This window comes from Aphis gossypii, chromosome X (assembly GCF_020184175.1).
Source record: "Aphis gossypii isolate Hap1 chromosome X, ASM2018417v2, whole genome shotgun sequence".
Classification (NCBI taxonomy): Eukaryota; Metazoa; Arthropoda; class Insecta; order Hemiptera; family Aphididae; genus Aphis; species Aphis gossypii.
The window spans coordinates 17,822,395-17,894,483 of record NC_065533.1 but is presented as its reverse complement, the minus strand read 5'-3'; the positions used below and the strand labels follow the sequence as shown (position 1 = coordinate 17,894,483).

The 72,089-nt window shown below is 32.6% G+C and overlaps 1 protein-coding gene and 2 pseudogenes across 1 annotated transcript; all 3 read left to right on the top strand.

The window, feature by feature from the left end:
• The first annotated feature begins 11,597 nt into the window (after positions 1 to 11,597).
• Positions 11,598 to 14,180, top strand: LOC126552400 (uncharacterized; annotated as a pseudogene).
• Positions 14,181 to 40,797: 26,617 nt separating this feature from the next.
• LOC126552399 (piggyBac transposable element-derived protein 3-like) lies at positions 40,798 to 41,460 on the top strand. Its single transcript, XM_050207100.1, has one exon. It carries the CDS (start codon positions 40,798 to 40,800, stop codon positions 41,458 to 41,460), a length of 663 nt encoding a protein of 220 aa, XP_050063057.1.
• A 253-nt stretch (positions 41,461 to 41,713) lies between these two features.
• On the top strand, positions 41,714 to 42,637 carry LOC126551543 (uncharacterized; annotated as a pseudogene).
• The last annotated feature ends 29,452 nt before the right edge of the window (positions 42,638 to 72,089 follow it).

The following is a 72,089-nucleotide window of genomic DNA, read 5'->3' as shown; positions in this document are numbered from 1 at the left end:
AGCGCAATCTACGTTAAAAATTCGTTTGGTGGTGGCACACCTAAGAAGCGGAGTCCCTCGGCCCCAAGTCGGGTCCATACTCTGCCTGCTAAAACGTGGTGCAATACACGAAAAACATACGGCGCAATACTTTAAATCACTAACAAATACACACACCCGCTATGTGAGTCTTGGCCGCTGACGTAAGCATGCAGTCATGAGCAGGAGGGTGATTCGTCAGTCGTCAGACGGCAACAGCAGAACATACCGAGTCGAGCCAAATCCCCGGGACGTCCACCAGGAACGATGCCGAGCCAGCGCCGACCACCACGAACACGGGACCACACATCACAGCCACAGCACCACAAAGAAGGACGTGCAGCCAGCCGTTAACCTGCCAAACCGGACCGGGCAGAGTCGCCGGCCCGTCTCCCCAGAACGTCGCGGGCACAACGGTCGTGAGGAAGCAACCGCAATTAAATGGCGACACGCTGATATACTTCTTCCCTCCACCGGCCACGATCACCTGCACTCATGTTGACTGTTCAGCGAAATTCAGAGCTGAGGTTTGGACTAGTGCTAAGCAGTCGCTTGGCAGACACCTACTATCGATGCACTGCTGGGGGTCAGACCGGGCAGCCACAAATGTACTGTGGCAATCACTACTGCCGGAGATGCGGCCGACAGGTTCGCCTGCACCATGAACAATTGCACCCGCACCTGCCAATCAATTTAAAATAATAAAAAAAAAATACTCACATTTCATATCAAATATTTCAAACTTAATCCATCACAAAAAGCTCTAACTGTTCTTTAAATATAATTTGAATTATTGAATAAAATAATTATAAAAAATTTAAAAAAAATTAAAACTGTTTTTTAATTTTTGTATGTGTGTAAATATGCAACAATCAATTTGCATAAGCTAAAAAATATTAACTTTTTATTTCAAATCTTTCAAACTAAAACTATAAACATACACAAATGTTTAAATGTTTTTAGGTGTTATATCAAAAATACAACAATCAAAACTTAGATACCTTGTAAAAATTCAAATAAACTTCCATTTTTCATTAATTCTGTAATAACATAAATTGGCTCTTTCATAATAATGCAATCAGCATAATATAATTGTGTAACTAACTTGGTATGACTGAACTTTTTTCATAGTTCTATAGTTATTTCATATTTTTTTAATTAATACGAAAAAATATTTTTTATGACGATAAATACCTAAAATAGGTTTTCAAAAAAATAAAAAACAAAACGCAAACAACAGTCATATCGGTTTGTTATATTTTTTTTGATTTTTTTTTTGTGGGGTTTCCGTGTCATTAAACCTTGGAAATAGTGAACATTGTATATAGATAATACATAATACATATATATTATATATAATATAATATATTACTTATAGATAATACACATAATAAGGAAATAACAATATATACTAATTTATAAATTGTTCATATGATTTATTTTAATTTATTATTTGATATTTCTAACAATACATTTTTCTCAAATTTCCTAATATTCGATTTTTGGAAGGGAGTCAATTTTTTGAGTGAATATTTTAACGGACAAATTTTATTGTCATTTACCTGAGGAGTGAATGTTCGAACGTCTTTAATTGGATATTTATGGTGTTTGACATTCTTGGAGTATGATAACCATGGTTCAGTTACCTTATGTACAATTACCATTAAGTTGGTTACGGCTCGCACTAGTCACGTCATAGTCACTAGTCACATGAACTCGTTCGTTTTTTTTAAGTATATTAATATTAAAGTATGTCTTTACATTTCAGAAGGCTAGTATCTATAATTTTATTAGAATACTCATCGCAACACAAACGTACAAGCATAAATGGTATAACATTAGAAGATTATGAAAATTTTTTACTTTCACTGAGAAAACCACGTGGTAATATAGCCGGGTGCGTAAGAGATATTTTGGAGGTACTTTGTGGTAACAGCAATGTTGATGATGCGGCAGAAAATCTAATAGTAACCTGGATAAGACGAATTCACATATTAACTTCGGTAAGTAAAGTTAGGTTGATCCCCTTACTGTACAGCTAAAGTTAACCATATTATTTTTTTCAGACCCTAATCGTCGAATCAAAGATGAATATCCGAGATCGCGCATTAGAATCGAAAAATGTGTACCCTAATTATAAAATTAAAATAAATTATTGGTATTTGCTTGGCGTCAAATTACAGCCAAAAAAAACCACTATAACAGAAATGAAATTAGTGATGGAAATGTATGGATATCCTAAAAATCCATCAGATGTGAAATGGTCATATATGGAGATAAATTTTAAAGGATTACCGTCCACTAGTGTAGAACGTAAGCTTAGTTGTATTACCAACACAAATCGTATGATTAAATGTAAAAAGTTAAGTAATAATGATGAAAGTGTATATGACTATCAAGGTTGCGTTGTAAGTATAATGAAAATAGATATTTATCAGTCAGGTATAAAATGTATGTAAAAATCAATATTAATACTTAAACATTATGTTTTATAGAAATCTGTGGTTGAAGGAAGTAAAATTCCTTTTAAAATTGGGACACCAGTGAATGTGACAGCTATTGGCTACCTGTACTATGCAGCTGTTGTAGAGTGTTGCGATGATAAATATGTTACTGTTAAATTCCCTTTCTCAAAAACCACAAAGCTACATAAATATCCAATAAAAGATGTAAAACCATTCAAGGAACAGGTAATTGGAAATAAATTGATTCCATTAAAATATAATTTGAAAAAACTAACACGCACCCAAAAACAAAATATTAAACAGTTTGAAGCAAACGTATTAAGAAAAATATCAAATTAAATCTACTCACATACTAAATTAAATTAAATTATATTAAAAAACAAAATTAAACTAAAACTGTGTTACTTTATTATATTCCAGGATTTAATGTCACCAGAAACGAAAAAAAAAATATATCTAAAGAAATTCTTGTTTTGGCCATACAACGATGGCAAAAAGATATTGATAAGTTCCAAAATAAATATAATAAATAGATATGAGTATTGAGCTTTTTTTTTTTAATATTAGCCCTTAAACGTGCATAAATATGTAAACCAGAATCTAAGCTATGATTTGTATATAAAACGATGCGGCGTGTAATTATCTATCAGAAATATATAAATTCATAGAGTTTGGTTGAGGAATATAGGTTTTCTACTACATATGGTCCGCAAAATTAAGAAATAACGTATTCGCAGCTATACGCAAACAGCATGGACGTTTTTCAAAAATCTATGAAATCCTAATTTCTTTAATATTGCACTTATTGACCTGATTTTTTTTTTAATTGTTCAGAATGGTATTCTTATTGATATTTTACTGTTGGAAAACTTCCATCAATCCTAAAACCGAATTAATGAGGTGAATTTAATTAGAAATAATTTTATTTGAATACAGAATTGTTTTGAATGATTTAAAATAAATTATATGTTTATACTTATGTTTATTTTCAATTTTGGGACTGATATACATCATACCCTTGTCATAATAGTTCCTTTGTGTAAAAAAATACTGTTGTATATGAGTATATTATGAGTATTTATGTGCAAAACATTGAGTAAATAATGCATATGGTGCAAAAATGCTAAGTACCAAAAAATGAAAAAAAATTAATAACTACTGCTCATATAAACATATTTGTGCACCAAATTAATAATAATAATAGAGTGGTGCTACTGAAAACTATTGAATCTGACGATTACAGTATTCAAAATCAACGTAACTTGGTTAGGAAGTACGAGAATCATGCCCTTAAATATATGAAGGATAGAAATGCAACAACTTGATAACATAAAAATAAAAATGAAGAAGCTTATTATGAGTTTTTAATATGTCTGTAAATATGCAACAATCAATTTGCGTTAGCATAAAAAATATTAACTTTTTATTTCAAATATTTCAAACTAAAACTGAGAAATAATAGATTAAAAAACTTACGTTACATTTTGATCACAAAAACCATAAGTCATCACATTTCATTATAAACATTAGTTTATTGTTATTAATCCTCTCTCAGCACAGGAACATATAAGCCTGTAGCAAAGTATTACTGAATAATACTGGATACTAACTCACTCAATATGGGAGAAAACTCGCAAAATGGGTCTCACCAACCCCCAAATTCTGTTTCATGGAAAAGGTACTCTACTATGACTTCTCAGGCGTTATCGTCCCCAGAAAATCAAAACATAGACATAAGTATGTCCAATACACCCGAAATCGAGTCGTCTGATCGTATGTTTTCACAGAGATTTCTGAGCTCAGTCCCCAGGTACCAACGCCCTACTTACGATGTAGTGGTCTCTCACGCCAAGTACTTCCTTAACTTTTATTATACAGCGGTTGCCTCAGATGAGTCTCTCGTTAACTCCATTTTATGCATGTGGTTCTTTATGAAAATTAATGGACATTATCTGATACCAGATGACATGGTAGGATCTTAGACAATGATGCCAGCTGCTCCAGATGCTCCGCTAAGAAATGAGAAACCTATCACTCCCTTTTTCTTGTCTCAGAAAGAAGCAGAGAATGGCCAGGATAGAGTCACAGAGTCTCAATATGAATTTATGGGAAAATTGATAATGGTAGGTGAAGAATTTGTACAAAAGACATACCAATACATGCACGATAACCTAAATCATCCTGAATTCAGAGGGGCCCTCATTCACATATGTGGATTTCTGGCAGGGACATTATGCCGAGTAGTGGTAAAAGAACACGCATCTGTGGAAAAACATATTATTTGTATGTCCAAAGATCGATTTAATTCAGTTTTCTCATTGTCTCATGAGTTAGCCTTATTTCCGCCCCGAATACGAAAGTCTATGATAAGTGGGAATCTTCTTTTAAAAGGTTCTCTCCCTCTTCTAATATTCTTTTAGCAACATTAGTGGGAGCTTTCAAGTACGCCCCAGTGGAAGGTGTAGGCGACATCAGGGGGGCATTAAAGGCTATGTGTCTCTTAAGTCTTGGAGGTATAGGGTTAGGAGCGCTCAATTGGGCTCAGAAAGCTGCTGAAAGTGGCCGAATTTCATTATGCACTTTCCTATCTAGAGTTGCCGTGGTTAAATATCATGACATATGTCAACAAATATATAGTTTCTTACGTTATAATCATGATCTAGGGGACCAAGTCTTCATGTTCTGTAAACTGTTTCACGATGGAGCCTTCGTCTCTCTATCTACCAAAAATCAGCCTGAGTTCTCAATGACCTGTGCCGCCATTGCAATGAATTTAGAAATTGATTCACCTTTATGGCAAATCTGGCTCGAAGGACCAAAAAATGTATGCGCCCAACACTATGGGCCGAAGGACCACTCGGTACTGACCGAGAACAATGTAGGCCAATAATCGGCCATTTATATGCAACTCATTTTAACAATTCATTTATAATTTAATATTATATTTAATGTACAATAATATCTCATACCAATTGAAAAGGTTTCAAATGTATGAAATGAATAATTATTTTTTTATTAGAAAAATAAAAATGTCAACAGTATAGTTACACAAAATTTTAAATAAATGTAAATTTTTTTTATTTTAAAAAATCTCATTTAAACGTATCATTTATAATGAAATATTCAATCTACAGTTCATTTGTATATTATTCATAGGAAATACGTTTCAAACGTGTAAGGTGAATACACAATTTTTAATTATCAAAATCAATATCTAAACAATATACTTAAACATAAAAATGAAAAATTATAATTTAAAAGCATTTTCATTTTTTAAATGACTTATATCAGTATATCAAGTTTGAGGTTATATCTTTTCTAATCCATTCTATTCTATTTCCATTGGTCATTGCTTCTAATGTTTGATATGAACACTGTGTTGTATGGTGATACCTAAACATAAATTGTATAGTATTAATACATGATTGTGGTTTAAATTTTGATTTTTCAAATTTTAAAAATCTAATATAAACATATTATTATCTATAATATTGCTTTTAGGGTCTATTAATATCTCAATCCGATGGTAAAGGTTTCAAATGTGTGAGATGAATAAAAAATTTTTTATAAGCAAAATAAAAAATTTGTAGTTACTCATATTTTAAAATAAAAGTAAATATTTTTAATTTTTAAAAATCTTATTTAAATATACCATTTATAATGAAAGATTATATTTACAGTCCATTTGTATATTATTCATTGGAAATACGTTTCAAATGTGTGAGATGAAAAATCAATATTTTAACAGTATACTTACACATAAATATGATTAATTATAACTAAAAAGGATTTTCATTTTTTAAATGACTCATATCAATATATCAAATTTGCGTTTGCATCTTCTATCTAATCTATTCTATTCTACTTCCATTGGTAATTGATTCAATTGTTTGATATGTATACTATGTTGTATGCTGATAGCTAAACATAAATTGCATAGGATTAATACATAATTATGTCTTAAAATATGATTTTTCAAATTTTAAAAATCTCATATTAACATATCATTTAAATTGTAATATTATATTAGTGTCCATTAATATCTTATTTTAATGCTAAATGTTTCAAATGTGTGAGATGAATATTTTTTTTATTAGCAAAATAAAAATTTGTACAGTATACTTACACATAGTTTTGAATTATTATAAGGACTTTCAAGTCAAAAAATACTCATATCAACATATTAAGAATGAGGTAATATCATCTCTTATTTCGATTATATTTTGATTCCAATGGTTGTTGCTGCAAAATTGTTTGAGATGATACTATGTTATACAGCAATAGTATATAGTTTTCACTAGAAAATTGCGATGAAATATGTAGAAACATTTAAATACTTTCTCAAGAATCTTAGTATATAATTATTATATTTTTAGTGATGGTATTTATTTAAAATCATAATATTTACCTGTCATTATCTATATCATTTATCAGTTTATCAGTAAATTATTTCGTCATGCCACGATTATAAAGAACAGGTTATGCGTAGGAAAGAATATTTTCGGTCAGATTTTGTTACAGTGGTGTAGTTCTTCAAACTGCCGAGCGCTGCAAGTCATCCGTGTTACATATTATCATTTTCCTAAGCAAACCATGTTAAAACTAATTTTTTAATTAATAAATGAATTAACCTTTTGTTTAAATGTTAAGATTCGTATTCATAGGCAATTTATAGACTTGAATGTTTGGTGCTGTAGCGTACTTATTTTTATACTTTCCTTTTTTTATTTCGGCCCTTTGTTTCTAACAATGTATATAAACTTTGATGATAATAAATTATTTTTCATCAAACTAATCGAATTATTATATCGTTATTCTGTGTGGTACAAAGTAAATATAGTTTTAAAAAGTACCTACATTTTATATATTATATTTACACATACCAATTCAAGTCCTAATGTAGTGCCAAAACTATAGTTTATTTGATTAAATTAATTTGATCAAATCAACTCTACTTGTCAGAAGATGAATTGAAGGATCCAGAATGTTTGAACCTGAAAAAAACACAAATTAAATAGTAAAAGAATCAATAATTAAGTGAAAATTCTATCTGGAATTTTTATTATGTTTATTCATGCACAGTGAAGTCCATCAGATTAGTAATGAACCAAAGCATTCATTTTTTAATTAGGTAATATACTTTTTTTACTAGTAAACTTAATAAAGAAATAAGCAATAACATTTTTTTTTTAATACACGAAAGAAATATATAAAACTTATAGGTAAAGCATAAAATAACTGCAAAGCATATAAGCTGAATAAAAACATGTATCATAAATACATATATCAGTGGCGCCGAAGTCCATGTTAAGGTCGAGCTATTGCCCGACCTCTTTTTTGAAAAATGTGGCCTGTGGGCCACATTAAATTTACATCATAGTTTTGTTATAAGTATAAATGTAAATTTAGGTATCCCTATAAAATTGTATTGTATTATGAATATAATATAACTAGCCACTAGGCAGTAGGTATTTAAAGCTACCTACTAATTATTAGTAATAATTCAAACATTTAACATAGTATAATGTGTTTTATATAGCATAGCTGTTTTCTGGTTTAGGAAACATGAATATTTTGTATAACGATGTGTTATTATTTGGTTAATATATTTATATAAGAATAAGATAATTCGATATTGATATTGTCAACAAATATTACATCTATAGTCTATAAATAATAGTTAATATACTATATTTAATCGTGATTAATATCCATATATCCAGCACCCACGAACCGTCACACATTGCTCACTCTTTTTATCATTTTCAGGTTTTTTTTTTTTATTTCACATGACAAACTTTATTTTATTGATGTTTGAGTTATTTATAGAAAAAAGCCTAATGTAATTTTATGTGGGGATATTTTCATTGATGTTATTGTTATTTTATTGACTATTATGTGTGCGTCGTTCACATCGACTTTAAAAATTATATTAATAATATGTAATTTCGTTTACATACTCGTATTATTTTCGTTGTTATTTGTCACACAAGTCACAACTCACAAGCCTTTAGTTGTGTACAGTACTACAGTGTGCGCTGGAATATTGAAATATTTAATACCCGCTATATTTTTTTTTTTTTTAAAGAGAGAAAAGAACAGGTAAGTCTGAATTAAGTTGCATGATTAATCAACAATCGTTAATAATTTATCTGCTTATAATAAACCATTCAAAATATTTTTCTGATACCTATTTCCCAAGTCATTGATATTATTACCGGCTGCATCCGAGTTCCGTCCTAAGAACCTTTTTTTATACCAATTCCGTCCCGGTTAAAAAAAATAGAATTAAAATAATTATAAATAATATGTACAGTACTGTTGTTATAAAATGTATACAAAAAACTATAGGTATTCATAATATTAGTACATCTTCATAATTTAATTATAATTAATCGTAATAATATAAATAATAAAATTCAATTAAAAATTCAATAAATATTAAATAGTCAAAGTTAAAGTCAAACAGGCATATTGTAATATAAAAATAAATATACTATTTATAAATAGTTAAAAATAAAAATATAATACATTTTTAAAATTTTGAAATTGGATTGAATTTAAAGGATATTAATTCTTTTACAAATTCCAATCGTGATATTTGACCAGAACTATATTTATACATTTTTTCTTTAATAAAATCTTCTTTAGCTAATATAGGGTTCCTTCGTTTCATAGTGCTTCTTAATTTTATGTAGGAGTCTTGTTGAATATATTTAAAGCTTCTATAAATTGATAAAACATTCCATTGAATTTAGAATGAAATGATTCACAATTATTTGTGGTACGGAAAGTACTATGTGAAAATTCAGCCCATACACGAGGTGGAAAAGTAGATTCAGGTGAAATATAATTATCGACCAAGTAATCTAGAAATAAGTCTACTTTTCTATCAACTGGTTTGATTCTCATCGTTTCAGACGCAAAAAAATCACCTACTTCATCTGGTGTTAAAAATGGCAATCCAAATATATATTTTAAAAATCTACCAATCTCAGAATTTTTATTCCTATAAAAAGTGGTCAATGAAGTGGTCTTGAATTTTACGCCACCATGATTGACCTAAGTGAAATCGACATCCTCTTAAGTCTATTTCTGGCCAAACTGCATATACGGCATTATGTATAGCCTTTTCAAAATCCGCATAAATAGTTTGCGGTGTAAATTTTAACTGGAGATTATCACATTCTGTTCTTAAAAATTTAAAAGCATTTTCATGTGTGTTTTTAGTTTTGTCTGGCAGTAAAAAAAAATACTAATGGAATATAACTATTTGAATCTTTTAATCCATAAATCGTAAAAAATTGTGTGAATTGTTTTGGGCAACATTTAAAGGTTCCATCAACATAAATAGTACGAATTTTACTTAAATGAGATAAGTTTGTATAACAAGTAAACATAATAATATGTGTAATTGGATCATTTATGATTAAAAAAATTTCGTCATTATTTGTATATATCGTCGTTTTTTTCAATAATTCATGAACGTCTTCAATGGATGTGGGCAATATTGATAAAATGGAAGACCTCGCACGATGGATATTTTTTTTAATTAAGTCTATATCCTTAGAGGTAATTGTATTAACATCATGATTAGAAAGTTCTTTATGAATAAGTTTCGCTGGTTTTTCACATATATCATTAACAGCTTTTCTTTTTAATTTATTATTAAGCTTTTGACGATTTAAATTAGTTTCTTCAGTTCTATCATGGCTGTGGTTTAAATTTTCAAAGACAATTTCTTTATTTTTTCCTAATTTAAAAAATTATTTTAAGTATCTATATGTCTTATTATTATAAAAACTTAATTATTATTAATTTAGCTATATTACCAATTTTTATATATGCTTTACATTGTTTTTGAATACACTTCCAGCGTTCAATATTATTATTCAATTCTTTATGAAAACAAAATTTAAATTCATTCTTAATTATTAACATTTTACCTTTTTCACTGTACATAGTATCCATGTTTAATAGGTATATTAAATGACACGTAAACGCACAAATAACGAATGAAAAGTTTATTTAGTTTCGTTAACTAATATCTTATTACATATTATCTTTATTTCTATATAATAGGATATTGTTAAATTCGATTATTTAGTGGAAATATCATCTTTATTTCTTAAAGACATGTTACAAGACAGAATAAGTATATTATCCATTAAGAAAACCTGGGACGGAATTAGTATACCTTTAAATTCAATTTTTATACATGGGACGGAACTCGGATGCAACCTTATTACCACCACCAAAAAAGCGGCGTTGTACGGTTGAGAACGTTTTACCTTTTTAGCAACACGATTGAGAACAATGTCGGCAGATCAAAGAAACAATACCTATTTTGTACCTTAAAGTCAAACGATTGTGAACGATTTTTTTAGCGACGTTGCCATTTATAAAAAACTGATTTTTTGGGCATTTTTCACAATTTGTTTATAAAATGTACGAAAATGCTTGCGATTAACAAGAGACATTCGCAAACTGTCAACGGTTAATAATGAATTATATAGTACGATAAGCTATCATCGATAAAAAATTTTATCTGCATAGCTAGGCTTTTCCGCTCAAATTATCGCCGTTATATACCTATATACCATACATATTTAGGTACAAGTTATCTACGATACAAACAGCTAGGCTTCGATAAGTTTAACTGAATTAGTGACCAATTAGTACGTCCAGAACTAAACAAGTAACAATACTATAAAAATAAAATATAAAATATTTTTCCAATTTTTAAGCTATAATAAATATAATTTAAATGCTTTTTTATAGTGCATTTTTTTAGTTTTTTAAGTCATTTTTACATTTTTTAAGATTTCCCAGATCTATATAAATCAAATTTATATCAGATAAATCCCGGATATTTATTTAGTTTTATACTTATTTAGTAATAAAGATAATAAATACGATAACGAGATGTACACTGTACATATCTGCAGATATTCAATTGTAAATAATTATTAATACTGTCAAATTCAGTTGTTTGGTGGACAGTGCGGTAACAACGTAATATAGTGTAAAATTGTATAATAGTGGTGTATAATGAAAAACTTTAAAATTATAACGTCTGAACGCGGAAAAGATCTTATATTATTAAACAACGATAAATATTCATATGTAAGAACACGTAAAGATGGATTAATGAAATGGAAATGTTCCAATAACAGTTATAGTACCAATTTATTAACGAAAATAGACAAAACTTTTCATTCGTCAAATGGTGAACATATAAATCATGCAAGTAATAACAACCAAAAAATTGAAAGACAGATTTTGAGGGAAAATTGTAAACGAAAAGCTGAAGAAATTACATCAACAAGACCGTTAAAAGTTATTAGGACAGAGTCACTAAACAGTGACTTACCAAATATTATGAACAATGATATTACGTCAGTGCAAAAGGCGATTTATGAAAAAAAAAGAAAACAATATCCAATTTATCCTACTTCTTTAAATAAAGCTATATCTCAATTAAAATATATGCAAAATAATGATTTATGTTTGTTTAAAAATGATCAATTTGCTTTTGTTCCTGAAACAAATGACTTCGTTTGTATAACAACTAGCCAAAATTTGAATTTTATGTCGAAACAAACCGAATTTTTTGGAGACGGTACATACGATTTTGCATCAAAATTTTTCTTACAATTATATACATTACACACATACGTGAATGGTTTTTACGTACCTATTGTTTATTTTTTTTTACCAAGAAAAACAAAACAAATTTACATTAAAATGTGGAAGTATCTTTTGCGAATATGTCCAGCTCTAATCGTTAAAAGCTCCATCTCGACTTCGAAATTGGTGCTCACGAAGCAGTCAAAGACATTTTTTCCAATGTCATTATCGAAACTTGCCGTTTTCATATAGCCCAAGCTTGGTGGAGAAAGGTAAGAAATACGATAATTTTAGATTTTTCACTCTAATTAATAGCATGTATATTTTATATTATCTGTATGACAGATAAATGAAGAATCAAAGTTGAGAAGTGCATATAAAGACAACAATGACAAATTAGGTCAATGGCTTAAATTATTTTTTGGTTTGCCTTTTCTACTTCCCACTGATGTTGATGATGCATTTATACAACTTATGGCAATATGTCCAGACCTAGAAGTTGGGAGTTTATTTTCAGACTACGTATTAACCACATATATTGAAGATGATTCGCTATTTCCACCTATTTTTTGGGCACAAGTACCGTCATTAAATCCAAGGTACTTAGTATACTATAACTTAGTAACTTACTATACAATAATGTAATATAATATATAATAATAATAATAATAATGTATTCTATAGTTATTTGTAATTATATTTATTTGCTTTTATTTGGTCTGCATGTTTAAAGTAATTTTTTATTTTATTTTTAAGAACCACCAATGGAGCAAAAAGTTTCCACAGAACTTATAATGGACAATTTTACAGCACACATCCTCCTACACATGCAGTAATTTCTGTTTTAAAGGAGACCCAAACACAAACCGTGGCAATAATGAACTCAATCGAAAATAATATTACAAAAACCATGGCCAGTAAAGATTATAATCGTATTGTTTCAACAATTAATCTGTATAAAGAATTTAAACAAAGTAAAGACATAATAAGGTATTTACAATTGACCGGAAATAAGTATTTGGGAAAAAAAATTTAAATTGTGTATACATACTTGCAAATAAATATTGATTTTTTAAATTTTTAATCTTAAGCTGACAAATAAATATAAATATGGGTACTTGTTTGTTAACGCCCCGCCAGTACGCCGCATAAAATTTATCTCCCCGCCACTCTTGTTTGTTATCGCTCCGCCATATAGTGTGCCGTTATTCTACCTACAATTATCGTATTTAGCTCGTGGTGGATGATCTATTTTGGGAAATGGAAAAACTATTGTACATTTTATATTAAACCATATTAGTACGCTGCTGGCTTTCGTTATTTTATTAAACTTAAACTTCGTTTGAAACCAATTCGAAAAATTTATTTTTTCTTTTTTTCTTTTATTTATTTTCTTTTATATTATAAAATGAATTTTAATGAATTACTTACAGTTGTTTTTAACAATGATACTGCAATTACATTTTTACAAAAAAATAATATAGTTAAAACTAGTGAAATATGTGAAAATGGCCATATAATGTTTATCAAGGGGTCGCGATGGCGTTGTCAGAAAAGAAGTTGCCGGAAGGAAAAGGGTTTAAGAGTTAACAATTGGTTAACTGGTTCTAGACTACCAATACATACAATTGTCCATTTCATATATTACTGGGCTCGAGAAATGTCTTCAATGTCTTTTTATGTCGGGAAACCAATGCATGTTTTATAATAAGTGTACCTGATTGATCGGAAAAAACATTGTTACCTATAATCAAAAAATATATAAGACCAGGCTCAGTAATATTGTCAGATTGTTGGAAAGCATATAATAATTTGCAGCAAGCGGGATTCCAACATAATACTGTAAACCATACATATAATTTTGTTGATCCAGACACAGGGGCACACACCCAAAATATCGAGAGGTTGTGGGGTTCTGCTAAATGGGGAAATAAAAAGCGTCGTGGAACAAACAGAAATTTTTTGGAATCATATTTAGCAGAATTTATGTGGAGAACACGTCTCGGAAAACAAGACGCATTTGAAACCATTTTAAAAGATATATCCGAGTTCTGGCCTCCACTATAATTATAATTATATTATTTATTTACTAATCCATTTATACATATTTTTTTAAATTTATAAACATATTTATTCATTTATTTTTAAATTTTTTACTATTAATAATACATACATTACATATTTTATATTAATTTATTATTTTGTTTATTTTATTTATTTTATTTAATTGGCGGGGCGATAACAAACAAGAGTGGCGGGGCGATAAATTTTATGCGGCGCACTGGCGGGGCGTTAACAAACAAGTACCTAAATATGTTGTAAATAAATATTAATTTTTTTTAATTTTCAACCTAAGCTGAAAAATATGTTGTAAATAAATATTAATTTTTTAATTTTTAATCTAAGCTGACAAATATGTTGTATATAAATATATTTTTTTTACTTTTAATCTTAAAAAAATGCCTTAGGTTGACAAATAAGTGATAAATGTATTGATTTTACAATGATATGTGTGTGTTTTTTTTTTATCAAATTTAAAATTTAAGTATGATTTTTTAGTTAATAATTTATTAAATGTTTAACTTTAATAGCTAAGGATTGAAAATTTAAAACAAGATTCTACGTAAGTTTATTCTGTAACCAAAATATAGTAATTGATATCTAATATATATTGTATATTTTATTTTTATTATTTGTATTTTTAATTAATGTGACAACGTTGCATAAAAGTTAGCAGGTAAGAACGTTCTCAATCGTGCTATTAAAAAATGTACGGCCGATAAGGACCGTTCTCAATCGTGTTCTACTCCAAAAAAGTAATTTGCAATAATCAAAACAATTTCTGTGTATATAATAAAATTTAAAAATAACATATAATTAAACTATTTTAATGAATTATGTTTCACTTTAAATTAATGGTAATAAAATTACTTAAGTAGCTAAAATGTCATATTATAACACTTAAAAAGTAGTTTACGCTTTGCTGTACTGTAGGTATCGAGTGGGCCTCGGTTAAAGAGTAGGTAGGTCACTATGGTTTATGTTTTAATGACCTAATACCTCAAAAATAAATCGGGTGGCTACTAGTTGCGTCTCGCAGTAAAAATTTCTTCCGAATTGCAGCCCAAGTTTTTTTGAGTTACATATAAATTGCGTCCCGGAATTTAAAATTAAATTTTATTATGTTATAATATGCATGCATTTATGCACTGATTTTCATTCAAATATGCAAAAATATGCAAACAAAAATGCATCTTAATTAAATTTATTTAGTTTTATTATAAATTAAATATTATTATAATATTAGTACCAAAATAGTACCCATTAATAAAACTTATTTGATTTTAATTTATTATTCATATGTTATATATCGATGTAGGTAGTTTATTTTAAAAATTACAGAAAAATATTACATACTACAACTAGAGTACATACTTCAAAAAGAAACTCATCGCTATTCGCCATTCAAAATTGTAAACATCGTATGATCACAGTGTTAAATGACTAATGAGAATAGTAAGTTGTCGTGAAGTGGAGGTAAATAAAAGGATGGTGAGAATATTTCAAAGTGTATTATTATTACTTTAACAGTTCCTGGTAAGGATCTTCTATCGTCGTCGTTTAAAGTTTTATAATACAGAAACCGTTCGTTCAAATTTTAGTTTCTCAATATATAGGAAAAAAACCGAGGTCAAGTGGATACCGCTCTGCTGTACATTAGATACCGTGTATTATATTATTATAAGAATGTTAAATTTGAATCAAATGATCTAGGTATGACTGTATACGAAAAACGATTCTGAACGAACGGTTTCTGTATCTATAAACCTTATATGACTTTATGTAGCTGCTATGGTCTAACGCAGTGTTTCCCAACCGGTGGTCCGTGGGCCAGTCATAGGTGGTCCGCGATACCTTTCTTCGTTTTCTATTAAAAATTATTTATTTTTTTTTTAAACAGCGAAAAATATTTTATTTCACCATAATATACGGTTATCTTATCGTTGTTTCTACCGATGACCGATAAGTATTTTCCACTTTTATAAGTGTGAAGGTATCAGGGTAATAAGGGTACAGTAAAATAATAAAAATTAACATTTTTCGATAAATTTTGTGTATTCTTGTTAATGAGCAAAAAAAAAAAAAAGGTCTTCCTAGTTTGCGTAAAATTGAGGTGGTCCGCGACATATAAAATATTGTCGAAGTGGTCCGTGGTGGTAAAAAAGTTGGGAAACACTGGTCTAAGAATAATAATATAATATTATAATCAATGGAAAATGGTGTTAAATAAATTATTAAATAGATGTGATATTTAGTCTATTATTTACTATTACTCATATTTATTGCATTTATGCATGTAAGACATTATAAATTATAATATTAACGATAATAGTAATAATTGTCAATTTTCTCGGATAAAATGGCCAATTTTAATTATAATAATACCATATTTTCACCGATGTAATGACAGTAATTATTTATTATTATATAATAACGGCTTATAATAATGGCTTATAAAAGTAGAGTTAATGAATAATATTGTAAAATAATGATCGAATAAAAATAATAAAAAATATTGGGTGGCAGCTGGCGAGGTCGTTTTGAAACATCGCGTGAAAAATTATTAAAATATTCGAACGTACGTCTACATTAATTCAGAATACGAGTATTAGGAACGTATGTGATATTGCCGCGATCGCGATGGGCCGTCGAACGACCAGCTATAGCGCGGCTGCCGCGCCGTCGACACCACTGTCACCGACAACCGCCGCCGCCGCCGCCGCCGATGAACGAGTAGCGACTTGGCACATACGATCCTGGTACCTTCAACTCCCATAGTTCGGCTTCTTCGGTGGTTTCGCAACATTGGCGACCGCAACGCGCACAACGACAACAAACACTACTAACACTAAACCGAACCTGAGCACGTCGACGCTGCCCCTTTGACGGATTAATATAGTCAATATAATAACAATATTTATTGAAATCCTTACAAAATATTACCTATACAACATTGCTGTATAGCAGTAATACGACGTGTTCAATCGTTTGAATTTGGAATTATCGCAGTTACAATAATATTATAATTTATAACTGCTGCAGTACCAATTTACTTATTTCAAAGGCCAATCGAATATAATAGGTATTAGATATTGCCTTTACGCGCTTAAACGCATTGTCGTATTATTTCATATCTCACCAAAACATACATGTAAAATGATAGCCAAGTTCAATACTATAATATATGCCCTGGTTGTTGACTTCAACGACAAAAGAAGTGAGATCTAAATGGATGCCAAGTTCAATGTTCAGTCCAGAAATTTATTTATAACAACATAACATATAATTTCTTCTTATCACTTAGAATAATGTTTTGAAGCCTAAGGTCTGACTTGGCTGGTTGTCATATACGAATTATACAACTAAAACAGTCATGCAAGAGCACTATGTTCCATAGCTAGTTTCTACCAGCAAGTCAAATTTTTAGAAGGATAAAAAGAACTCACAACTTTAGAATTTGCGAAGGCTATAACATAATTCGTATATGGAAACCAGCCAAGTCAGACCTTAGGCTTCAAACATTATTCTAAGTGATAAGAAGAAATTATATTTATGTTGTATAATAAATTTCTGGACTGAACATTGAACTTGGCATCCATTTAGATCTCACTTCTTTTGTCGTTGAAGTCAACAACCAGGGCATATATTATAGTATTGAACTTGGCTATCATTTTACATGTATGTTTTGGTGAGATATCATTACTTTTTGTTTGTAAATTATCAATTGCTACTTATTCACGATAACATTTTTTGTTAAATTATTGTATTTTCCTACGTTACGTTTTACGGTTATATTGTCTTTTTTGTATTATTATTTATATTTCTTGTACTTGAATTGAATCAATATTTATTGAATCAATCATTTCTTGATTCATTATTTTACCGATGATGAGAATATTATCTATGTTTTGGAATATAAATAATATTTATATATATTATTATATGATTATCTAACAATTTTATTTGGTTTTTTTCTTTTTGTTTATTCTTAGTACTGATAATTTTTCCCCCGAAACGACTTCGTTTCGATCGTCGATAAAAATATTTTACCATGACGTATTCTATAAATACAGTTTATTACTATATACTATAATTCAGTTACTAACATTAATAATAGGTATTTATTAAAAAATATTTTCTGTTTTATACAGAGTATCCTATAAAATACAATTTTTGCTATATACTATAATTCAGTTACTAACATTAATAATAGGTATTTATTATAAAATATTTTCTGTTTTATACAGAGTATTCTATAAAATACAATTTTTGCTATATACTATAATTCAGTTACTAACATTAATAATAGGTATTTATTATAAAATATTTTCTGTTGTATACAGAGTATAATACTATATATATGTAAAGTTAATAAAAATTATTTTATCTTCTTTTGAGTATATTATTTTTAATTATCATAATTTTATTTACTATAATTTCTACTGATGGGTGGATAATTCATAATTGTAAGATTAATTATTTAATTATGGCGCGCGGGTCGCCAATATCGACACGACGACACATATCGACTGGACGTATTTTTGGAGCCGCTATTTAAAAATTTTCAAGTTTCTGATTTTTTCCTTTATATTAACCTAACTACCTATTTGTATGCCAAATTTGAACTTTCTAGGTCATCTGGAAGTGGGTTAGAATTTTGATCTATAGGTGAGTCAGTGATAAAAATGACGATTTTGGGATGTTAATATCTAAATAACGGTTTGAGATATGTTTATGAAATTTGAAAAACATATGTATCTAGTAAGTCTCAATATATGAGCCAAATTTGACATGTTTATGTGGAATAGTTTTTGAGTTATGAAGGGGTCAAAAGTGGCTCCAAATGGTTCGTGTAATATTACACACGGTGCTGCTCGCCAGTTCTGTTAGCTAGAACTTGGCTTGACACGCTGCCGCGTGTCTAGATATATAAGAACAAATGGTATTATAATTGAGTATACGTTGTCCTATTTTTAGTACCCGATTTTTTGTGTTTAATAACAGTGAACACTTTTTTAAAACGAAAAACTCTATGTAACGTAAATATTACACTATAATGGTTGACGGTTGGTTTGTTTATAAACTATTAAATCGATTCATTTTCTACGGCGTATTAGTCACTCGCAATTATAACGAAGCAATATTTTATGTTTCATAATAATACGAATTCAAAGAAAAAAAGAAAAAAAAGTAGGTCAGCATTGCGGCGGTACCTTTCCAATCCGTAGTGAGCCAACCCGGAGCCGACACTAGACCGCGACGACTCGGACAGCGACTCAATGTCCGATTGTGGTAGCTCCGTGGGAGGCATCGTTCATGTCCCTGCCAAGCGTCGGCCACCCGCACTCGAAGGCCGTACGCTCACCATATGGTACCCTCTGCCAACAACCGTCAACTGTCCGCACGACGACTGTCCCGCTCGTTTTAAGGTGAAGTTGTGGACAAGCGCCAAGCAGTCAGTCGTGCGGCACATTTGTGATCTTCACGACGCGGTAGAGGGTACAGAGGTACGGTGTGTCGGGTGTGGGATTGTGCTCGGGTCCCGGTCGGGCGCCCACAAGTGCACGGTCGAGATCGAGGGGGCGGCGGACGTGGTCGAGAGGTACCTTTATTCGGTGGACGGATGTTCTGAAACGTTCCCCAGCAATCAAGGCCTAACGAACCACGCCCGCAACCACCGACGGATAGACGCCCTAGAGGCTGCAGCTGTCCCACTCCCGGACCCGTTGACTCGGCAACGATTGCGAGCCAGTCAGAATACACGTCCGGTACGTGGGGGCGATGCCCGTGTTCCATTGGGAGACGTGTCAAGGATACTGGTCGGTAACATACCACCACACACAGGCAGCACGGTCTCACCAACGGGTATCGCAGCAGGAGGTGTACTAAGGATACCGGCTGGTAACATACCGCCGGACACAGGCGGCTCACCCCTGTCCACTGCAGCCAATCTAGCGAAACCACAGCCAGGTTTCGTTGGAGTGTGCTGCGCCGGTTTTATGCCGGTGCGGTCCTTGTCTCCGGTACGTTTGGTCGGACGGGCGGCGCGGCATCCTCGGGTGTCGCGCCGTTCTGCTCGGCCACCCGTTCATCTTGAGTGGCGGCTGAGGTGCCGCGTCCTCGTTGATGTTCGGATCTGGTCTCGTTCCGCCCGCCGAGTCTTGCCGTGTCGCGGCCGCGCTTGCGCGGTCGCGGTACGGTCGTTCGGCCGATTACACCATGCGCCCTCGTCATTGCAAGGACGGGGGCGCAGGTGCTCGGCTAGGGATGCTCTTGATACCGTCCGCGGCGGTTTTCTCGAGCGCTCCCGACTAGACACCTGTGGTTTTTCGCTGCGGGCGCGTTTGGAACCGCGCCCGTATCATGCGTGCTGCTTCCTCGTAGCGATAGATGTCCACGCACTCGTCTCAAATCGGTAAACGGTTCTGGGTACGCGTGCGGCCAAAGCACGCGATTCCACCCATCGGCTTTCGATCGTACGCGATCGTCAGCTATGCGTCCGAAGCTGTTGTTTTCTGACGGTAAACTACTGAATTATCATATGCTTGTCGCACAACGGCGGGCGGTACGCGCGGATTTCAGTCCAGCGGCCGCCCGGCCAAGCGAACCTTGTAATAGGAAATTGAGATAGCAAATACTCGATCAGATTTCAAAGTGAAACGACCGTAAGCGGCGTCGCGGACCTCTAGCGGGTACCCCGATCGCCGCTGGCCGGGTCGGAGCGCAGACGTGCGTGTCCGGGCCGGTTCGTATTCGTCGACGCTTCCGGGGCGTCGATCGATTACGCGGCTGTTGTCTGCGCAGACGGGATATACCCGGCGTTGCGTCCCCCTCTGGGGGCGTAGCGTCGGGTTTTTCTCTTGTCGCCGATCGGAGGGCCGTTACGCGCCGACTTAGGATTTTCTGACTTAGGTCAGCTGGTCCACCGGTCGTGCGCGTGGGCGGTTTCTCTGGTCGACCTAGCCCCGGTCTTGACATGACTCGATCGGGGTTCGAGCGCGGGCATCGGCTTGCGTTTTTGCTGGCGTCTCGGCTGCGAAGGCGAAGGGCTCGGGATGAAACCGATGCCTAGGCCGGCCCGGGATACTTTACAAGTATTACCATGAATATATATGGACACGCTCCGATGGATTACATCATGGTTCAACCATGAGGATGGCTTCTGCCGACAACAACGGCTTTGCTACTTCTGCAAAGACGGGCCCAAAATCGGGCATTAGACCAGATAATGCATCTGGGGACCTCTCCCCAAAAGGACTGGTTAAAACTGGAAGTTACCTTAAATGGTCGCCCCAGGTTCTGAGGTAGCTGAAAATGCCTTAGACCCGGAGGTGCCACTTGCAACTTAGAAAGACACCTCCAGGGAAAAATATCGGGTAACTCTAGCTTCCCGGGTGACTTTACCCGCTAACGTGGGAAAGTCAGAGAACCCTCGGTTACATTAAAATGTTGCCGAGGGGGGTGGACCCCGGACATTTACTTGTTTGGGGTCAAAAGCGGCCCTGACTTTGGATAGTTGGGGCAGACGCGCTCGGCCTGACTGATCGTTGAAAAACGTGTAAACAGTCAGATAACTGAGGGGTCCTGCATCGGATCTGCCTTGCGGACAAACAAGGGCAAAGAGGGTCCTTGATTGGACTGTCTAGATACCTCCTAAGCTCAGGTACTTAGCTATGAGAATTAGGTTGGCACGGAGGAGGGTAATATACCGTGCTCATAGGGATCCCCCACCCCCCTGAGAAGGGCTGGGGTAATACCTTATCATGTCAGAGAGGCGCAGTGACATGATGGACTTTATAGATCGTCCTAACTCGTGGGAACTCTATGGAAAAAATTAATAAAATTTGTGTAGGGAGGACTGACATTGGAACGGAAAAAACAGGAGTAAATGGAAATGGGAAAGGAAAAACTGGACAGTTGGGAGATGAAAGAGAGGGAGCGCCCTTCGTCTTTACGGGATTGATGGGAGATGAAACTCCCAAGAAATCCAATAAAAGACAGAAGGACGAGGAGGGTGAGGGCGTAGATAAATTCACCTACGGTGCTGGGTCCATAGTGGACACCGTGGAGTTGCGGGATTACACCTGCATCCTCGGTCGCCGTGGGAGGGAGTTGTCTGATGAACTTCTCCGTTTGATCATGGCAATGAAAACGGAGAAGGCGTCTATGACGAAAGCGAGGGAAGAGGCTTTCAAAAAGACCAGAACTGGTTTCATGAACGTTATAGACGAGCTCGTCTATGCGCAAATGATGATCCAGGGAAGGTTGATTGAGGCCAGACACCAGCGTTCTCATCAGACGGTCTCTGATAGAACCCCGGTAATGACCGGAGCTGCACGTTGGGGAGAGTCCTTGGTGTCGGAAACGACCATGGGAAACTTCACCACGGGTGGTGACGCGATTGGAAGGGTAATCGCAGAGATACAAGCCGAGAAAGAGGAGGAGAGAAAGGCGAGTGAAGGGAAAAAAGAGGGAAAGGTGAAGAAAAAGAAAAAGAAGAAGAGTGAAAAGAAGAAAACGAGTGAGGGTCCGGTTATATCTGAAAAAGGTGAAACGGTTGCCAAGGCCTCTACCTCGAAAGAGGGGATGGTAGCGGCAGAACTTCCTCTGGCGGCTGAAAAGACAGTTGCAAAACCGTCTACGAAGCCAAAAAAGGCGGCGAAACCGGTGCCGCAGGAAAAAGGGCGAAAACGGGTGGAAATCCCGGTAAGACCCCTCCTGGAGCAACCAAAGCCCAAACCAGAGGAATGGACGACGGTAAAAAGAAAAGAGAAAAGGAAGAAAAGTCAGAAGAGGGTTGTCCCGGACGAAGTGAGAATGCTTCTTGAGGAGACGCAAAAGGCCCGGGAGAATAAACACGGGGGATACGTTCTGAGCTGGTCTCCGAAAAGAGAGGAAGAATCGGAAGAGCCGAAGGTCACTTCTGAAGTGACCGAAGCTCAGATGGTAAAGAATCTCTGGGACGAGCTGGCGAAGAAAAAGTGTGCCCCGAGGTTTAAAAGGTTGAAAAAGGTGGGAAAGGACAGACTTTACGTAGAATCGGAGAATGAGGAGACGAGGAAACTTCTCCAAAACGCTTCGCTCGACATCCGTCGGGCGGGCGAGAGAAATCCTCATATCATAGTACATGGGGTCGGGATTGAGGTAAAGGACGACGAAGTCGCCGTGTTGCTGGAAGAGCAGAATGAAAGTTCTGTGACGCTGGCGACGGGGTGGTTTAAGAGTCTGGAACTCATCTCGCACAAAAGTAGGGTGACGAGAAAGGGACGGGATGTAGAGTTCGTGGTAACTCCCGAGGTTGCTGGCCAGATCGTGGGCCAGACGATGTGTGTCGGGCTATCGCGGTGTCGGGTGGGTCCAAGTGTGAACGTGCGGAGATGCCATCGGTGTCAACGTTACGGGCTTACTGGGGTAGCCTGCAAGGCGCCGTCGGTGGTCTACGGGCGTTGTGCTGGCTAGCATCAAGCTGCGCACTGTGTTGCACGTCCAGCCCAAATACGGTGCACGAGTTGCGCCGCTAGTGGCTGGGCTTGTGACCATGTCTCGGGTGATACTGCGAAGTGTCGAACGTGGGAGGTGAAATTCCGGCGGGAGGCCCGGAAATTCAAATGGTCGGTGTAAGAGTAGGGCAGGTAAATCTGGGACGGGGGAAACTGGCAACAGATGACCTGCTGTCCGAGATTAGGGAACGAGGTCTGGATGTTGTGTTAATCCAGGAACCTTTTGTGACGGGAAGTGGGACGTTTGCCAGTCTTGGTAGATTTCCCCTTCGTTTCATAACGGGCAACTCACCGGGTGAGAAACCAGCGGCGGCGGTATTGGTGGTAAATCCTTCATTGGGTGCAACGCTAATAACGCAGTTTAGCGGGACTCACGTGGTGATAGTGGAAATCCGCAGCGGGGACAAAAGTCTCTATGTGGATAGTACGTACTTCCAATTTTCCGAGGAAACCGATGTCTACGTCGAAAGACTGGAGTCGGTGATCCGGGATCTGGGGGGTGCGGACTAACTCATTGGAGGCGACTTCAATGCGAGATCTACACTTTGGAATGACACACATACGGACGGTAGGGGTGAGAGGGTAGAAGATATGATTATGTCGAGTGAAACAATCTGTTGTAACATGGGCTCTGTACCAACCTTCAAACTAGCATGGGATCGGCGATACTTGATCTGACGCTTGCGTCAGTGAAAGTCGCCGCTTCCATCAGTGGATGGAAAGTATATGAAAACGCTGTTATCAGTGATCACAGACTAATCACATTCGGATACGACGACATAGAGGAGGGAGAAATAGTAAAACAGGAAAGTAAAAGGTTCAATGTCCGGAAAGCCGACTGGAATGTCTTCCGACAAAGGCTTGCGGAGAAGCTGTTCAACGGCCAATCCACATGGCTGGAGCAGGATATACATTCCAGAGCGGATTACCTAACCAAGGCACTGAGCGAAGCTTGTAGAAAGTCGATGCCGATGATAAAACCGCGAGAGGTCGGTGTTCCTTCGTGGTTCACGGAGACCCTTGATACTCAGCGGCGTATAGTCAAGCGGATAAGACGGAAAATTGTCAAATCTCGGGCCTTGGGAAGCGAGGAAAGGACAGCCGCATTGGAAGAGGTCTACCGGAGAGAAAGAAATAAGTATACGGCAGGAAGGAGAAGAGAGCAGACGAGAACCTGGCGAAAGTTTACTACCGAGGAGGGTAACGAAAAGCCATGGGGGTCCGCCTATAGATGGTGTAAGGAAGGAGCGAACACGGACTCGCGAGGTGTTCTAGCGACCCTCCGCAAGGGGGGTGGTGAGAGCACATTGAGCCTAACGGACACTCTGGATTTACTGCTGAAAACGCTAATACCTCCAGACTCGATCGAAGGTGAAACCGAAGAACACAAAAGAATCCGAGAGGAGACTGGCGTGGAAATCGGTGGATCTGAAGAGACGAACTGGGGTGAAGAGTCGGAAAGCAACCATCTAGAGGAATTTTCTCTAGAGGAGGTAAAGAAGGCTATATGGCGATTGGAAGGGATAAAGCTCCGGGGGAAGATGGTATAACAGCCAGAATTCTCCGTGTAGCGTATCCGGTGATAGCGGAGATAGTGACCGCTCTTTTCAATGAGTGTTGGAGAAAAGCACGCTTCCCGAGCGGATGGAAAAAAGCGGTGGTGGTCCCCCTATTGAAAAATCGTGACAAGGACAAGTCAGACCCAAAGTCATACAGGCCGATAAGTTTACTCCCGGTGCTGTCAAAAGCTCTGGAGTATTTGTCTTAGACTGAGGGAAAAGATCGGTCCAAGTATGAGCGAAAATCAATATGGTTTTAGGGCGAATAGAAGTACCACAGATGCAATTTTGAGGATGAGGGAATGGACCGAAAGCCGAACGGAAAAGTACGTTCTCGGGGTGTTCTTGGACATTTCCGGGGTGTTCGACAACGCTTGGTGGCCGGCAATATTGCATCACATGAAGAGGTTGGGAGCGACGAGCAGGATTTGTGAACTGACCCGTAATTATCTGGGGGGTCGATACGCCAGCATCACTGTGCCAGCGGGGAGAAGCGAAATTAGACTGTCGAAGGGTTGTCCCCAAGGCTCTCAATTCGGACCGGAACTCTGGAACATTCTGATGGACTCTTTACTGAGCCTTGATGAATCGGAAGGAGAACTATCTATCGGTTACGCGGATGACGCGTTGTTGATGATAGCCGGCCGGACTAGAGCGGAGGTGATCGGAAGACAGAGGATAAGCTGAAAAGAGCAGGAGCCTGGGCGGGTGGAATGAAACTTTCCTTTTCAAGTGCAAAGACGAAAGTCATGTGCTTGAAAGGGAGGCTAGTTCCGCCTTACACAGTTAGGATGGACGGGAAGAGGTTAGCGGAAGTGACAGAGATGGATTATCTCGGCGTCACTTTGGACGATAGGTGGAGCTTCAGGAACCACGTAAGGAGAGTAGCGGGGAAGGCGGCTTCAATGTTTCAGAGGATCAGGCGGATAGTAGCCTCAACCTGGGGTCTTAGTGGCCGGACGACGCGCAGATTATACCTCGGTGTATTTGTGCCTAGAATGGTTTACGGGGCCGCGGTGTGGGGTGAAACCGTCAACGATCGGATGATGAAACGTCTCCTTCTGGGTGCCCAGAGGAAGGCACTTCTGGCGGTGACGGGGGCTTACCGTACGACGAGTACGGAGGCTCTGCCGGTCCTCGGCGGTGTGTTTCCCCTGGACCTGGTGGCGAGACAATGGGGTCGTGTGGCTAGGTGTAGGAGGACCGGACTCGGGAGGGAGCAGGTCAGGGATATAGAGGAGGAAGGGATTGCCGAATGGCAAACACGGTGGGAGGCTAGTGAGAAGGGTAGACTCACATATAGCTACTTCCCATCAGTGAAAGAAAGGTTGAAGTGTAGCTGGCTGGAAGTAGACCATGAATCATCTCAGTTCTTAACGGGACACGGGGGGTTCATGGCTTACCTACACCGCTTCTCTAAGTCAGAGACGGACGAATGTCAGCAGTGTGGAAACCTAGACACGACAGAACATGTCGTGTTCGAGTGTGAAACGCTTGCGGACACTAGAAAGGCACTGAGAGACCTAGCGGAGGTGGGTGGGCAGCCGTGGCCATGTCAGCTGAGTTTCCTCGTGGGATCGCCGGAGCTCTGGAAAGAGTTCCGTCTCTTCATGCGGGGGACTTCGGTTTCTCGTGGTCATGTAGCTGGCCGCCCATTGGATGAGGTGTAGACTCACGCTCGAAAGTGGTGGCGAAAGTTCGGTGACGGGGAATCGTGGGATAAACTCCACGGGGTGATGTCTGCGATTCCTAAACCTAACCTGGACGTGACTCGCTCCAATGAGACGAGTAGGCATCAGGGATGCTGGGGTGCGGTGTTGTTGGAATTTGATGGAAAGAGATCTGCGGAAACTACCTTTAGGGGAAAGTACAGTGGACACTCATCCAGTGGCCTACGTGTTTACACTAGGTGCGCCTGGGGCGCGTGGATGATGCACGGTCCTACGGACCTGTAGACGCCGGCGGGGCGGGGAGAATAGAGTACTCACTCTATTGTAAAACCACAAATGAGGGGTCGCGACCACCGCGTTACCCGCGAGCGCGGCGTAATGGGCCGACCTCTAGCCCTCTAGTATCTGTAAAAAGTAAATAGAAGGGAGGCAATGTCCTAGCTTTAGGCTACGATGGACCTCTGGCCGAAACGTCGCACTTTAGACGCTCAATCTTACAATTGAGGATAAGTACTACGGGAACGACATCTGGATCCAAGTGTCGGGGTAAAACACGGCGCGGACGTCTGGGATCGGATTCGTAGTGGCTGTCGGATTTATCTGACGATGTGGTTATTGATCGAATGCTGATCAGACGAAAGTCCGGAGCTCTGGCGGCCGCGCGTTCCTTCACCGGCCGCCAGCAGTAGTTCCGCCTCGAGTGGTGTGGCAGATGGAAATGACGATGTAGTGGACATCCCCTTACCCGACACCCTAGACGGCCCCGAGGTCCTCGTTGACGAACCGCTCATCCTACAACCTGACGACACCACACCCCTGCACGCTTTCCGTGAACGTTTTGCGGACCTCAGCAAAGAGCCGTGCTCGGAAGCGGGGTGGTTGAGGTTTGTCGAGCTCGTCGACGAGATGACGGCCGAGGCGGCCGTCATAGCCAAACTGCCCGCCAGGCCAGAAGGCCGTAACTCTGGTAGGGGGACTGCGATCGACCCGAACGATGCCAAGGAGATCCAGTCCCTATACAGGCGTAACAGGCGGCGGGCGGTCAGAGTTATTGTGTCGGGTGAAGGGCAATCTTGTGAAGTTGCGGTACCGGAGGTCGAGGAGCACTTCACAAGAACATGGGCACCGTCTACATGTGACACGAGTATATTCCAGCGGGTGGACGGGAGAGACCCAGTGCCGATGGGCCCGTTCCAGTGCGCTGATGTTTCGAAACGTCTCGGCAAGTTCGAGAACACGGCGCCTGGGGATGACGGGCTCACGTACCGACACTGGAAGCGTCTCGATCCGGAATGTACGGTATTGACAGAGATCGTCAATACGTGCCTCCGGTACAAGAGAGTGCCACCCGTATGGAAAAAAGCTGTGACGGTGCTCATATACAAGAAGGGGGCGCGAGATGACCTGGGCAATTGGCGGCCCATCTCACTGAGCAGAACTCTTTACAAACTATACGTGGGATGTGTCGCCAATAGACTGACGGAGTGGTTGTTGTCGAATAAGGTCCTTAGCCCGTGCCAGAAGGGCTTCCTGCCGGCGGACGGCGCGTTTGAGCACGTCCATACTCTTAACCGGGTTCTCGAGAAGGCCAGGACCCACTCAAAGAACAAGTGCGTGGCCTGGCTGGACGTGTCAAACGCGTTCGGGGCGATTCCGCACCCGGCGCTAGAGGCCGCGATTGAGGCGAGTGGAGCCGGTCAAGAGTTCCTTCACGCCATCCGAGACATATACACCGGTGCCACATCGACGGTAAGCGTGGCTGGAGGAATGACCGGCAACATCCCGGTGCTGTCCGGCATCAAGCAAGGGTGCCCACTGAGCGGCCTACTGTTCATTATGGCCATCGACCCGGTGGTAACGCTGCTACAAGGCGCGTCTGCCGACCACCGGGTACTTGCCTTTGCCGATGACCTTTGTCTGATTTCCGACAGCCCGGAGGAGCTCCAGTTGTCCATCGATGCGGCACACATAAGCCTGGGCATGCTGGGGCTCAGTCTCAACGCGGCCAAGTGCGCGTCGCTCCACTTATCGGGGCGCCGGCCGGTGGGCGTCCGGGACACTCGATTTAACCTCAATGGCTCCCCGCTTCGCCCGCTCGCCGAGGGTGAAGCCGCGACATTTTTGGGTGCCCAGGTCGGGTTCAATGTCGTACCACCGCTATCTACCCTCGCTGAGATAATCGATATTGGCCTGCGCATAGCGAGGAGCAAGCTAGCCCCGTGGCAAAGGATGGACGCGCTGAAAACATTTTTTTATCCATCGACCGTCCACCTACAGCGTTTAGGGACTTTCCCGAAGACGGATTGGGCTAAGGTAGACAACATTTTAAGGCCGGAGATCAAGGCGACTCTGTATCTACCCCAGGAGGCGTCGGGCGAATATATCTATGGGTCCACCAAGCGAGGGTGCTGTGGTGTCAGGCTGCTTGCGGAGGACGCCGACATCGCCGCAGTGGACAGCGCCTTCAAACTAATTACTTCCCCGGATCAGCGAGTCGCAGCGGATGTGGCCGACCATGTCGAGGAGGTCACCAGACGGAGAATAAAAAAGAATCCGTCTGTCCAGGAGGTCGCGTCATATCTGACCAGGGAAGATGAAGGCGTTTTCCGTGCGGCGAGAGGCACAGGGGTTAGTAGTGTGTGGTCGAGGGAGCGGAACGCCTCCAAGCGACTTAATGTCGGTTGGTCGTTGGGAGGCAGTGAGGCACCCCCTCAATCACACGAAGGTACGGTTATGGTGAGTAAGCATAGGAGGGCAGTCATGAGGACCATAAGAAACACACTCCGGCTCAACCGAAGCGATGCCCTGATCGCAAAACCTGATCAGGGCAGAGCCGTTGAGTGTGTTGCCGCCGACCCTGCTTCCTCCCACTTTTTGACTGATGGCGACTTCACGAGGTTCGCCGACTGACGTTTTGTCTATCGGGCGAAACTGAACCTCGTGCCGTTGAATGGCTCCTTGTCATGGAGAGCCGGTGACTGCAGGTGTAGACGACGTGGGTACAATACAGAAAGCTTATCCCACGTCGTCGATCATTGCATGCGGTACACCGCGCTCTACATGGCGAGGCATAACGCCATAGTCGCCAGGGTCAAGAAGGCGGGGTCCACAAGGTAAGAAGATTCATTTGTTCACTGATGCATCACATCTATTCCATGACACCCGGCTGTACTTATCCATCAATTGTAAATACTGGACTATCACCGCAACTGTGGGTTATATGATTTGCATTTAATTATGTTATTATATTTTTATTTATTTCAATTCTTATTTGCTACAGACGGTAAAAATGACTCCACAAGGATGGTTGTGTGTGTGTGCATGTTAACTATAGACAGACTGATTATTATTATTATTAAAACTAATACCTAGCAACCGTCTATAAGCAAAAATTTCCATCGTAAATCTCAAAATATCAGTCTAAATGCGAATTTCGAAAAATCCTTTCTCGTTGTGATTATACATCGTAATAAATACAATTACTGAAAATTTCAAATAGATAGGTTCAGTAGTTTTGGCTGCACGTTGATTCCAACCTTAATTTACACATAAAGATAAGTTGCTAAGAAATAGTAAGTAAAAAGAGATAAAATTGATTTAGTTAAAAAAACAAATTAAGTTCCAATTAAAAAACAGATTATGTTTGAAAATAGACCCATAGATTTTTTATGAATGTATACAATAATCTGATGCAAATAACATAACAATATCCTATACATGGAAGTTAAGCTTAGATCAATTTTATGGTTTAATAAATAAACACACTTTTTTTGATTAATAGATATAAATCCATTTTTCGATAATTAAATACTTGAGTACTTACATGTTTAAGTTAATAATTTAAACACTTATTAGTTAAATTTTAACCTAACTGTTTAAAAAATGATCCTGTAGTGAAAATAAACCTCTAGAAAATGAAGAAATAAAATAGGTAAATAAATAATTAGTCAACACATACTGAATTACTGAACCATCAAAGAAGTAATTATTTTATAAAATGACCCAAATTTACTAAGTTGTACAATATTAAAATATTATGTTTTAGGAGAGAAAGTTCAAAAAGTAGACATACATTTTGGAGAGCTAGTAAACATATTTATATCAACATAAAAAAAAATCTAGACCTTAGAAAATGAAAACTACCGTTTAAGAAACAAAATTAAGTTATTTAACATATTTGATATATGTATTTAGTTTAAAATATAAGTTTATCAATAGAAGGTGATTCCATTAATATTTTTTCCAGTATATTATTTTGGTGAATTTGTTAAGTAAGAATTGTTTAACTACGAATTGACATCTTGGATTAGTTTAGGGTATCAGTTTAATGTATTTTAATATGCAAGATTGCTGAATTAGTATTTAAATCTCATAAAAATTCAATAATGTCTTTAAAAACAAATGTAATTAAATATATATAATATTATATAAAATACCTTACCATAAAGGCTTCATCAAAATAACAAATTAATACAATTTTCAATCAAATTTCGGACTACTTAGGTCAATCGCCATTAAATAATCACTTACTTCAAATTATAAAAATAACTCTTACAATATTTTGTACAATTAGACTTCATCACTTTTATAAAACTATTAGTGAACCCAGTGAAATAGTTAAATCACATTTGACTAAAACTATACATTTTATAAATCAATAGTATGAATATTAAAGTATCTACTATAATAGTCAACGGTTTTTTTTTTTTTTAATAAAAAAAAAAAAAAGTTTTATACCTACTTTTAACTTTTTGCATTCAAATTATGTCCGTCTATTGGGGATGAAACAAACTATTGGGGTTATTTCGACTATGTCTAACCACGTGTTTTAAAATGCTTTAAGATTTGTCGAAGAATGAGTAGGAAATTACTTTGTAATATCTTAAAATATCTAAAAAAAAAAATAATTTGTTTCTTTAAAAGTATCAAATTTGAATTGACAAATGATAAATGTCAAATTATAGTTGACACTGTATTTATATTTTCTGCAAATACCGCGATAAAAGAATAGAAAAATATCATCTAAATATATAATTAACACAGCTGGGTGTCTCTAGGAGACCGCGCCATACGTGATTTACGTGATTTTTTTTTTTTACCATACCACATACAAATTAGACAATGTATTTTTTAAGATAAGAATACAACAAAATGTTATGAAGCTAATCACTGGTGCTATTATTCTATTGTATTTGTTGTTGGATATCACTTTATACATTGGAGTATCCTAATACCAACATCTAACAAAATAAAACAGCACGTTTAACTATGTATATATATATATATATATATATATATCAGGGGCGGCCAAACGTCGATCGCAAACAATTTTCTAGGTCGACTATAATGTTATGTTATGACTATTATGTTTGAATTTACTTTTGAGTTTTGACGATCAAATGGTCAACGAAAAGTAATGCCATACTACAACATAATAATAATGAGTTAATTTGACTTGAGCAATTAATTTATACAAATCAATGTTTGTCAGTACCTATACATTTTATACAAGTACGTATCTAAAAAATTTATTCTCAATAATAAAAAAAACTTTTTTATTAAAGTTGATCTTCAAATGTAAAGTATATTTTTAGTAGATGGCGGCCAAAAAAAGTTTGGCCTTTCTAATATACATGATATCTTTTTCCGCTTGCATCTTAAATAGATACCAATGATGCCTTCTCTAATACAACTGTTATTAATTTATTTTATACACAAAGACATTTTGTTTGATACAAGACAAATCACAGGTTCCGTCTGCCACTCTGCCAAAACGGTAAAGCATTTTGCTAGGTTTATTTTCTACACAATTTCATTTTAAATTGTTGCACTAATTGAACCGATTTTCTCAATGAATTCATCAAATGAGCTTTTAGTATTAATTCACTAGTCCAACCTCATCAAAATATTACAACAATGATAAACAATATTATTGTCATTATTATTATTTCACTGATGAAATAGGCATAGGTAGGTACTATCATAGTGACCTCTCCTAGCTATTTTGCATTGTTTTAACAAACTTTCCCGTTTTAAATGTTGTTAATTTATAATTACTAGTATTTCAATGTATTGTAAAACATTCGAGAGCTTTTTATCCATTTAATTTAATGGCTTTTTTATTAATACAAAAACTCTTACAGAGCTACCTTCCATTTCATTTAAAAATAATACACATTTTACAAAACGCACTTGAAAGTTTTTTCGAATAAACTAATCAAGAAAAACGTGTGATCCAAGACAATATGATTTTTTTTTTTTTTTGAAAATATTGGAACGTTGTAAGGAAACCGTAATGGTCTTTTTAATAAATAATACCTACTTAACCTTATCATCAGATACTCTTGAAAAAATGTAAGTAGTATAAATAACCAATATTTCGAATTTCAATTAATTTAGTTGTCAAATCATTAAGTCGGTAATATTTTCAATTTCGGTGTTATTAATTATATTAGGGTAACAACGAATGTCACATTTAATATACGTAATAAAAGTTTTATTTTACGTAATGATAATATACACGCATCACGTACTTTACCGATCCAATACTATTTCAACAGAAGTCCGATAATAAACTAAACTCTGTAGCCTGTTAATCATGACAAAATAGATAGGTATGTCAGCAACTTTTTGATACGCATCGTGTTCGCCAACCACTCCACCCCCCGTCTATTAGCTGGTTCGCCTATTCTCATTGGTGAATAATATTCTTGGTCGTTTTAAACTGTTATCACATTTTATCAATAAATATTAAATTCTAAAATTTCGTATGGTCGCGTACTGGCAAATAGTAAATACTAAATTATGGAAATCATTAATAATAAAAATTCAAAATTGGGAAACTATTTTATTTATTGTATTAATTAATATACTTACTTACAATAACAATTAACATAGGTACCTAAGTATTACATTATAGTATATTTCAATACTTACCTTCATTACTTACCTACTTACATCTTATTTAGTAAATTTTTGTTTTTTAAATGTTTCAAATTTTTTAAATTTTTGACTCATAATTTGATTGTTTAAATTATTGAGTCTTATATAAGTTCTTGTTCGTACAAGACATTGTAAAACATCTAAAGGTAACTTTAAATCTTGAGTACTTATTTGTAATTTATCTGTTAATGTTTTAAATATATTAGTAGATTTTGACAGGTTGTCACCGTGAAGACTTCTGAAATGTATTTCTAATTGTTTCACAGCTCTCATTAAATTGTCAGATGGAATTTTCAATTGACCTCTGGAAATATAATCTGTCCAACAGATTGGTTTGTCTTTATCTGAATGGGCTATCAAATTGGGATATTTATTGAAAAACCGATTAGCTACGTAGCCTGCCACAAATTCTGCACATTCTTTCTCTATGTTATTGAATGGTTCTTCGGTGTCCAACTAAAAAAAAATGTATGTATTGCTGTATTTTGTTGTTAGCGTTTTACATTTTTAGCTTATACATACTTCAAATTGTTTAAGTAAATCAAAATCTAATTCTGGAATATCGTTTTCCTTCAAACAAGTATTGTGACTTTCCGTTTCAAGCTGGTCATTGCAGATCTCTTTGGACAATTCTAAATTATTCAATAGTTTTGATGTTATACATTCGGAATCATTCAACAACTTATCTTCATGACCATCTTCCGTATTAGTATTTTCTGAAAATACTAAGTGAGAGTGTTTGCCTAGTATATACCACCTCAAACTAAAAAAAAATATATTGAGTTATAAAACCTACATTGTAGTTTTATTAAATTTAAATTAAATCCCTACCAGTATTTAAAATCCAATGCAGTGATATTATTGCTTGCACATCCAGTCATTCCTTTTAGAAAACTAAATAAATTTTCCAATATATCCTGGTTCAACTTTCTAGTCATTATGTATGTGAGACCATTCATGTTTTTAATTTCAATTAATAAATTTTTTAGGGATGTATTAGTAACTAAAATTCCTGTAAAAATTGTATAATATCCAATATGTGTAACATAGAAATAACAGTTATCTGTTCTTATGAACCAAAAGCATTGGATACAATTTAAAAAATATAAGTTGTTGATAACTATTTTACCCTTTTGAAATGGCAGTAAAGGTTTTTTGATGAACTCTCATGGACTTGATAAAACTGTTCATTTTTTCAAGTAAATCATTTTGTTTTGTTTCATCTAGGCCATAACTTTTTACTCCTTTATCAAATTTATGTTGAGTGTTTAGTAAATCAAACCAATCGTTAAATAACAATATAATTTCTGAAGCCTTTTTTTAAAAACAAACATTTTTTTTTTGTCAAGCATTATATTAAATGTAATTCCAAAATAATAAAAAATAACAATTAAACATTATTATACTACTTAATTATGCATTTATAAAATAAGTATTTACTTCTTTCCAGTTATATTCCTCTAATAACTTTTTGTCTCCGCCATATTCAATTGCTTTGGAAACTGTATATGAAAATAACTGTGCAGCTAATTTTACTTTCATACGACCAGTCCCTTCAACTAATAGGTGTTTGTTCGTGAATTTATGAGCCAATTTAAAATCTTGGCCAGAGTTTAAATTTAACAACTCTTCAAAAACACCTTTTCCAATATATTTTCCATTGGAAAGTACAAAACCTCTGAAATAATTATATTTGATATAAAATATTGATATTTAATAGATATTAATTTAAAAATTAGTTTTGTACTTGTCAACTAAATGATTTCTTGCTAGTTTTAAAAGATGTGGGACGTCAGCAAAAACATAGATATTTGAGTTTGTTATTTTATGCTTGAAGGATGTATTCTCTATAGATATGTTTAAAGCTTTCCATAATCCAATATTTGATGAACCCATATCACTAACCATTGCAATGACATTAAACCCAACATTATGAAGCTGCTCAATAATTTGATGTAACAAATCTTGTGTCATTGGGGTATCATAACCATACATAATCGGCTGTTTCCAATTACTTACCAACCCTGTAGATGAATTAGTCTTACATTTATCTACTTAATACATAACTAGTCATAATAATTTTGATAGCAATGTATACCACTGTATGTACCTCGAGCTATAACTGTTTGTACACATTTATGTGGTCCTATTACTCTTTCATTTTTTTTGTCCAAACAAATTCTACTTGATATATAGGTTTCATCAAAACAAATTACAGTTAATTTGTCAACTGTGCTCATAAGATCTCCTTTCATTAAAAATATTTTGTTTTATATATAAATATATTCTCAAATGCTTAAAATACATGGAACAAATTTTACATATTTAAATTTAAAATACCTTTAGATTTCATTAAAGATAAAACACTAGTCAAGATTCCATCATCAATTGGAAATTTTGCTGCCCAAGTTCGTAAAGTAGATAGACCTCAAAATATATTTAGAACATATAATTGAATTTATTTATTTATTTATTTAACTCAATAGGTAATTTATTAATTACCTGGCAGTGGAAAATTGTTTTTTTCTCTTAAGTAACGATAACATTTTGGCGATATACTCCTTAAAGTAATCGCCGAAGAAATATCTTCTGGGGTCCACTGATAAACTTTTTTTTTTGGATGAAGAAGAAGCTGAATTTGAATTTGTGTAAAGAGTTTTGATAAAATATTACCAAAGCGACTTTCAAAACGAACATCTTCCAAATTAATAAAATCTTTATAATATTTTACTTTGTCCATTTCAAAATTAATATTTTTTTTTTAAACATTATTTTCTTCCTCAAGTTTCATATTTTTTTCTTTATATTTGTCACATTCTTCTTTTAATCTAATCATTTTAGGAATACATTTTTATAGTTTACATTATAGTATTACTATTATGGATTATGATAATGAGATATTTTTTTTAATAATTAAAACATTATATATCAAACAAACATATAATAGAAAATTAGAAAACATGAATTTTATTAATACAAACATTAGAAAAATATGGTAAGCTAAATAGCATGCATACATGTAAGACATTTTTTATTTTATATTAATTAACAAATACAAATATACTACCTATACTGGCAATAATTTAATCTTAATACTAATCCTTATTATTTAATATTCTATAGTACCATAATACTGTTAATTATCTAACTACATATCCTATTAACACCATACAAACACCAAAAGCACTTAATAATTTCCTTAATTTCCTTAATTTTTAAATTTGTAAATGTTAGGTTCTTATTCTAATAGTAATTCTTAGGTGGTTATGTAAACTGTTAACTGTAAAATAATAATGAATATGTATTTTTTTAATTATCTTCAAATTATAATTTACAATGTATGTATTTCAATATAATTAATAGTTATTTGTATTTAAATGTAATTAATAGTTATTAAACAATTTAAACAATAAACTTACTTTATCACAAAAGGCTTTGGAAGACTTAATTATTATTTAAAAAGAAGTATGTACATTACTTTTGATATGATGAAATATTTTCCATTTTATTCTCTAAACTTTGATCTAGTGGTTGAACTTCTAGATCACCAAAAAGGTTAGTTCTGTATTTTTCATTAGACCTGACAAAATAAAAAAACAATATTGTATTATTATTAGGTACTCATGTTTGTATTGTGTATAGTTACTTATGGTCTGCAGAAGCAACAACAGATTCACACAATTTTTCTCTAAAAAGTAAAAATACATAATATTTATATCATAAATTATACTGTTTAGTTGAGTAATTTAGTAATAGATTGTATTTAAACTTAATCGTACACAGAGAATTTTCCAGCTGAGGTGATTATTACTGGTTCATTACAACTTGACCTGTTCTTTTGAGGAGTAATAAACTCTTCAAGACACATAATACCATCAATCATGCCATGTATACTTAAAATTTAAATAAATACAAATTATATATTTAAATACATAAAATAAATAATGTATTTATGTAATTAAGAAATCATTATTTTAAAAAACTTACTTCAAAGGAATAGCATTTGGTTTTAATACTTTTCTACACTTTATTCCGGAAGACATGATATAACTATCATTTGCAAAATGCAAAGAACAAACAACCGCTAAATATAATTATTTAATGTTGAATAAATATGGAAGTCAAGTAAGATACTAAAGTAAATATTATTACTAAAAATTATTTGTTTTTACCAGAATTGAAATTTATGGATTTCCTATGTGCATCTGTTTGGCCATATTGGTGTATTTGTTTTTCCCAGCAATCCCTTAAAATTGGGTCTTTTGGGAATCGATGTAACATAAATTTATGATTTTTCACCAATCTTTTTCTTTTGCTACCATTATCACATCCAAAAAACTCACAAATTGGCATTTTGTGTGTGAAAATGTAAATATTAAATATAGGAGTATTTTACTTATTCTTTATAAATCGTTTTATGCAGAATTAAATAAACACAATCAACTTATATAATCTAGTATAAACAATTAACAACAAATAATTCGCAAATTGATTGTATTTGTTTATATTAAAATATCATAATTATCATAAATATCATAAATCATAATTATTAATTTTTAATCTCGTCATGATTATAATATTACAAAATTGTATTTTGGCGGGTAATTTAACGGCCAATGAAATGAGGCGAACCACGACTATGGCTGGGAAGGGTGGGATGCGCTAACAAGATCAAAACTAGTATCGTTGCTGACATACCTATCTATTTTGTCATGCTGTTAATCGTAATAACACTGATTACACTGACTATTCACATTGTGGAATACAACGAGCTCTGCCGGAAATTATCCGAAACTGTTCCAGGAGACGAAATACATAATGGTATACAAAATAAAACACAATATTATAGTAATATAATACAATTAAATGGTTTAAAACTTAAAAGTATCTAACAACACATTAAATAATAATAATAATAATAATATGTCAATGATTATATTGTACCTATAAATACAATTTACCTATTAATGTTTTGATCATAATAATTTTTAAAACACAACTAATTTATAAAAAATGATCTCTAATACTTTTAATAGTATAGGTACTCACAGTTTTTATGAAATATATCTTAAGTATAAATCTCTGAGTAATAAAAGATAAAAACTGTGTAACATCACAGACATCAGTCGCTTTGGAAACTTATGTAAATTTTGTTTTTTTAATATTCAGTTAAATATTGTATCCATAGTATTCAATTCTAATTGATAATGAAAAATTATCAATAAACATGTTAAACAATTAACTATAAACATGTTTAATATAACATTACCTATGAATCAGTAAAATTAGTTTCACATAACAATAAAATCCATAACAACTATATTATGTAACTATTTATAGGCTTCAGAAGTGATCCAACATTTCAATGACTGGTTCGACTGTTGAATACTCAACAAAAAATAGAACATTTTTTCCCGTTATGGGTTATTTATAGAGACACAAAATACAATTTTGGACAATATGTCTTCTTTTATAACTGAAAAGAAATTACATGGCAAAAAAAGTTTATTGCCTCTCTAGAAAGTTAGCTCATATTAAAATTGTAATCATTATTGGCCAGCGAAGTTAATTTGGTTCTGACAACCTCTAGGTCAAAGCTTTGAAACACAGTTTATCTGATACATTTTAAATTTAGCTTTACATAATATACAAGTACATCTTAACCTTTTCGTGCCAGGTGATGCCATATGGCATCATGATGTTTATCATTTTTTTTTTATTTTTTCTAATCGACCAATGATTCCATAAGACATCATTTATCATTGAATATTTTCTTGTCTTTCATATGGTGACACTGCCTTGTGGTTAGCATATTTGTGATTACCAGTATTATCAAATTACCAAAAAAAAAATTATTATTTTTCAACACATGTACTCTCTCGTTTTGTTTTAAATTTTTCTGGTAAGTAAAACGCATATTATTTATTAAACTTACTTTTTAAATTTTAAAATGTAGTATTAATTACAATGAGATAGATATTGAAATTGTATAAGTATTAGTTTTTATACAATTGCTATGACAATGAGTGATTCCATATGGCATCATTAGGACTATGTGTGACTTGAATTAACTATAATAAATTATATTGTTGTTTAGGACATTTATTCGCACTATGAGTTTAAATGAAATTCAAATTGAAGAACTGTTGCAAGGGAATTTATCTGATATTGAAGAATTTAATGTTTTTGATGAAGAACCAGAAGAATATAATTTAGAACAATGCATAGCTGATATGAATGAATTTGTTGATGATAACAATGCTCACTTAGATGATTTGGTATGTAATAAATACATTTTTATTCAAAGAAGTTTACTTTACTTATAATATACTACAATTATTAGGAAAGAGAACAGTGTATTATAAGAGGTGATATATCACTGACCAAAGATTTGGAAAATAATAATTCTTATGATAATGCTGATGTAATAGAAGATAATTTTGAAGACTACTCTGAAAAGAACTCAGATCTTAATTTTCCACCTAATTGGGTAAGAGGTTCTTGGGAAAACCAACCGTACCCATGTAATGTTATTTTATCAGATCCTCCAATTTCACCTTACACACCATTACAATATTTTAAACAAATTTTTGATACAAATATAATTCAAAACATAGTGTACCAAACAAATTTGTATTCAGTGCAAAAAAATGGTACTAGTATAAACACAAATACCAATGAAATTGAAATATTTTTGGGAATTCATATGGTTATGTCTATTGAAAAAATGCCAACTATGAGAACGTATTGGGCAAATAACTCAAAATGTATATTTTAGCTATTTCTATTTCCTTTAGCTTTTTCTGATGCCATGGCACGCAATCGATTTGAAAATTTACGTGCTAATATTCATTTCAATGATAATACTTACTGTTTACCCAATAATCACCCTAACCATGACAAATTGTTTAAAATAAGACCATACATTGATGCTATACAAAACAATTTTAAAATGATTGCACCTGAAGAATTCACTGCAATAGATGAAATAATAATACCATTCAAAGGCAGAAGTGTAATGAAACAATACAACAAATCAAAACCCCATAAATGGGGAATTAAGATGTTTGCATTAGCTTCTAAGTCAGGTATCATTCATGACTTTGAGATTTATGTGGGAAAATCAACAATAAAATCTTCTACTAAAATGGGTCTGAGTGGTGACATTGTAATTCGATTGTCTAATATTTTGCCAAAACATAAAAATTATAAACTAAGTTTTGATAATTGGTTTACATCTTATAATTTAATATTACATTTAAAAAGTTTAGGCATTTTATCTGTAGGCACTGTTCGATCAAATAGAATAGCAGGATGCCAATTTGAAAAAGACAAAGATCTCAAAAAAGCAGGAAGAGGGACATATGATACAAGAATTGATACATCTCATGGTATTATAGGCAAGTGGTATGATAATAAAAGTGTACACTTGATATCTAATTACATTAGTACAGAACCTACAGATCCTGTATTACGTTGGTCAGCATCAGAAAAGGCACAAATTCCTGTAAAAAGGCCAGCAATGGTAAGAGAGTATAACTCATTTATGGGGGGAATAGATTTACATGATATGCTTGTAGAGATTTACCGTACAGACCATGATATAATAAACTAGGTATGATTTTAACAGTCGTATTTATGTTTTTTGTTGCGCAAATATGGCGCTGGTCTTTCGCCAATTTTCATTGGTTTAAATATTATCATAGTATCAAGCTTTTTTTGGCGGGATTCTGGGGTTTGGAATTTAATCATGATAAAACTATTATCATATTAAAAATATTAAATTTTTGATATTTTGATTTAATAAATATAAAATAAGTACCTACTTCTGCTGTTTAATATTTACCAGTCTAAAATCATTATTTATAATGCCGGTTTGTATTTTCGAAGGGTGTATGAGCGGCAGCAAGAAAAAAAATATAGTTAAGGACAAAAATGTACACTTACATAGGTTCCCTAAAAATATAGACTTGAGAAATAAGTGGATACGTCAAATATCACAGGGTTCATCTATAAAAAATGTAGATTTTGACAAAGGTTTGTATAATAGGGGATCAGGTAAGTATAAAATACTAAAATGTAGTGTTGATTATACAAATATACTATAATTACATAAGAACGTGCATTTAATACTTTGTGGTGTATTTATTCCTTATAAACGACTTACAGTTTACTTGGTACTAAATTATATACAATTTATAAGATTAACACGTGATATTGTAAAATCAACAAAACTTTAACTGTGAAAAAAACTTTTAATTTAAAACATTCTTTAGCTGTTGTGTGTTCATTGCATTTTGGACCGCAACATATAGTGGAAAAACTCCCTATATTTGATGGTATTGCCTCTCCTAAATGTGCAAGGAGATTAAAACATGATGCTATTCCTTTAAGGTATTTGATATATTATCATTTATCAAATTATAGGTAGATATTTTTAATTTAAATTTATGTATAGTATAAACGGATATGAATATTCTTCACCGACTAAATGCCCGGATACATTAATTAGTACTCCAAGTGGAACTTTTAAAGTAACTCCATTATTAGATGATAACTTAAGGTGTGTATTCCTTAATATCGTTATGTCAAATTTAGATGATACATCAATCATTTTAATTTCCAGCAAATCAAATGTATCACCATTAAATAAAATAACCCCTTTGGAAGTAAATTGTAAAAAAAATCTATTTGACATCAACTGTAAAAATGTATCAGTTACCGAAGGTATACAATTTTTGCCAGATGAAAGTATTTTATTGCAGTCTCTAGATGACAATACATCCAAGTAAAATGAACACCTAAAAAAATGTAGTAATTGTTTTATGTACTTGGTTTGTATGTTTTGGGTGTTATTTATACTTAGGTATAAAGAGTGGATTTTTAGATTCTTAAAAGTTTAAAATATGATGCTAATATGTTCTAAAAAAAACCTAAAATATTCTCTTAACTTGTAAGTATGCAAATAATATGATTTTTTTTTTCTAAAATGGTTCAATAAAAACAATAAATAATCATTATACACCATTCTTTTCGTAACAGATAAATTATATCTATGATACAATAACCACAGATATATGATGTAAATAATATTATGTATTTGTGACAATCATGAACTTAGAGTGACAGAATGACCATCAAAAATTTAACTCGAGAAATTAACTATTTATATGAATTTTTAATGAAGAATATTAGAATATATTCTAAAATATGAAAAATAGGCTAAATATTCTCTAATGTACAAAATATGCTTTAATATGCAAAATAAATTTTTCCCCACAAACTATCTGATGGATAAATTGTCCACATTTTTCATCCTCGTAAAATTGCATAAAGTCAATAAAAATATGTAAAAACCTAAAGATCCGCTCTCTATTTAGAAACATTACATGTATTGCATGTATTAACTTAAATGTATTTGTGTTTTGTTATTTGCATCTAATTATTGATTCATATTTCTTTCTGTTTTAATAAGTTTTTTATGTTTAGATATAAAGGTCAACACGATCACATACACAGTAACCTCAAGGGATATCCCTTCTTTAATTTTATATGTTATTCTATTACAAAAATCTATTTTTGTTAATACATTATTCATATTGCACATCCTTTACTTTTGTGTAATTATGAGTATTGGTATTTATTTATACGCTGATTTTATTTTTCTTCACTATCTTTATTCTAATAAAAATTATACATGCTTGCAGAAATGTATATGTTGTTTTTATTTTTCTTCTTTATCTTTAATCTAATAAAAATTAAACACACTTGCAGAAAAAAATAACCAAACTATTATTTATTACCATAAATCTATATTTTAGTATGTATTCAGTCTTATAATTTGTTATGATCATCAATTTTAAAATAGTTTTTGAAACAATTGATTGAACATTTCAAATAATACCTATTGATGGTAAAAAAAAATATTTTTACATAGTCTATTATTATACATTTTATTTTAATATTATATTTAGATTAAGAGATGAGTTAGAGATAATTAAAAAAAAAAATGAGGAACTTCTCAAAATAAATGGTGATTTGAGAAAATTAGTAACTGAACAAAATAAATGGATCAATTTGGAGGCATGCAGGTTTGAAAATAAGTTTAAAAACACATTATCAAACATGTTTTCACCACATCAAATTGAAATCATGCTAAATAAAAATAAAAAGTGGCCAAATGGGAACCAGAAGACATTGCATCAGCTATGACTTTACGAAGTTTATCACCAAAGTGCTATAGATATCTAAGGGATAAATTGGAGTTTCCATTACCAGGTAATATAGGAGTTCTTGTTTAAATATAATATATGTTGTTAAATGTTAGTGATACCTATGTAAATACATACAAATTTATTTCTTAGTATATCAATTTATTTTTTAAATCAATAGATTTGTGTACAATAACTTTCCTTAGAATCAAAATATACTAAGTTTTAAAACAATGTGTGTAAAATTATGATTGTAGGTTTATCAACATTGAGACGGTGGGCAGGGAAGTTTAATATGGACAGAGGTATTTTGAAAGATGTTCTTTTACTTTTGAAAAATATAGGGAAATCGCTATCAAAAATGGACAGAGTAACCGTCATATCATTTGATGAGACTTATGTTTCACAAAAATTGTGCTATGACAAAAAAATCGAACAAGTTTTGGGTCCATTTAAGTGTGTACAAGTAATGATCGCTAGAGGTGTGTGGTTTGAAATTTGAGTATTACCATATCAATTATGACTGTATAATAGTTATTTGTTAACTTCATAGGACTATTTTCCAAATGGAAGCAACCGTTATACTATGACTATGATTCACCCATGACTCAATTATTACTGTTTGATGTTATAAGTCAGCTTCATTTTTGTGGGTTTGAGGTTGTAGCTGTGGTCAGTGACATGGGGCCTACAAATATTAGGCTTTGGAAAAGTCTGGGAATAACACCGACAAAGACATCATTTAGTCATCCTATATCTGAAAAACAATTTTTATGTTTGCTGATGTACCCCACTTAATGAAATTAGCAAGGAATCATTTCATTGATAGTGGATTTGTTTTGCCAAATAATAAGTACATTGGAAAACAAGTAATACAAGAGGTGGTTAGTCTAAATAAAGGGGATTTAAGCTGTGTACACAAAGTTACTGATCGACATTTAAATGCTATTGGATCACAGCGACAAAATGTAAAATTGGCAACACAAGTTTTATCAAATTCAGTGGCAAAAGCAATATCTTATTTAGGTCAAAAACATTTATTACAGTACAATAATTGGAAAGAAGTAAATATATACTAGTTAACTACTAATATTTCTTCTATTTTCTAGAAATTTAAGTTAGACAATTTTTGAATAAAATAAGAATATATGACAAATATTTAAAATAATGATTATACTGTACTATAAAATGTAATAACATCTATCTAATTAATACATAGGCATCAACAGTGATTAAACTTTTTAATGATTGGTTCGACTTGTTAAACACACAACTACCTAAAGATAAATTTACATTAGCTTATGGGCTTGACATTGAAAATCAAAATCAAATATTATCTGAAATGAATATGTTGATAGAAAATATGAGGGTTCATTCCAAAGGTAAACAAACTTCAAGTTTAAAGCCATTTCAAAAAGGTAATTATTGAATACATTTGTCCATATTATATACAAATATCAATTAAATATTATATAAAAATAATGTAAATAAAAATTAAAAAAAAAAATTATAGGAATATTAATAACAAATATATCACTGAAGCTTATGTTTGAAGATTTGAAAGAAAGGTATCCTGACATTAAATATATACTTACAAGAAGAATAAACCAGGATGTTCTTGAAAATTTATTTAGTGCTTTAAAAAGTATGATGGCATCAGCATATTGCATAACCCCTATTGAGTTCAAGTATTGGTTAGTATGACTAATTATTATTGAGTAATCAACTAAATAACCTAAAAACAACATGTATTAGTTTACGATGGTATATTTTGGGAAAGTATTCTGACACTATAATCACAGAAAATCGAAATACTGACTGTCCTGCTGAGGAATGTTTAGTTGATTGTCTGTCAGCAGTTACTATTAATGAGGCTGAAGTTAATAGTAACAATAATATGGACGAATGTAGACAAATGTATTTCGATGAAGAAATTGCTACATTAGAATCAAATCTTGGATCAACTGAAACTTTTGATATACCTGAAGAAAATATAAATTTACTACATCAGTTTGAATCATATGTAAATAAATTTAACTAATTTACCTAGTTTGTAGTACTTATGTGTCCAAATGTTCAATTGACCAAATAACTTATAATTTTAAACCTTAACGGTTTTAGGTGAATCCAGTTAATGAGTTGACTGAATTAGAAAAAGACTGCATTGAATATGTAACAGGTTATGTTGCAAGTCGTTATGCTACTAAATATCCATGGCTATGTAATAAAGAAGTTTGTAGCTCTTCATGGATACAACACATTTCAAGAGGAAATTTAACAACTCCATCACCAATCTTGTTAAAATGTTCAATGATTTTAGAGCATATCTTCAATGATTTTCATGGTAAAGATTTCATAAATAAAGAGCCAAAAGTAAAGACCAAGGTCAAAAATTTATTGATGCATGAACTTCAAAAAGAAAATTTGCATCTACCAGTAGAAGTAGTCGAATGTTTAGTGAGAACACGTACTTTTATTAGATTGAATTATTTAAATAAAATTATCCTTTCAGCAACTATAACACAAAAAAACAAAAATTCAAGAAAAATAAAAAAGTTTTAATAAACAAAAGTTCTAAAATATCTATAATAATATATAATACTTGCCTACTTCTTTGTTTTCTTTTCTATATAATTAAATATTGTTCTGTTATTAAATATAGGTACACAACTACATAAGTAATTATTCGTAAGTATTAGCACTTAAATCTTTGGTTATTAATTTATATTATAGCTATAGATTCCACAACGAATTTTAATATTTGAAATTAGAATAAATATCTACTATAATATCGGTAAGTAGTAAAGTAAGTACTAAAATAAACGGTTACGAATTTACGATTTTACGAAAATTAAATGTATCAGTGAATCAGTTATCACTTATCACAATAATCTAAACAACCAATGAGAAATGGCGAAAGTCCAGCGCCATGTTTCCGTTTGCAATAATATTAGTTGGTAGAAGAAGGGGGTATGCCGTATGCGTATCATATAATCTGTGATCATACCTAGTTTATTATATCATGGTACAGACATAAAATGTAAAAGATATTATATGAGAATTGTTTTTCACATAATGGATATGTGTATTGTAAATAGTTGGTTGATGTATAGGCGCCACTGCAAGCAATTAAATATCCCAAAATATAATTCTTTATTAATTTTTAAAACTGAAATTGCACAAGGATTACTTAGCTCTGGAAAAGGCAAATTAAAAAGATCTAAGCTTAATCTTCAGACCCCACCATCTCGAAGAAAATATACTAATAAACCAGTTCCAGATGTAAGGTTTGATAAATATGAACACTGGCCGGAATATATACAAAACAAAAAAAGATGCAAGTACTGTCCATCAAATCCATATTCCAGAACTCAATGTGCCAAATGTGAAGTAGCTTTATGTTACAACAGTAACCGGAATTGTTTTAGACATTATCATGAAAAATAGTTTATTTTTCACTTAATTTTATTATTATTATGTTTCATTACAATTAACTATTGTGATACAGAAAAAAGTTATGTTTTATTTTATGTATAAGGTTGGTTACATGTGATACAGAACAATTTTATTTTATGTTTTAATTATTATGTTAAATGTTACTATAAAAATAAGTTTTACCAACATGTGTTCCTTTTCAATCAACTATAAATGTGATAGAAAAAAAGTTATGTTTTGTTTTGTTTTTAATTATTATATTAAAAATGATGTTTAAGGTTATACAATATGTGATATAGAAAAAATGTATTTTGTTTTGTTTTTAATTACTTATTATATTAATTTGTTAACTATGTTTTACTTAACTCATGTTCCTTTATAATGAACAATTAATGTGTTGTTCATCTACATAATAAAATAAAGTATTAAACAATTAAGTGGTCATTTCTAATGGTTTTTGAAAATGTAAAAAATTAAATCCTCATACCCCCAATGATGCCATATGGAGTCATAGCTGGGAAAATCAGTTTTCAAGAAAATTAAAAAAAAAATTTTTTTTCTTTTATTTAAGGTCTACATAACTATATTAAAAAAAAAAAATGTTTGAAATTCAAATTATTTGAATTAGTGGGCATGAAAGGGTTAACAAAAGGGTGCTAAGATTTGATAGTAAGATAAGATAGAGAAGTAGGTGTTATAAATAATTAATATAGATATAAAATGTAGCAATTTATTGTCCAAAAACTGGTATTTTACAATATCCTAATAAATTGTAAAGTGACATTAATACAATAAACCACTGAATATAATATCTCTCTCTTTTGTATTCAACCCTGAGATTGGTTTGTAGCAATTCTCCACTCTTCCCTGTTATTATATGATATATAAGTTGATATTTTATTAGTTACAGTATTTTATGCTTAAAGTAGTTTTTAAAGTTTAACAAAGAGGTGCTGTTATTTTTTTTAAATATGAGTGACAATGACTCAAGTGATTGTGATGAGCGTCCTGTACGATGTATTTCTGGTCAAGAGATAAAAATATTGTGTCACAAAAAACAAAAATTCCGTGAAGATTGGATGAAAATGGAATGTTTTTAAAAATGGATAAACCCTGTAAAGAATGATGTTATGAAAGCGTATTGCAGTTTTTGTAAAGTGCATATGATTTCAGAACTTTCAATAATTAAGAAACATGCAAATACATCCAAACATAAGGATAACTTTATATCTATGACAGGTTCAAAATTAATAACATCTTCATTTCCAAAAATTGACGAAACAGCTATTAAAAAAAATAATGCGGTTAAAGTGGCTGAAATTAAATTATGTGGTTTTTTATCAGAACATAAAATATCTTTTTTAGTTGTAGATCACCTCAGCCGACTTTTAAAAGAATGTTTTGTGGACTCCGAAATTGCTAAAAATATTAATTTAAAAAGGACAAAAGCAACGAATATTGTAAAAAATATTATTGGAAAATGCCACAAGAAAGAATTAATAAAAAAAAATTAAACAACAATCCTTTCAGCATTATTATTGACGAGAGTACAGACATTGGAACAATAAAAACAATGTGCATCTGTGTTCGGTTTTTTAATCCTATGACAAAAAAAATTGAATCAATATTTTGGAGCTTAGTAGAAGTATTTAAAGACTCTGAGTTTGCCAATAAATGTGCTACAGCACAAAAACTATATGCAGAAGTTATAGCATCTTTTAAAGACGAAAAAGCAAATCTTGATAATGTTATTGGTTTTGCCTCTGGTGGGTGCAATACCATGATGGGCGCATACAACTCAGTAGCCAAAAGATTTTTGGAAGACTTCTCTGGTGTAATGATTCAAAAGTTTATTTGTCATTCCTTAGCTTTGTGTGCCAGTGAAGCATGTTAAGTACTTCCACGAAGGTAAATAACATTACATAAACATATTCTATAATAACATAACATTTTTTAAAGAAGTATAATGTTATATTGTAATATTCATCTAAATACCTATTCTTTAGATGTGAAGACCTGGCTAGTGACGTTTACAACTTTTTCAAGTCAAGTTGCAAGAGGTATGCCCAATTAAAAGAGTTCCAAGATTTTTGTGCTGTAGAACCTCATCACTTACTTCGGCCATGTCAAACTCGCTGGCCATCATTAGAACTGGTGGTTCGTCGTATTTTGGAGCAATGGCAACCACTCAAAATGTTTTTCACTCAACACAAGTTTGTATTTAATTTCCCATTGGTACTTGTAACCTATAAACATAAGTACTTTACTATAAACTATTTTCATTGATACAGATTTGATGAGCGTGTAACAAGAGGAGAGAACATATACAATTGCTTGCATGATCCACTTCAATTACTTTTTTTTAAATTTTTAGAATGGGTTCTACCAAAATTTGTTAATTTGAACAAACTTTTCCAAAGCGAGAAAAGTGTTATAGCTATAGTTTATTCAAAAATGAAGAAACCTACACAGGTTAAAAAAATAACCTAATTATTTACATTTTTTTGACATTGTTTTTAAGATTATTTGTTTGCAATTATTAGAGTTATTGTTCTCATATATGAAGAAAGTTCATAATCCATTGGATGTGGATCTAGACCAGGCGTGCCCAACCTTTTTTAACTTGCGGGCCACATTCGAAATTCATATTTATACTGCGGGCCGTATATGCTTCACGGGGTTTTTTTTTGTTCATTTCGATAAAATATAGACTAGTCATAGGTATATCTATTGTATATTTTATCGGATATAATATTATCTTTGTTCACTTATCGAATTTATGATTCAAATCGTATGTGTTTAAAGTTTTCAATAATTCCACGCTATAGTTGTTAGTTTGTTTTTGTCATTAGAAATTGTAGGTTCACATTAAGATGTCTCAAAATAAAAAGCGCAAAATTGATACCGAATGCCGTGTTTTTAATGATAATTGGAGTCTAAGTTATTTTTTTATCGAGTATCGAAATAAAGCTATGTGTTTGATATGCTACGAAACCGTGGCGGTCTTTAAAGAATTTAATATTAAAAGACATTATGAAAGTAAACATCAAAACAATTACCTACGTCAATTGTAAAGGTAAATATTTATCATTTTTTTTTATTTTTCTGAAGAGGGTATTAGGTATTTCGCTAACTAAGTATAGAAATAAATGCTTACATTTATATTTTTAGGGAATCTTAGAACTTCTATGTTAGAAAAATTCAAACAAAATTTCAAAAGTGAACGAGTTGGAAGTATATTTGAAAAACATAATAGAGGTAAAGATGAGATTATTCGAGCAAGTTATGAAGTAGCTAACCTGTTAGCTCGTGAAAATAAAAGTTTTAGTGATGGTGAATTCGTAAAAAAATGTATCTTGGCAAGTGTAAAAGAAATTATTCCGGAAAAATGTCTGTATTCGAGAATATCAGTTTGTCTCGAAATACTATTACTAGGCGGGTAGAAGACATTGGAGGGGATTTAATGACGCAGTTACAAATAAAATCGAAAACGTTTAAATTTTTTTCTTTAGCTTTGGACGAAAGCACTGATGTGTCAGATACTGCACAATTATTAATATTTATACGAGGAATAGATACAGATTATAATATAACAGAAGAACTTGCTTCATTAGAAAGTATTTCTGGAACTACAAAAGGATCTGATATTTTTGAAAAAGTGAATTGTTGTGTTGAAAATTTGGGACTGACCTGGAAAAAACTTTGTAGTATTACAACAGATGGAGCTCCAAATATGGTTGGGAGAAATACGGGATTAGTTTGCAGGATAGCTGAGTTAACAACTTCCAAAATGATTGAAACACCTGGTATATTTTTACATTGTATTATTCATCAACAATCTCTGTGTGGTAAAATTATGAATTTGGAACATGTGATGAATATTGTTACAAAAACAGTCAACTTCATTAGATCGCACGGATTAAAACATAGACAATTTATAGAATTTTTAAATGAAATTGAATCAGAATATAAAGATGTTTTGTATCATAACCAGGTTAGGTGGTTAAGTCGAGGAAAAGTGTTAAAACGTTTTTTTGATCTTCGGTGGGAAATTCAAATATATATGATAGAATAATAATATATATAATATATATGCGTGTGTTTACATTATTTGGTTCTACTTATATTTGCGAACAAACGTTTTCACGCATGAATTACGTAAAATGTTCAGAAAGATCTCGTTTGACTGATGAACACTTACACTTCTTATTAAGAATTGGCGTTACACATTTCACTCCGAATATTGAAAGATTAGTTAAAGAAAAACAAGCCCAAATTTCACACTAATTTATTTCTATAAATATTTTAAAATCTAATGCACTTTTTTTATATAAAAATTAAAAATTCTAAAATATTTTGTATTCTTAAAAACTTAATAAAATAAATTTTTTTATGAATAATAATTTTTTTTTACACCTATACAAATTTCTAATTTTTATAAAATGGTCACGGGCCAGTTCGAACACCTTCGCGAGCCGGATCTAGACACTGATCACTGACACTTTGGATTCAACACTTTTTCTTAGGTCTAATGACATGTATTTGGGGATAAGTGTTTTACAGATGACCAGCCAACCAGATATAAGTAGCAATAAGGATAATATGTTAGCTGTATTTCACGATCGATGCAGACAATTTTTAATTGAAGGCTGTAGACAAATAAAAAAAAGGTGAAATTATATTATAGTTTTTTTTAACAACTTTTAACAAAGTTAACAAAAATTCTAGGTTTGATTTTAAGTATGTGATTTTAAAAATGATAACTCACCTACAACCTGTCAATGTATTAGGAAACAACAAACTGTCTTCACTAGTTACAATTTTTAATGAAGTACCTAGAATATTAATAGCATATAATAACTCGGAAATACAAACAGTTAATGATGAATAGAGAAGGTTACATACTTCAGAAATCACTGATGATATAAGGCAAACCAAAAATACCGATGAGTTTTGGTATCATTTGTATAATATGCAACGTGAAGGCGAATTTATTTTTAAAAATGTTGCACACTTTGTTTTAAAAGTATTAAGTTTGCCTCATTCATCGGTTGACTGTAAAAGAATATTTTCCAAAGTTAATCTTACCAAAACTAAGGTTAGAAACAAATTACAAGTACCAGCATTAAATGGCTTACTGTTGTCGAGCGAACATATGAAAAGAACATCTTGCATAAAATTCGAGCCAACAAAATCGATGATAAACAGTATGAATGTCACGATGTACAACAAACCGACTGATGTGATAGAAGAAGTAAATCCAGTAACTGACGCTGACGCATAGTCATAGAGAGTAGAGACTTGAGATATAGACTAATTAGTAATTATTGTTTGTTCCATGAACTGACATAATTAGTGAACCTGATTATTATTTTATTTTAATTTTAAATATCTTGTAATTTTTGTTTTTGAATTTTTATCATGTTGTCCGTAATCAATTTATATTTTATATCTATTATTAATTATTATTATTATTGTAACGTGTCTTTATACTATTTTGTGACAAATGACAAGATTATCATATCGCTTATTTATATTAATTTATATGTCTGTGATATAAGCACATAGTGGACGGTATTGACACAGATTTCTATATAGAACTAGATAGCGAACTCCCACCATCAGTTGAATTAAGCCCGGTTTTGTGGTTGACATTATATGGTATTTTATAATATGGTAAATATTAATAATAATTTATATTTGATTGTATTTTATGATGTCTTAACCTGTTGTTTAAAAAAAATAAAAAATAGTGATAACGTAGTTTGGCCTTGTGATAAGAAATTATAGCTGATAACCTTAATCAAGAGTTTGAATTCAAACCTAAAATAATAAATCAATAAGTACGGTAATTTTGTCATATTTTCCCTGCTGACTAGATAACAAACATTGGGAATGCTGAGTTTAAATGACACCATTCAGTAGCTAATAAGCTGACTTATCTCAACCGGTGGTTATACTATTTATATTTAATACCGGTCAAGGTTTTTTCCGTAAACACATCATCGTGATTACTAATTTCGGCAAACGACAGCCGTCCGACGAGTATGCGTCCAACGCGCGATATTTTTGCCTCTCAATACTGAAATGCTTGATTGGCTTAAATGGCGAGAACAACCATTTAATTCATTTACAACAATAATACTATCATTATCTATTTTTAGACGAATGAAACTTCCAATTGTATGTATTTTTAATTCATGGTAGGTTACATTATAAAGGAATATACTGCTTGAAATTTAAACAAAGTTATAGAATCTATTGATGCTGACGACTTTACTAAATTTCTCACTATAATTAGACCTAATAGGTCCAACCTTGTCAATTGTATATTATGTGATATATTATTTGGTAGTCCCAATGTTAAAAAGAAAGTGAAAAAACCATCCATTCATGGTTACGCTCTAAAGAAACGTTAAACCGAATAAATATTTTTTATGATTTGCATACAATATATTTACTCTTATACAATTTTTGATGAACAAGTTCAAAAAATAAACACAAAAGTCGATTCAAGTTTGAAAGCTTTGTATCAACAAAAAAGCAACACCATAAAAGATGTACAGAATCGAGAACCATCGAACAAAAATGTAGACAAAGAGCTAAAGTTTTATTCGACAATAAAACCAAGGACAAAAGCACCGAAGGAACAAAAACTAAATAAGCCAACAATATAAGTTATAAGCCAAATAAAAATGATTTTAAAGGCAACGATATCCCATACATTAATATTGACCCACATTTTGAACATTCATATGGAGTATGGACAGTTAGATCAGAAGAAGAAAATATGAATTTTACCTATTATTATTATATTTTATTAATGTTTACCTATTTATATTCAGAATTTCAAAAATATATTTCAAAACTTTATCCTTAAATACTATGTTTTTTTATTTACGTGTTAACAAATTTCATTCTTCATTTCAGTTCTATCTATAAACTAATGATCTCTGCATTAATACTTGAGGTTTTGTAACTTGAAGTCTTCTAGGTTTCGATCAAGGCGGTTTTTGATATTTGAAAACACTAATCCTTAAAAAATGGTATGCTTCAGCTTCCTTCTAAAGTGATACATTGGGGTAAATAATGAACAAACATCTTATCAACTGTGTTATCTCCGTTGCTGTTCCGTGGAGACAACGCCGAGGTAGCATGTGCTCAGAGTGAGAAACGATTTGTTCCCGGAATTTGAAATACGATCTACTATTTCACCCAGCATGTTAGACCTGTCTTTGCTTAAACCATCTCGGAAACATGACAATTTAATTCTCGGTACACCGCAACAAACGATGAGTCCCATTTCAAATGGATCCGATGACGGTTATAACATGCAGTTGAATCAATTTATGGATGCGTGCGAGAATAATTGGAGCGAAGACGGCAATGATGAAGAGATGAATCGTCATATAAATGCATACGAAGGTTAAAAAAACAAACGTAAAATAAAAAAATGTATACAGTAAACAGTTGGTAATAATAATAAATTTTTTCTTTATAATCAAAAATAATATTATATGTTTCTCCGAGTAACATACAATTCTATCAGCATCTATTCTTCAAACGTTTGTGTATAAATCTTTAAGTGGGTTATATATTTCAAATCACATGAATTTAATAACCAGTCATGTTACATAACGTTGACCATAATATGTACAGTGTTATTGGCAGATTAGTTTTACTGTATTATTTTACTTAAAAATTGAAAATGTGTCGTATTCGTGAAGATAACTGTCTACCAACACCTGCTGGATTTACTGCACCAAACGAAAACATTTTCTTCAATGGGTGAGTGACAATATTTAATTATCTAATATATAATTGTGAAAATGGAAACCTTTGAATGATATGTTCTCGGAAACTACTGAACCGATAGTTATTATTTTTTTTTTTTTTAATTGAAGAGCTCATTGCGGAGAAGGTTTATGGCATTTGATCGATTCTCTAACTTGATCAACAAAGGGATTATCAATTATTATAAATAATAGCCTGTTACGTAGACTATTATTATTATTATTTTTCGGTAACCATAGTAACAACTTTTAATTATTATTATTTATTTTCCCCATTTTTGTAACATTTTTCACTGATGATTCGCTCCTATTGGTCGCTGGAGAAGATGCTTATGTAAATGTAATGAAAGTAATGATATGTAATGTAATGACGTCATTGTCCACCAAAAAAAAAACTATATTAAGGTCGCTTAACTATATTGGTTATAATTGAATATAATAGTTGTAGACCTGTTGTTATATTTTGTCAAAACCATAACAACAAAAATAAGAATTAACGAAATAAGTCAATGTTCAAAGTAAATCTCAAAATCACAGAAATAGACTAACATAACAATATGAAAACCACGAGATGGTACACTATTGTATTTTTTCCACTACAGTAAAAAAAAAATTGATATAGTTTTGAAACTTAGGGTTAGATTATAAACTTAAGTATACATTTAGCGGGGTCCATACATGATAATATACTGCTCACATAATCATAAGTCTCACGGGCAACGCAAGGCATAACTACTATAATATTATTACTTGATTAACTCACTGATTGATAAACGTAGAGTCTGAGCAATAATAGATTGATGTTTGCAATTTACACACGGTACATTCGTAAAATCGTATCACAAATTAAGTGTGCAATAAGAAAGCATTTTACAAAATTCGCATTTTAAAGTGGTGCTTGAAAAACTTTTTGGAGAATCAAAATGGTCAATGCAAAAAAACTTAGTGAATCATATTATAGAATTGGCATTTTTAACGGGCAACGAAGTGCACAGGGTCAGCTAGTATTAATATATTTTTATATTTAATTTTATACATAGTGAGATGAACAAAAATAATGTTATTCACCACATAGGTAAAAATTCTTTTGAGAGAGGTTTACCGTTTGTTACTACTAGCGCATATATCTGGTGAGGGGATAAGGGAATGGACTTCCGAGTTAGATCGCTTTCTCGGAAAATTAATGTTGAATTTAGAGTAATGACGATGCTGTTGCATAATTATCATTATGATCGTTTGATTACAGAAGTTCGTATAGTAAGATTAAACAAAAATATTTCGAATAATACGTCAAGATTTACGTATATGAGCTAAATCATTATCGACACACACAATATTATACAGGGTGTATCTTATGTCGTTATACGGGGTTGTTTTTTTTATCAGTTATGGATCGGCAATAGGGTGGATCAAATTATTGTAAACAATTTTTTTTTTTTTTTGCGAATTCTAATAGTACCTACCTAAAAGTTGTGGTTTATACTCAATTATATGTATACAAAAAATGAAAATGATTCGACCAATTTTAAAGGTGCCGCGACTTATTATAAATTATTTAAAAAATATTACAACTTTTTTTTTAAAAAAAAACATTAGTTTTAATTGTATCAATGTCTAATAAATTCATATTTATGAGTTGAATACAGATATTTTCAATTTTCATATAATAGTCATATAATAATCATATTTAAAATAAGTATACAAATCTCTATGTAAACTTAATTTTATCGAAAATCTTTTTTTGAATAACACTGAGGCATAATTTTACGAGATTCAATCCTGGATCTTATAAATCCGTCCCTTATAGTTTATCCACATACAGCTGCAGATGCTTCTGTCTCAAGTTTCACACTTCTTTCGACAGCTTGAGTATGACAAGGAAAATTAAAAATATCAAAATAGTTCTCCTTATTTCGATCTCCAATAATCTATTACAAAAAACGAAGTTAATATAATGAAAATAATTAATAAAAAAAACATTTTATTTTACCTGTTTCAATATTTTTTGATCAATTCTCGATGTAATTGGAGGCTCAGTTACTTGATTGTTTTCCCAATTAATTAGTTCAAAGTAGTCATTAACATTAAAATTCAATAGTGGAATTTGAAAGCAACGAATCTTGCCTTCATCATTATTTTTTCGCGCTTCTATAATTTTTGTTACAGCTAATTTTCTAAAATCTTCACGATCGTCAAATAACATACATATAAGTATATTTTCGATTGATCCAAAGTATGCATTTCGTTTAATTATAGGGTCAATAATTTTTTTAAACTATCAGGTAAATACTGTGAAAATTGTATGGTTTTCCAAAGATGTTTTGATCCAGATGTACAAGAAGGATTCATTTTTATATAGAGCCATATACTATGGGACCATATACTTTTAATATAAACTCAGCTAAAATTTTTATATTTTCTGTTGGAGATTGCATACTAATATATAAACGTAAAATGCGATTAGCAGTGGTAAGCCATTTAGAGTGTGCTTGCTTCCCTGGATTCCTTCTCGATAAATCAATGCTACAATTACCATTAGAAATACTTAGACACATCTCATATAAATATTTTTGATCAGTACTTAAATCAACTTCATTTTTTAAATAAGGTAAATTACTTTCAATACGAGCAAATTCAACAATGGGAGTTTATGACACATTTCTAACTGTTTTCCTAATGAACCGGAAAATCCATTGGGCCCAGAAGTTTTTCCATCTAAGTGTTGAAACAAATGACGTAATGGAAGCTTATTAGCATGAAGTTGACAAATAAACCACAGGAGTGGTTTTTTAAAATATTTTTCTATTTGCCGAATAACTCCTGTTTTAAACCCTATGTTTACAACTGTACTGTCACAGTCAATCACAACAATTTCTGAAGTAACTTTATTATTTTTGTTTCCAAAAAATAAATAACACTATTTTTAATTTGTAAAGCAGATCCGTTAGTTGGTGTTGTGTGACCAATGTATTTAGATCCGGGTTCTTGAATAAGTGATATATATTCTTCAGTTATTATTTGCCTGTAATATTTAGTTCCTTCCTTATGGTTTACCATAGTTTTATCTTTTCACCCATCGAAATATAGTCCCATTATTTTTTTATTTGTTACTTTCTGTAGGTCTAAACGTTTTCTTTCCCTTTCTCTGCAAACTTTCATTCTATCTATTACATTTTTTTAGTATCAATCGAAATAACACCAACATCTTGAGTATTGCACTTGCAATAGTAGCAGCAGATCTGTCCGATATTCCAATTCGATCACAAGCCATTGCTAAAGCTGGTAACTTAAGTCTCATCTGTGAGATTTTTATACTAGGTGACGTAGATGTATTCAAAACAGATCTAAAATCTGCGTCGGAATCATCAATTTCGGTATACTGCGTTCATCTGAATCGAAATTAATCTTGTAAACTACTGACTAACTTTTTTTTTCAATTCACTTTGCATCGATTTCTTTTCTCATTATTCTTTTTTTGGAGCTTTTTAGTAGTTGAAATATTGATTGAAGTCACAACAATTTTTCTAGTTGTTCTTTGATCTATAATAAACACCTGCTCAATGATTGGTAGTTTTCGAGATTTTTCACAATTACATATACTAAACTCTACACATTTACATGCCACAATATCAAAAAGACTGTTTTTTGATTCATTTTGGAAATTTTCTAACTTTTTTTTAAAAGTATCATTATTTATTCTACTCTTTGCCAACTTCAGTATATTACGATATTTATCATGGTACGTTTTTATCATTTGCAACACACGTGTATGAGATACTATTGGAATTGATGCTTTTAGCCATACTTTTTCTATATCAATTGCTACAATTTCTGCTATTGAACTTACACTTGGTTCTTTAGAGGTAATTTCGGATTTTAGTTTATGCTTCACAAACAAATAATATTGCATAACATCTTCAAAAGTTGGAAGTACATTGTTACCAAGTTCTTTAGCATCTCAAAAAATTAAATATTTTAATTTATTTCTGGTTAAAACACAAGTAACACATGACTTCATTTTGAACGAATATTTAACGAATAAACTCTAACACAATAAACTTTACACAACTACGTACGAATATACAGTGGTGTTGTATATGGGTGAGTATGTAGTGTGTATGTATATACTGTAGGCTACATATATTTTTTTTTTTCGTGTCAGGCATCATATAATTAAATTTAAAACAAACTTGTAATTTAAAAAACAAAACTAAATAAATAATATCAAATAAGTAAAATATGAATAATAATAACACACTAATATAATGGTAACAAGTATTGCGTGCTAATTATATATTTTCTTTGGTCCAGTATATGGCTGTATTTACCGCCTTCTTGTTGCCTATCATAAGGTCCTCTTGTGTACATGGACTTGGCCCTCTTGGGCAGACAAGTAGGTGTGACGTTGTCTGATCTTGCCCACATATACAAGATATGTCTTGTTCTCCATATCCCCATTTTCTCATATTTTCTTTTGTCCATCCTACACCAACACGCAGTCTGTTCAGTGTCTTCCATACCGGCCAGTCTAGGTTGTTACCATGAGGTAATCTTTCTGCTGGTTCCAACCATCTTTTACCATTGGTGTCCGTGATCAGTTTTTTCCACTCATTTAGCCTGCTTAGTAAAGGTGTTTCCGTTAGCTCTTCAGTTATCTTTAGGAAGGACTTTCTTGATTTCAGACGAGAAGTGGGGTCATTTTGGCCGTACATGGGGTGCCTCGTGTCTCTTTTTTGTTTACCGCGTTCAATTTTAGAGGATATCAGACGTCGAACTGATGGTGGTGGGATACCTGCTAGTAGGTAAACTTTTCCATTGGTGTATTTCTTAGGCATCCTGTGATTAGTCGACATGTTGTATTTAAGGCGATATCTATTTTCTTCGCGTGAGTAGAGCTTCTCCAGACCGGGCATGCATACTCCCCTACTGAGTAGCATAGTGCCATCGCTGAAACCCGTAACGCATGTGGTTGTGCGCCCCATGCTGATCCCGTTAATTTCCGTATAAGACCGTTCCGGGTATTGATTTTCTTACTCGTTTTTTCGCAATGGGTCTTGTATGTTAGTGCTCTATCCAATGTCACGCCTAAATATGTGGGTGTGCTACAGTGAGTTAGTTCTACATCTTCCCATTTCACTATCAGTTTTCTGTTGGCCTGCTTGTTTCTCAAGTGGAAAGCACTTACATTGGTTTTACTAGGATTTGGCTTCAGATAATTTGCCCTATAGTAGTTTCCTAAACGGTCCAGTGTTTTAGAAAGTTTTGTTTCCACTGCTTCAAAACTATCTTCTTGTACAGCAATTGCCGAATCATCTGCATATACAGTGTTTTATGTTGTTATCCGTAGATATGGGCTGGTCATTGGTATAGATATTAAAAAGCGTGGGGGCCAAAAGCTTCCCTGTGGTAGCCCATTTCTTATATTTCTCCATCTGCTGTTTTTCTCGGCTAGTGTTACAAAAAATCTTCGGTTACTCAGTAATGTTTGAATGATTTGCGTAAATTTGTAGTCTCTGGTTATCTGGTATACTTTAGAAAGCAATAAGCCATGGTTAACCGTGTCGTACGCGGACGACAGATCGATAAAGGATACCCCGGTAACTTTCTTCTCTTCGAACCCATTTTCAATATATTGGGTTAGGTTTAATACCTGCCCCGTACATGATTTCCCCGGACGGAAACCAGCTTGTTCCTTTATGAGTTGGTCATCAATGGCAGGGCATAGTCTGTTTAGAAGAATTCTTTCGAGTAGTTTGTATGTGTGACATAATAGAGAGACTGGCCGGTAGCTAGATGGAGTATCAGGTTCCTTACCTGGCTTCAGCAGAGCTATTACTTTCGCCTTCCTCCAGATCTTCGGGATCTTTAAAGTACTCCTGATATTATTAAAAAGACTTAGCAGCCATAGTCTTGTGGTTTTTCCAAAGTGTTTTATCTGTTCTGAGAACATGTTATCTAACCCGACCGCTTTCCCATTCTTTAGTGTCTCCATAGCATCGTCAAGTTCCATAAGTAGGATCGGATTTCCAAGTTCATGCGTTTCATTGTTTTCCGTTCGTATAATCCTCGGTTTATGAGGTCTGGGTTTTGTCATTTTACTTTTACCGTTCATTAGAAGATGGTGTGCAATTTGGTTTGGTGTTATAAATAGAACCTTTGGTTTTTCTCTTGGATTACTGTCTAAGCGCTTAATGAGGTTCCATGCTTTCTTACTACTCCTTTTCATATCTACTTCTGTTAGTAGGTCACACCAGCGTTTCCTTTTCACCTCAGTTAATAAGTTCATTAGTTCTTCTCCCTTTTCTATCGTATCCTCATCGAATGGGTCGGCCTCATATTTATCGGTGTATTGTTCTAGAGTTTCTACTAAATCAGGTGTTAACCCTGGGATGTGCTTTATTCGGCAGCCTCTTGGTATGTATTTTCTGGAGATGGTTTTTACTAACTTTGTAAAGGGTTCATAGTTCTCGTTTACTGGTTCCAGTGTGGTTACCGCATCATCTAGGGCTTTAGTAAAGGTGTACCAGTCTGCTTTTTGAAAGTTATATCTCCCCAAAAATGGAGTGTCACATGGTTTAATCACTGCTGTAATTTTGCACAATATGGGTCGATGTTGCGTGTGTGGTATCGGTCTTCCGATTTCGTTTGTACATTGGGGAGCTATCATATCGCTTACAAATATTATATCGGGGTTACAACCTTTTTTCCATCTACCACTGTTGAATGATGGTGGTAGTTTTGGGTCATGGATTAGTGTTAACCTGTTGGACTCTGCCCAAACTTCAACTTTATCGCCATTATTATCTGTTTCGTCGTACCCCCAGTTGGTATGGTGGCTATTAAAATCTCCTATAATAATGTGAATATTTTTAGTGTCGAAGTTAGCTGGTTTGTCGAATACAAATGTTGAGTTAGGAGGTTTGTAAATAGAGGTCACAGTGCATTTTCCAACTTTTATAGTGAGAATCTCAATGTCATCTATCTCTGTTATTTGGCTTGTCGTTGCATCAATTGAGGAGCGGACAAATATAGCGCTTCCATACTTCCTGTGTGGGCGTATTGCAACGAGCTTCATCCCATTGATTCTTGGATTATTCATACCTTCATTCCTATGTGTTTCTTGCACACATAGCACGTCACATGAATTTTCTTTACATAATTCAGCAAGCAGTTCTTCCTTATTTGAGTTTATACCCTCAATGTTACATGAGGCGATCGTCAGTGCTGGCCCTGATAGGGTTTGGAAAAATTAGCCGTTAGAAACGTTGCCTGGGGTACACCACGTAGAGGTTTTTTCCATGTACCCCAGGCTACATATAAACTCATATACAAATGTGTTGACTCAGGGTAAAGGAGTGTGTGACCATTTCGGTTCCCACGATGGACTACGTGACCGAAATGGCTGGGTCAGCACATACTGAAGGCCCCGTTGCGACGGCCCGGTCGGTGGTAGGCAGTCAGTCGAGTAAAGTTGTTTGCGACAAAGTGCCGCGCAAAAGTAGTGGTAGGACTGCGTACGTTGCCCCACTGTCAGCTTGTGATTGTTTCTGTTATCAAGCTGATAGTGGGTCACGTGCGATTGTCGTTATTACTCCGTAAATTTGATAGTTTTTATATACGGTATAGTTTATTCATTATGGTTTTTGTCCGCTTTTTTCAATTTTTATTTTTTATTATTTTTTGTTTATATTGTTTCTGCTGCGCGACAGTGTCATCAATTATTTTGCTAAACTTATTATTTTATTGTATCTCGATGCCACTGTCCGCAGCAAAAGTTATAAAAGGCTGGACGCACCAGCTCCGAGCGCCTTTTTTCCATCATTCTTTGGTCCACAGACATCGTCCCGTTTTTGGTTTTTTCATTTCAAAGCACATGTTGCAGAGGTTTTTTTTGTCATTCTTTTGCATCATCGATTATTCTTACAAGCAATTTTCTGGTAAAGTATCGTTTCTAGTATCACTCGTTGTACAAATTATTAATTATATGTTTCCCTATAGGATGGTCATTTCTTGTGTCTAAATTCAGTTTTTTTTTGCTGTCATTCTGTGTTATTCGTCAGCAGTTATCTTAAAGCGATCGCACGTGTGCGGTTTGTTCTTAGTATTAAGTTATCCTTTTTTTTTGTATTATTATTATAAGTAGGTCCCCGGCACGGTCGCGTGGGATAAAATCCACCGTTTTAAGATAACTGCCTGTGTTGTGACTGTGAGTATTTTTTTGGTTTTACATTTATACCTATTATATTTTATGCCATTGTAAACGTTAATAGCTGTTTTTATTTTTTATTATATTCAGTTGTATTCTTTGGCCGACTGAGGCATATATATATTCATCTTATATTATATTCATGTGCTAATCAAGCACCGTAAAAATTATATTTTGTTACTATATTCATTGCTAATCAAGCAAAAACCTTTATATTTTATTCATCAATTTATATTTATTAATTTATTTCATTATAGTCAAGTCACGCACATAAATTTATTAGTAGTTGGTTTTTTTTTTACCTTTATTATTTTATTGTCATAGCGTGAAAGCAATATTCAGTAGTGTATTTCTTTTTATTAATGCTGAACGCTAGTAGCGCCGACAAAAGTCGAGAGTGAGAAAACGACTAGTTTGGTTTTAACAGAGCATCTTTTAATTTTATTTAATCAGAGCATCTTTTAGTTTGTTTTTAGCAGAGCATCTTTTAGTTTGTTTTAACAGAGCATCTTTTAATTTTTAGCAGAGCATCTTTTAGTTTTATTTAGTCAGAGCACCTCGTAAATTATAATAACATATTCAGTCTATAGTGTTTTTATTCAATAAACCTCAAATTATATACCTAGTAAATTCCTGTGTTTTTTATTTGACGCCGTTACTACTATTTGAACACCATTCGACGGTGGGCTACACTTCAGTGGTACTAAATGTAAAATCGAGTTTGTCTATTCAACTAATTCTGAAAACTAAGATAAGATAAGATAGGACAACTCGTTAATAGAATAACCCAATAAAACAAGCAAAATAATTTACTATATTTAAAATATCTTGCGGCACTTCTTAATCTCATCCTATGCATATTAAAATTATATAAAGCGTATGGGGACTAAAACACATATTTCCTGAACTATTAGAAAGCTTATACTTAAGATTCATTTTTTCGATCCACCCTAATCGGCAACATGGAACTTTTAAAAAAAAGAAAGACGTATTTCTTTATTTTAAACTGCTATTTTTTTATAACAATTTTTAAATTTTTAAATTATGTTGTACTAACATCAAAATTAACTTGTATCTTCAAATGTTAACAAGTATATTCTTATAGATTTTTTTTTAAAAAAAAAAAAAATGATGTTAAAATCATACATTTTGGTTCATTGGTTTATTTATTAAGGGCACCCTAAACTTTAAGAAGTTCATTTAAATGAATAGTATTTTTAGAGCAAAATAATTTTTTTTAATTTTCAATTAGGTACATGATTTAATATTATACATATTTTAATTTTTTTCTTAGTAGCAATTCTACACTTTTTTATAAACTTAAATCAAAAATCTTAATATACATGAGCAAAAAAAAAAAATTCTGGAATAATTGCTTACAAAACTATTGAACGTATTTTAACATACAATTATAAAATAAGCAAGTACACACGTACTTATTATTATTGTATGATCATAAAAAATCGATAATTTAGATTTTTTTCTAAATAGTTATTTTGATTATTTAAAATAGTTTAAATTTGGATACTAGGCAGATAAGTCTTATAATACATTGGGAATCTGTAATTAACACGTGATACAGACCTATAATTGATAAATTAACTATTAATGTAAATAATTGCAAGTGGCTTATTTAAAAATTCTAGATATCTAACTTTATTTTTATTGTTTGCAAATGTACAAATATATTTATTATAAATTAGTATAAGTTATACTGCAATAAAAACGTTTTTATAAAGAAGTTTAATTCAGTTAATATTTTATTGTTCGAGTTATAATGCATTCGATCGAGGAGCGTATTGAGATAATTTTTTATATGGTTCTATTAAATGTATTGCCGAAACTGCTATACAATTTAATGTTTCACATCCAGGTAAAAAAAATTAGTTAGACACATTGAATTATTTAAAATAAGTAATTAATTCATAGGTATACAAAAATGTATATAACCTCGTCCAGTAGAGTAGATCCTAAATTCGGCGCTCCAAACTTCTCAGATGATCACCCAAGACTTTTAACCTGACCTAACCACCCAAGACAAAACATAGATGGGGCAATGGGGAAGTTGTGAGGGGTTACGATAGAAAGGGTGAACAGCTATTTTTATAGCCACACTAGAGCTGAATAGAATCCAAACAAGGATAGAAAGCATGCAAGTTGGTCAAGGAGATCATGTAAAATTATTGCAAAGATTCCAAAGATGCCCGACAAGGATAATATCCTTAAGTTTAAGGACAATATAAGAAAAGACTATTTGGGGAACTTGAAAGAGATATTTCATGGATTAAGTATGGGGATTAAAATGAAAGAGACCTGGTATAGCACAGTACTACTTAATTATGGTAAGCAGATCTTCTTTGACGGAGCTTACATGTCAGGGGCTCTTAAAAAGATGTCCAGGATGTACCAGGTCATTAGTGATGCTTACCCCTCATTAGCTAACAGGATATCCTCTCAGTGTACATCTATACATTCTGGTGCATATTACATCATAGGTACACGGGGCTATATGGATGTATACCTGCGTATCGCCGTTTATTTAGAGAGTATATTATAAAAAATTGAGAAGTGATACTCCCCAATATACCACCGAGACTAACAAACTAATATTATATTGTGTTATAATTGTATTATTATTATTATTAGTTATTATTATCACTCTTGAGAACGTTTAATACGCTTACTATAGAGCTCATCAGATATCTGATATAATCATATATGTATATTATATATATTATTCACGTGAATATCTAAAAACATTTAAAAATAAATAAATAATTATGAATTATAACTTTATTTTTGGTGCAACTTTATATAACATACTATGAAAATCTTGAAAGTATTTAAGGCCCGTATGCATAGTCATTTTATGTGTCACATAAAGCATATTTACTGTCCATTTACTATGTTTACTATCCAGTAACAAATGCAGAGAAAAATTATAATAAAGCTCATATCAAAACCAGAAATATTGTAGAGCGAGTGTTTGGTGTATGGAAAAGAAAATTTCCATGTCTAAGGAGAGGTTTAGCAAATTCACCAAACACAATAGTTTCAATAATTGTAGCTTGCGTTGTTCTATACAACATAAGTTTAAAACTTAGATTACCAGAATTTGCTGTTGACGATGAAACTGATGAAGAAGTAAATCATTTTCTGAATGATGAAAATAGAAAGATTATCGGTGCAGCTACTAGGAGAGCTTACATTGTTAGATATTTCACTCGACTAAAATATTTATTATTAGTAACACTTATTGGTAAAAATATTTAGGTTAATCAACTAAATAGTAATATAGTAGTTATCAAATAAATTTAGAGAAATAAGTAAGAATAAGATATCTGACTTAGAATTTATGTTTTATTTATAATATAAAACATTTAAAGTATATAATAAATTAATCTATTTTAAGGTTGAAAAAAAATATATACCAAATGTTAATATTCTTTAAATATTGAATGAATTTTAAAATAAAATCTATGAAATAAATAATAAAATTAATTTACATATTAATATTTCAGACCCAGGGTACACTATGGTGTACCTATTGTTTGATTTGATATTATTAATTGGCGGTTAGTATTAAATAAATGATAGTAGCACATATTGTAAGAGTAACTTACGAGGAGTTCATAAACATTAATTAAACAGCTGTACGATTAATTTTTATATTAGTTTTGATAATTTTTCCCAAGAAAATTTAGGTAAAATTCTGATAACGAGATTTTAAGTTTTTATATCATATTTTTTCTAAGAAATAATTATAGTAATAAATTAATTTTTTTTCCGGTTAGAAATGTTGGTAACACTGTGACTAAAACTGTTTACAAGTATTAAATAATATTATTTACTCACGAGCGTCTAGAGACAGCGCCTCTTATCAGTACTATTATTATCAGTATCACGCTATCATGACAGTTGCTTTATCACATAATCGTTTGATTACATTTAAATTTTATTTAAATATTCACGTTTTATTTAATAAGATATATTATATTTAAAATTTTGTATTATTTTATTAAATTAATTGAATTTACACTATACCAGTATACAATGTCCTCATCGAATGAACAACTGGAAACAGTTCAATTGAAATTTGGTTCTATTCAAGGTAAGGATTTAAAAAAATTCATATCTAATATTATTCAAAGTTATATTTCAAATATAAAATAAATGTATTCTTTACAAGTCCATAAGAATAACTTATGAGGAACTTTGTATTAAATTTTCAAGTTTCACATCATTGTAAAATCAATACATTCTTCACTCCGTTCAGAATCTAAAATATTATAAAGTACATACAATTTTACAATATATGGTAAAAATAATTAAAAAATTGTGTCCCGGGGAAAAATACCGATATTTTGTTTTAATTTTATTAAAATTTGCTGTAGAGTTTAATGATTGGAAAGAAAAAGAGGAATTGGCCACATCGACACGCTATGTCCAACATAGAGGATGTAAAACTAATATGGACAAAACTATCACTACCAAATATTTTTGCCATCGGTCTGGAGCATTTAAATCAAAAGGAAAAGGAGAACGTGAGTTAAAGATAACCGGATCTTGTAAAATTGGTAAAGAGCCAATGTTATAACTTTTAAGTTAATACAGTACATTATTTTATAATTTTTATTTTTTAATTATCAAGATAAATGCTGTCCTTCTTTTATAAGAGCTGTTGCTGGACTGATCAGTGTCGAAGCAACATATTGCAAGACTCACATTGGTCACCAAAATGAAATAAGATTTCTTCCCATTCCGACTGCTGTCCAAGAAACAATTGCTGGTAATTGGTATACTTAAATTTATATTTGATACATTGAATTGGTTTGGAAAAACAGTTAAGTATGTGAATTGGTTTGGTTGAATATTTAAATATTAATGTTTGTTATATATAATGGTATACAATTTTTTATATATGTATTAGGATATTACTCTTATTAATTCAGTTAAAGTGAATCTTGTAAGTATTATATTAAATTATTTAATAAAAGTACTAAATTATACTTATTATATTATTATATTTATAGGTAAAATTGAAAGTGGAATCCCGCCAAATGTCATAATTGATCAGTTCCGCAATGAAACTAATTATAATATTGAAAAAAAAAATATAATTACAAGGAAGGACATATATAACATTTCTGCTAAGTTGTTAAGAAAAAAAAATCAACGGCTTGATGCTCTTTTATGGCATTTACTCAAAGTAGTGAGAGATAAAAATTTTGAACGACTTGTTAAATTGTGTAATGGTGGTAAAGTTACTCATTTTGTTAATGTTATTAATAGTCGACATCGCTCTGCTATACAAACCAATTACAAAGTTATTAAAATATCAGATGATACTTGGTCAGTGGCGTCTAATTCATTAGAATTAGATTATTTAATTAAACAAAATGAACCATGCTCGTGTAAGGTGATTTGTATTGTGTGCAAATGTTGTGTTCATTTGTTTTCATGCACATGTTTTGACTACTGTATTAAAAACAACATGTGTAAGCATATGCATGCCGTTCGAATGAATTCAATGGTGAATAATGAAGATGTTAGTATGAATAGTATGGATGTAATATGCAATCCCATAACAAATGATGAAGTGTGTATGAAAATGCCTGCTGCACATCAGCTTAATGTACCATCCACTGAATCCATTGCTAATAAAATTCAGCAATTATATAATATGTTTGTGTCACAAGCAGGTACACTTGATGAACAACAACTCCATAAAATAAACTTGACCGTCGATTCAAGTTTAAAAGTTTTGTATGAACAAGAGAGTAAGTGTATAAATGATGTAGAGTATCGAGAACCAGCCAACAAAAATATTGAAAAACAGCTACGGTTTTATTCGACCAAAAAACCAAGGATAAAAGCACCGGAAGAACAACGACTAAATAGGCCAAGTAAACGTAATATTAGGTGGGATCAAAAACCTTTCAAACAGCCTACTCTCACATTAGATGACGTAGAACAAAATAATATTATATTAGAATTAAAATCACCTTTACAGTATTTTTCTGAGTATTTTGATGACGATGTTTTCGAAAACATGGCATATCATACTAATCTTTATGCGATTCAAAAAGGTGTTACTAGATTTAAACCTACTGATATGTACGAAATGAAACGTTTAATCGGTATACATATTATAATGGGTAATTTAAAATATCCACGTGTACGTTTGTATTGGCAAAAACATTTCGAAGTAAATTTAGTTGCTCAAAATATGACCTGAGATAGGTTTTTTTCTTTGCGTAATAATTTACATATCGTCGACAACAATGAAATTCCTAATGGCAACAAAGATACATTTATAAAAGTCAAGCCGTTGTATACTGCTCTCCAAAAAAAATGCAATAGTCTACCAATGGAGAGAAACTTGTGTGTCGACGAGCAGATGGTTCCCTTCAAAGGGCAACTATCTATAAAACAATATATGAAGGGGAAACCTATTAAATGGGGAGTAAAAGTTTTTCTATTATGTGGCGAAAGTGGTACGATTTATAATATTTTGCCGTTTCAAGGGTATTATGAATTGGACCAAGACCTAATAAAAACAGTTGGTTCTGGAGCTAGTGTTGTGTTGTATCTTACGCAAAACGTGAAGCCAAATCGACATTTTTTTTTTTTTTTTTTTTATTTTTAAACGAAAATTGTACAAGAAGAACACATTATTATTGTAAGAAGTGTGACCGTCATTTATGCTTAGATAAAATAAGTAATTGTTTTGAGCAATATCATATAGAATAATATCTTTTATCATTTTTATTTCTATTTTATTTTTTTTAAACATGATTTGTAATGTTACCTACTATGAAGTGTTTTTGTTATTTTTATTTTTTAATATTTTATAAACAAGGTTTGTTTTTTATATTTCAATATTTTAGTGAACGCGATTCGTTTTTTACGTATTTTTTTACTTTTTATGAGTTATATTTTATTTTTTATATTTTATTATTTATGAGTTATTTTTTACTTAAAGGAAAATTTAATATTGTTTTTTTTAAAGTTATTAATTTATTTTAAGTTATTTAAATAAACGAGGTTCGTTTTTTTGTTATGAGAAATTTAAAAATAATTTTTCTTTCCACTAAATCCCAAGGTACACTATGGTGTACCCATCCGTAAGTCTTTCAATATTTGTCCGATTTTTTTCAAACCTGGATTAAATTATTCGTGGATACATGACTATTAATAATTTGTAAAAAAAAAATTGTATAATATTACACTGCGTAGTCAGGTCTGAAAGGGTTAAATACTTCTATATGGAAATGTAGTTGCTCGTTTGCTACGATAATGAATTTACCTTGTCATCACATTTTCAAAGTAAAAAGTTGACGAAGTTGATGAGTTGCCAACTCTTCCTTTAAGAATACCAAAACGAGGACGCCCAAAGGGTAACTATAAAATTAATGTTTGTTTTATACTGATTTATTTTAATGAGAAATTATTATAACTATTGTGAAATTCAGGAAAAGATAAAACTGTGATTGGAGTTCCAAAAAAAAGAAAACTTCAATCTAAATTAATTCCATTTGAAAAACTGTCAATTAACATAAGGCAATTTTAAATTTTAAAATGTTTTGTAAATGAAGATGTAGCCAGAACAGCAGTACATGACAAAATATTAATCAATGAAAATTATATTGAAATGATTCCAGACAAAATTTCTAATAAAATTATTGATGAATTGGTAGCAATAGATTTAAGTTAGGTGTTACTTCACAGACGGAAGTTGGCTTGCTATCCAACAAATCGTCAAATTAAAAAAACAGTCAGCTACTTGGAACTGAGCAATATGTTTGAAGGATCCAATAACAAAATCTATATGTTGTAATAGGTGTTTAGAGTGGTCACACTTTGAATGTGTTGGTATAAACCAACATTTTAAATCAAAATTGTGGTTTTGCAACACTTACAAAATTAATGAAAAACAATAAAGATTTCACACATTCAATTTTATTACCTACCTAATTAATAATTTTATACTGTTTTTTTATATTATGACAAATTTATAGATATTCATGCTTAATAAAATGTAAAAATGTGGTATTAAAAAATGTCTTACCTTACAATATAATATATTTTCTTACCTAAAATTAATTCTAAAAATAATAAATATTCAAATAATGGAGGCCACATTATCATTATTATCAGTACGTTTACTTATCAGTATCATGACCAATCAGAGAACAGGACGTGAAAATACATGATTTCACGTCGGACGTGAAAATAGTCACTTCCAATTTTAAAATGTTACTTTTCGTTATCTCACCAATTTTCACTAATATGAACTTAGTCACACTGATAACAATAGTTATTATCACATAAACTTTTACATAACTATAGAATACATAAATATCGTTTATGCAAGAAACAATTTTTGAGGTACATAAAAATAGTTAAGGGTTACATAAAAGTATTATGGGCCACTTAGCTATTGGTCATATAAGCAATTATATGTGACACATAACAACAGGACTATGCATACGGGCATAAGAGTATTTAGTTTATTTAATGTTTGTAAATGTCAGTGGAAAAGGTGAAATATTTATTATTCTTATGCCGGTATTCATATTCCTGATATTATGGGCAA

Excerpts from the sequence above, each read along its gene's own strand:
- LOC126552399 (XM_050207100.1), top strand. The coding sequence starts at position 40,798 with ATGATTGCACCTGAAGAATTCACTGCAATAGATGAAATAATAATACCA.